The following is a 72,089-nucleotide window of genomic DNA, read 5'->3' on the forward strand; positions in this document are numbered from 1 at the left end:
GTAGTTCCCCTGCATAAGAGGGACACAGACAATGCTGGGACCACATCAGCATGGTCATGACTACTGTAGTGGTGATGACTGCTGTTTTGTTTTTCATGTCTAACATCTATGCAGGCAGTGGAAACAGACTGTTCCCTCTGTAGTATGGACTGGCTGCAGTGACCAGTGTGAATCCTGCCACTCTTAAACAGGACTGCCATTTTGCTGGCTTCAGCCCAGTTCCTGTAGCATTCTGACTCAGACAGCCATCCCAGCACATCTACCCCACAAAGAGGTATATGCGATGATGGGGAAGGCTTGCCCTGTCTTCTCATAGCTTCCCGGAGCAGCTTGAAAAGGCACAGGGACTGTACTAAATACCTCGTTACTATTTTCCTGCTTCTGTTCCATAAACTCTGAAGTGATCCTCAACTCTGTCCATGTTTGTACATCCTTAAGTGGATGATGCCCAGGTTTGAATCCTCACTGTACCATGGAAGCCTGATCTTAGACCATTCAGTCTCCACGAGGCTAACAATGTTTGCAGATGATACCAAATTATTCAGTTTTGTGAAAACCAAAACCAAAATAAAGAGCCCCAGGATGATCTCTCTAAATGAGGTGAGTGGGCAACCGCGTGGCAAATGTAGTTCATTGAACCACATTGATGGGGGGGGGGGGAATCCCAACTTTAAGTATATGCTGATGTGTTCTGAACTTGTTGAAACAAGAAGGGAAAGAGAATGTTCAATGACAATGTAGGCTCAGTGTGTGTGATGCCCCCAAGGCCTCCCATTCCCTCCAACTATCACACTAGCTCCCCATGAAGGAAAGGCATCCTCTGATTGACAGGTCTCCTCTGGGCAACAGGTCCCCTCAGGAGTCTGTTAGGGGAGGCAGTAATTGGGAGTGGATGGGGGATAAAAGGCCTCATTAGGGAAATGTATCCAACTGGCAGGGCCTGGAAGCTGGGGAAGAGTAGCTAGGATGGGAACCCAGCCAAGTTGTAGGAACTATGAAAGTGAGACTTGGAGGCATTGTCCTGCTAAGGTATATGGCATATAGCACCTTCTAAGACATTGACAATTCTGCCATCTACTGGCTTAATTCTGGAGGAAGGGTGCAGAATCCTTAAGCTTTCACTAAAAGGACCTCAGGAATGGTCCATGCCCAAAGCTGGACTGTAAGTAGGTGGAGAAGAGGATGGAAAAATGGACCTTCTGGCTGAATCAGGGTAAATAGATTAATACATTGTTAAACTGAATTATGCTATATTTTGTACCAAAATATATGATATTGATATGTTGCATGCTGTTAAATTCTGGAATTCTAATTGATTTATTCCACATAATACATTCTTTGTTAAACAAAACATTTTGAAAATGCTGGTCATTATCCAAAAGTTTACTATTGATTAATAATCAGAAACAGCAGCCTATACAGGGAAAAACATTGGCTTCACTTTGTTGAGGTAATTAAGAAGCAACTGGATCCATTAGAGCAGTGAAGTTCTTGGTGCATCTGTAGGACACTTGAGTACTGGCAGTTCTAAATCTACATTTTTACAAACTGCAATTGTTGATGGCAAAATACGTTTGGAATAGGAGATCAGAGCATGACTAGCCATGCCAATCTATGAGGATATTTCTATTGCTTTGTAATGCATTATGAAACTCCTGGACAAAGAAAATCAGAAGCACTGCCTCGGGAATTCTTATGAAGCTTTTGTGCTGAAGGAAGTACTTGGATAGATGACGTTTCTCCCCTAAATTCAATCACTTCTATTTTGCATGGTATACTGCACAGGCCAGCTAATATAACATGTATTTACATTGCAATTAATATTTCAGGGCAAGTATGCATGATTTTTTAATGAGAGGAGGAATACTATTAAAGGTATCCCCTATATGAATATCTGGCTATGCAACAAATCAAAATATATTTTAATATTTTAATCTGAAAGCAAAAGAAATATTTTGCCATTGGGTGGCAGCATAACTCTTCGGTTGTTTATCCCCAGAATGTCCTTTCATCTGAGAAGCATGAAACATGCTGCACCTCACTGATAAATCTACTCTCTGTGCTTTCTTTTATCATTCCTCACACACATGAAAACACTATACAAGTTATATGGGATTTGTTACACTACTGCTGTTTGTAGTGCTGGCAATCACGATGCATATGGCAGTCATCCCTTTTGATAAGACAATAACCTTGCAGCTACCCTTTCAGTGACTTGGGTGAAATATAATTAAATTTGCTCCGGTGACTGAGAAGGCCAATCCTGCATTAGTAAAACCTGTCTAAAGAACTGGTTTTTGAAGCTGACATTCTGTTCCTACCACTCATTCTACAGAAGCAAGTTTTATAGGTAGCTATTTGATATTTGATGTTGGCCAAGAATCTGTGCCACCTGCTGGTTCTGTGCATTTCCCATTTCGTAATGTCAATAACTCTTATGTCACATTTTTAAATGCAACAGATCTAATTCTCAATATGGCCAGATCTGTGAATATTGAAACCTGAAAATGGAAGCAATGGATAGAGAATCTTTCTACATACCTGAGAAAAGCACCAGTTGTATACAAAAAGGTATCCAAAACAAACACAAGGGTGTTCAAGGTGCCACTGGACCCAAACTTTAAACAAACAGTGTGTTAGACTAGAGGATTAAAACTCTCCCAAATGATAAAAGCAGTTTTAAGAAACTAATGCCCTCAGTGCTCAAACCTTGATTTCTCAAGGGTCCACCAGAAACCACAGGTAACTGACTACCAAACCACATGCATGACTCACCCAGGACTGGATGCTTGGTGTAAAACAGCAGCTACCTTGCAATATCCAGTATGATATCTGAGAGGACCAGGTTCAGATTTCTACTCTGCCATGAAGGTGACTGCATGATTTTGGAACAGTCACATATTTGCAGCCTAGCCTGCTTCATAGGATTGTTGTGAGAAACAGATGGATGAGAGAAGAATAAAATAAGCTGCTTTGGGTCACCACTGTGGAGAAGACCAAGGAATAAATGAAGGCAATAAACATCAATATGACTGAAGTTTGTGTGTGGGGGGGTGAGATTTTAAAAGTTGGGTGGTAGGAGGGAAGGAGATAAAGAATAAAGAATCAGAGAAAAGTAAGAATATGGGGGTTGCCAGGAAAAGGAAACTGTGGGGGGAAAGAGATACAGGAGATAGTTCCTGCAGATTTATGCTGGTTTCCCATTGTGTAGTTTGACCCAGTGGCCACCAATGTGGTTCTGGGTCATAGGTTTCACAGGTAGATTGAATGGTAGGTCGAAAGGAAAGGTGATAATATGGGGAGTGCCAGGAGGAAATAGCGTGGGGCACGGACATAAAGGAAAGTGAGGTACTCCACACAAATGACTACATCTGTCCTGGTGACAAGCTGCACAACTGATCTATGGTTAAAAAGGTTGCAGATAAATACAGCAAGAGCAACAGAGGCTCTTGGACTTTGTCTCTCAGTGATTATCATCTAAAGATGGAAGAGCCATCTCTATCTTCAGCAGTACCGTGCCACTGTGTTTCATGACTGCAGTTTTCTCAATAATAATGATGATGCATAACAACATTAACTTCAAATGCTTGAAGATAATATGCCCCAAAGAGGTTAACCATATGTGGAAAACAGGAAAAAAAAAAAAGCTGGATATTTTCAAGACAAAACATTCAAGATTCGGTGACTGCAAAACACATACAAATAAACTTCATTGATTCTGACAGTAAAATTTGAAATGCAGATATAGTCTTGCAGGAGATTACATTTAAGTTTATACTTAAAAAGTAAATGTGAGTAAGTTACAAAAAGAAATTCTTAAGATTTCATTGCATGCCACACACATCAAGCATTCAGGCTTGCTTCATCTCTTCATAGTTTTGGCACTTGAATTAAGGACATTGTAACCTTCTGTCCTTTTAGCATTTAGCTTTTAATTTATAAAAAAATGTTTTTAGGAGCTGAAACCTTGAAGTTTTCCAATGTCCCTTATTTTAAAAAGAACAGTACACTTCCTAACATGCCTGTCCTTTTAACTCAGCGACTATAACCTTACAATGTCATATTTGAAACTTTATGTTGAAGATCTAAGGCAGCAAGTGGGTTGATCTCAGAGTAAGCAGGATTCCTGGTTCATGGCATTTAGAGTTTTATACTCTAAAACCTGTACTTTGAATTGCCCCCAGCAACAAACAGAGAAGTCATTACAAACTTTCAGGTGAAATATGTCCATTACAATGGGTTCCTATTAATAACCTAGCAACTTTTTTCTGACCACTGAAAATTTCCAAATGATGTTCAAAGACAAGCAGTAAAATAGTCTAACTGAACATAATCATAATACACATAACGTGTGTCAGGGTCATATATATATGTATATATATTACCAAGAAAGCACAGTTGGTCTGTTTCATGTCCTAGAACCACTTGTAGTTCTGTTAATAGCGACAGGTGTAAAAGCACAGGAAAAATGTAAACTTGTTAAGGGGAAGTGCAACTATAATTCTGCAGGTGAAATATCACTCTCATAGACCAACAATGCAACATCTAGCACTTGTCTGGACAGAATTTAAGTTTATTAGTTCACATTGAGCCAATTATAATAGAAGTTTCATTACCTGACTCTCAGTTAACTGGGGAAAATAGATAAACCTGCAGCCCAGCCCACCAAAAATGCAACAGAGTCCTGGCAGGTCCTAGGTATGGCCAATGCCCAATGCTCAGTCAGAACAGCTTTATCAGTGCTATGGCGAGCCCAAGGTCACCCAGCTGGTTGCATGTGGGGGAGCGCAGAATCGAACCTGACATGCCAGATTAGAAGTCCGCACTCCTAACCACTACACCAAACTGGCTCTCTACACCAAACTGGCGGAAATGGCTTGCAAGAGGTTGGTAACATAACAAATGGATTGTTTGCCAATGTTTAAAAAGTAACTGAACGCTTTAGAACTCAAGGAAGACAACAGGTAATTATAATAAAATAACAAGCAATCTTTATATACAGGTAAAGGTAAAGGTATCCCCTGTGCAAGCACCGAGTCATGTCTGACCCTTGGGGAGACGCCCTCCAGCGTTTTCATGGCAGACTCAATATGGGGTGGTTTGCCAGTGCCTTCCCCAGTCATTACCATTTACACCCCAGCAAGCTGGGTACTCATTTTACCGACCTCGGAAGGATGGAAGGCCGAATCAACCTTGAGCTGGCTGCTGGGATTGAACTCCCAGCCTCATAGGCAGAACTTTCAAACTGCATGTCTGCTGCCTTACCACTCTGCGCCACAAAAGGCTCATCTTTATTTATAAGAAAAAAATAAAAAGAAATAGATAATATATATCAGGCACACTAACAGTCAATCAGAGAGGAATTAAAAGAGGGAAAAGAGTTGCAGTAGGTATATTTACCAGTCTTGGAGAATAGAGAGGCAGAAGTACCGCACAGCCAGCCAGCAGCGTGAAGGGTGACCCAAATGGGTCCTGGATCAGAAGCACACTTTGACTTTTATATATTTTTGAGATGGTCATGCTTGGCATATGATGGGGGCATGACTGGGGCATGATAGAGGCATGAGATAATTTTCCATGGATGAGAAGTTGGAAAATGGGCTGGCTGAATCTGGAGATGGGTTAAGAAAGGAAACCATCATGTTCCAATAGGTCTAGCTTTTGTGGTAGGGGAGCAGATTCCCCTGGCAGATTGGCTTAGGTTGAGTCAGAGGTGAGAAGACAAATGACATTGCCTAGAACCCTCTAGGCCAGTAGTTCTCAACCTGGGGATTGGGACCCCTTTGGAGGTCAAACAACCCTTTCACAGGGGTTGCAGCAGGGCAAGCAGTTTGGCGGGGGGGCACCATCTACACAACAGCCTTGTGGAGTAGATTGAGATACAGCATTTGTCTAGAGTAGTGGAAAAGAGAAAGATCGGCATCGTGGGACAAGTGGCAGAACTGAACTGTTGGAGACAGTTTTATTATTATTACTAGCAAGAAAGCCCATTGCAATCATGAATTAAATGGACTCTAGGACCCAGAGGACACAGGGAGGTGCAGATCTCTCTCTCTGTCTCTCTCTCCCTCTTGCTGCATGTCTCTTTCTGTGCCTCACAGCAGGAGGTATAGTAGGTAATTAGGGCTCATTCTTAGGAGAGAATCAGGGCTGGGGTGCAGTTTGGAGCAGCTATCTCTGTCTCTCTCTCTCTGTGGCAGCAGGTGCGATAGCAGGTAATTAGGGTCCCTTCTTAGGAGGGGAGCAGGGCTGGTCAGCAGCTTGGGGCAGTTCTCTCTGTGTCTCTCTCTGCCTCCCTTGCAGCAGGAGAGATAGGAGGGAATGAGGGATTGTGTTCGGTCTCACAGGGCTCTGTGTGTCTCTCTCTGTCTCTGGCATGGCTTAGGGAGGGAGAGCGGGAGCTGTAGAGGCTAGGCCAATCAGGGTGCAGCCAGTGTTGCTGGCTGAACCCTGATTGTCCCTATTCCAACTTGGACAGCCGGACACGTTCCACCTCCCAGGCTGTTTCACAAATATATAGAGGAACCATGGATAAGGATTATTTATTATTATTATATTTATTCCCTGCCACTCCCAAAGCCGGCTTGTGGTGGGTTACAATAGTCCATCATAAAACTCGGATAAAACCCCATTAAAACAGGATCCATCAATAATAATAAAAAAACACACAGATGGTGAAACCTTAGCTGACCCTCCTACCAATATCTAATCACGTGGGCTAGGAGGGGGCCATTTATATTCCATAGCACGGTGCTAGGAGACCATAATGCTAGCACTTGTAGGGATACCTAAAGGGCACTTAACAGGGCATCTACTGAATGGGGTGCGGTCACACATAACAACCCTGTTTCATACCCACAAGGAAGTTTGCTGAGTGACTTTAGCAAATCACACGCTCTAAGGCAAAGTTGTTGCAAAGTTCTTGTGAGGATAGATAGTATGGAGGAGCACAGTTTATAATAATTACGATTATTATGAATTTGGGGTACAATCTTATAACCTGATAAAGCATGGGCTCAAACATATCCATCAGTAGGGACTAGAGTAATGATGTTGTCCCAGCAGAATATCCATATGCCTGAGTATCCCCTAAATATGACAGACCCTATACATTGGCTTGGTTTAGGTTTTACCTTCAGACCTTTTGGGTCTCTCATGCTTGTGCAAACTGCACTGACAGAATGTAGAGTCAGAGATCTGTCCCAGTTACTGCATGTTCATAAGAGAGACTAATTTGCTGGCCAAAAAACTATCCGAGCTGGTTATGACGGTAGAGAAGCCAGACTAGAATGAATGTGCTGGAAACACTGTCGCAAAGCAATGAGATCCACACTAATCACTGTAGACATTTGGTCACACCACAAGCTCAGCAGATGGTTGGCAATGTTCTGGGAATGCAGCCCTTCTTGGCTCCCACCCTGCTGGATGGCTGTGTGCACAGAGATAAGGAGACACAAGGACAGTATTACGGGTGTACTTGTCTCTCTTCACTTTTGTTCTATGGTGACATCGCAGAGCAGGAGATTAACAGGGTCATGAATGTATTGTTTGGTCAGGTCCATGGGTGCCCTCTGCACACTAGATGGAAACACACATGGTGGGCTACTTCTGTTGGCAGCTATGATAGAATAACTCTCTACACCCTTCCCTACACTGAGGTAAATTTTCCCTTCAAAATGAAACTCCCAGTCCCACCCTGTCACTAGTAGATCTCTTTAGTGTTGACTGAGTCGGATTGTAACTGTGGTAAGCACTGAGAAGCGGCTTCAGTCCTTCAGTGGTCTATAAGAAAAAACCCAGTTTTGTTTAAATTCATTAAAATAGGAACTACAACAATACAGCAATAAAAATTACACATACAAAAAACTAATATTCTAAAAAATCTAAACAGCTTTATTAGATAATCTTTTTCAGACAGATATTGGGGGATTGGATGCCAAATAGAAGAAAAATTTGGAATGCTGGAGTTCGGGAATGTAGATCTGAATTAGGTACCATACATATGGGAATTGAAGGGAGCCTTCAGATCATGTTTGTTCAACAGGACACACGATGGTGGTCAGCAGCCCCAACCTGTATATCCCATAATGTGAAAAGAGAGTAGGTTAACCTATTTGTATTATTCTTTGACTAGCATCAGGCTCTGACCCGAACAAAACCTCTGATTAATTGCCTGTGTGTGTTCTGGAAACTGTGCCAGCAAACACCAGGCTTAGCCTTAAATGTGTCAGAGACTGTTGGGTAACAGTGTGAGCAGGATATCAACAGCATCCCTGTGACCTATCTTGTGGCCTCAATATGGCCCATTATGCACGGCCGCCGAAATGGCGATTTCAGGTCACATGGAAAATGCGGAGGGGGAAGACGCGAAGCACACCGGTTATGCACAGGACGGGGCACGACGGCGGCAAAACCCAGAGCAGCGGGTGTCAAGGCATCGATGCGGAGCCAAGGGGAAGCGAGGCGAGTGCGCCACTGCATTGGCGAGCGTCGGAGGCGGAGGCCAGGAAGGGCTGAAGCAGCCTGCGCAGGCGCAGCCCTGCTGGGTTTGGAGAGGGAGGGAGCATGTTTCCCCTTCCCCTTAGTTTACTCCCAGTTTGCCTGTCCCCTTCTTTGCTGCCCCATAGGTGTCCCCTCTGCTCCTCTGCCCCATAGGTGTCCCCCTTATATTGTTTCCCTTACTTTAAACTTTGTATTGTATATTTGTGCTTTGTTAATTCACACTGTTTTATAAAGTGTTTGTATTTTCTTAGAGACCTCACCTCCGTTCTCGTTTGTGGTTGGGGTGTGTGTTTGGGAATGGGTGGGAGATGGCTGGCTGGCCTCTCTGCCATCCTTAGCCACGGCGATCCCCTCGCTCCCCCCCCACTGTGAGCTCTCCGTCCGCCTTTCCGTCCGTGTTCCCTTGGGTTCCCCCCGGCCTGCTCCGCAGTTTGTTCCGGCAGCTGCTTGAGCGGTCGCACCGCCTCCGACCCTCCGGCCTCCCCGATTATGCATGCGGTCAATTCGGCGCTGCCTCCGGTTGCGCCCTGGTCGCCCGGGAAGCTGCGCTTTCTTCCGCGTTCCGCTAACACGTCTTTTTTGGTGGCGTGCACCGAATCTGCGGCCGGTTGCAGCTGACTCCGTGCGTTATCGGTGATTTTAGTCCCCGCCATTCCACCCCGAACGCGCGCTAAAACCCCCGTGCATAATATGTCTATTAGGTGCATACTCCCAACACCTGAGGCTATGGTTTAGAAGGAACCCGATGAATGCTAATAGCAAGACTCTCCTAAGCTGTTATTCTCTTTCTCCATCTTTTATAGTTGGCTGGCTCAGAAGACACTGGTGGTAACAACTGATTTTATGCCCCCTTTCCTTTGTCTCTTGCCAGAATGAGCAAACCTCGTAACCTGATACTTTTGGTGACTCTGATTCTCAGAGGAGGAGGCAGCTGGTTCACAATATAGGTGATCGTGACAATAATATTTCAAGGTTTTGTTGTCCTACTCAGCCACACTACATTCAGATTAATGGGTCCCAAAAAATCTGCCTTAAATGCTGTTTAACATCTACATGAATTAACTGGGGAAAGCCAATACGTAAATAACATATGATGGTGCCCATTTGAGATTCTCCTAGATGCACCACAAATGAAGAAAGATGTAGAGAAACTAGAGTGTGTCCAGAGGAGGGCTACAATGATGGTGAAGAGTTTGGAGATGAAAGTGTATGAGGAAAGGTTGAAGGAATTGTATTTATAGACTGGAGAGAATATGACTAAGATGTGATATGATAACCATCTTTAAAAACTTGAAGGATTGCCATATAGAAGATGAAGCAGAGTTGTTTTATGTTGCCCCAGAGGGTCAGACCAAAACCAGTTGGTTGACATTAATTCAAAAGAATTTTTGGCTAAACATCCGGAAGAAGTTCTTACAGTTAGAGTGGGCCCTCAGTGGAACAGGCTTCCTCAAAGGTGGGGAGTTCTCCTTCTTTGGAAGTTTTTAAGCAGAGGCTAGATAGTCATCTGACAGAAATGCTGATTTTATGAACTTAGGCAGATTGTGAGTATGGGGGCAGGAAGGGATGTGCCAGTATTTGTCTCTTGTGGCCCTTCCTTGCATATCCAAGGAATTGCTAATCATCACTGTGGGATGGTAGGTGAACTTCCTCCAGACCAGGCTAGATTCTAGAGATTTTTTGGAGCATGAAACTGGGGTCACTATGGGTAGGCAGGTAGTTGTGATGTCCTGCATTGTGCAGGGGGTTGAACTAAATGGCCCTGGAGGTCCCTCCCAACTCTATGATTCTATAATCCAACTCTGAATCTCCTTAACAGCAGCCAGAAGTTCTGAATAAACTCCTGTAATGTTATTCAGTGACCTGAGGACAGAGGGGTCATCGAGCCATGGATAGGGCTGTACTCTCCAAAGTACAGGGATCATACCTTCAAAGGCTTGCTGGAGTCTGGCTCCAGCTGGGAGTGTCAGGTTAGTTCTGAATTTTGTAGCATCTTTTATCAGCTTCATCTAGTCCCTTAAAAGTGTGATATGGCCACCATGATCCATTTTTCTGATCACATCCAGATTAGGTTACTATTGCTGGCTATATGGCTCTATATTTGAAAACTGTTTAGAGACTTTATCTAGTTCAAAATGTGGCAGCCATTTGGGTGAGGGTGTTAAAATAAGGTTGTTAGATAGTATCAGCACTATATTATTTCTTTAAATCTTGCCCCACCCTGATTTATGCAGCATAATTTAGTTCCATTCAGAGAATTTTTGAAAGTATAGCTATTAATAGCTATAGATGAAGGAAGTCACCAATGAGTTGTATCCCCCCTCCCCCAGGCAGCTATTCATTGTTTTTATATGAAACATTTTGAAGGCCCTAGATGGGTAAATTAGTGTTGTATAAAAACAACATGTAATAAATTGCAAAATTAGATCAGTGGTTATCTTAGTTTAGGGTAAGTACCTCAGTTTTTGGTGATGTGTGAAAGAATTCAAGACTTTGTGATCTGCTTACCTAATGATCTGTATACCATGCTTGTTGTTTCGAGTCATCTTGTTTAGCCCATAAGCAGTTTAGAGCAGGGATGTTCAGAGTGCCTTTAGATGAAATGTGGTTGTTCAGCATCTTTTAAAATTAGGAGAGTGTTCTGGGTGTGCTGTGTAATTGTACTGCAATGTAAAGAAGTTTTTTTAAAAAAATAATAATGATCATCTTAGGGTGGAGTGGAGTGCTTTCAATTAAGGTTCCTAGATAGTAAACTAAATTGTAGAATGGCAATGTTATCTCAAGGCTTCATTAGTTTGTGAATGTTGCTGAAAGTTTAAATTATCCATACCTCTTGGGATGTAATACTTTATGGCTGCAACCTATTTTCTCTGAAGATTTTCTATTGACCTACACCAATCCAGAGTAAGTTCTTTTGAGGTCATAAACAACATGTGGCCCAGTTCTAAACCTCACATAAAGCAGTCATGGTGGAACTTAAATTTTGAAAAGAATTGTAACTAGAGAAGTTGCTATTGGTTATATCTGTGATAGCCTGATACTGTAAATGATTGAAAAATGGTTTGGTGGAGGTGCGTGATACTGTTAATATTGGCAAATCTAAGCAAACCTCAGTCTTACCACTATTTGAGATCTCTGTTAGCTGCTTTGACTTTTCTGAAAGAGCATGGGAATATATGTGACATATCGTCTGATGTCCATGGAAATTTACAAGCAGAGTGTCAACTAGCCCCAATTTGCTTATATAGTAATTAAAAATGATAGCAGCAAAATAGGAAACACTATTTTCCTAGTTCAAAAATGTGCTTCATATCAAGTCAAACATGCCTCATATCAATACAAACATCATTTGTATTACACCATGAATTCACTGTAAACCACCCTGAGCTGCAGGGGAGCACAGTGTATAAACATAATAAAATAAAAATAAATTAAATAAGTCATGGTCCAAATCCTTTGACTATAGGTCTGGTTTGTAATGGATTTTGTCCTTCTTATTGCCAGTAACAATACCTTCCCACACACTCCTTACCTTTGTGAAAGGACAGGAACTGCCAGAGAGAGGCCACAGTAGACACAATCATATGTTGCCAAACTGCTAGAGATGATGCTCTTGGGCATGCTTTGGAGCATCATTTCCTCCCTAGGATCATAGTATCTGGCACTGAGTGTGAATTGGGAGGCAGAGAATATTGTGATGCCATCTTTCCTAGTTTTTATTTCTGACTAGGGAGGATGGGTGTTGGTAGTCTGCCTCAGCTGAATTTAGAATGCTTATAAGAGTCCAAATCCTATTATTCATAGCAGGAAATGATGCTCAAGAGCATAAATTCTAAAGAATGGACAGCCTGAGTTTTGTGTCAGCCAGGCTACCTGTATTGTCGGGTTACATTCCGTTTTAAAAAAGAAAAAGAAAAAAAAGGGGGGGGGATCTTCCACAACGTCTTCTTTTCCCCCCTTTGTATACGTGTACAACTCATCTGTCAGGGAAGTGTCCTCTTGTAAAATGCTAAAAAAAAACCTTTAAGAAAGGTTTAAATAACTGTTTTGCAATGAGCTGGGCAGAGATGAAGTTCATACTTTAATCATCAAAATAAGGCACTGCATATCTCTCCTTAAACCTAAAGATGGGCATGAATTGGCTAATGAGTTTGTGATGAATTTTGGCCAGTTTGTGGTTCACGAAATGAAGTTTGTGGTAGGTCACCAGTATGAACTTTCCATGAACTTTCAAGTTGTCCATGGAGGTTAGTGCCATTCATGAATGGATACATTTCCAGAAAAACTGTCTTCACTCATCTAAATGTTTACCTAACTTCAAAGCAAAATAACTTTCTGATCTTGACCGTTTACGCACTGGGAACTTCACTGCCCCAGCTCCCATGCAGTAGCACAAATCAGGGGCAGATGAGATGCACCAGGCCAAATGCTTCCCCATGTGGGTGCAGGAAGAGGTGGGGCAACCTGCCACAACTAAAACTCCAGCCTGCAGCCAGGCATGAAATCTCCAGTGCATAAACGGTCATAGAGGAGCATCCACGGGAGGTCTCCTTTCATGTCTTTAGCTTGCACAGGATGAAGTCTATACACTCCTGAATCTCCTGAACTTGTACCTGTTAAAATGACTGCCTCAGGAGGTTCAGGATTATATGGAACTTGTCTGGGATGTATGTCAGTCTCCTCTCTATCTGTGCTCCAAGTTTGGTGAGGATTGGATTTAAGGAGACCCACAAAGAAGGTGCCCCCAGGAAAGTGCTTTCTGGGGAAATGACAGGCAGTCATGAAACCACCAAACCTAGAGAACAGGTGAAGGAGAGTCAGTCAAAGACTCCTGACAAGTTTGGTATCCCTAGTGAGGGTATTCTACCAGGTCACAAACCAAACTAGTTTGTTTGGCTCCTAAAAGTTCATGCTGCTTAGTGGTTTGTGAACTGGGCAGGTAATGAACCACAAGGCGAACTACCACCTTTTCCTTCCTTGTTTTCTTGGTAACCAGGAGTAGGTAAATCTATTTTTTATTATTAGTTTGACTATTTGTCATTTTGTTCATGGTTGTTCAACAAACTTCTTTGCTATATTTCTTCCTAATAGTGCAGTTCCAGAGTTATCCCAGGACTAGGGATTTGAGGAAACATTTGCTATGGGCTGGAGGTCCCTTGTTTATGGAGAGGAGACCCCCAGATATGTTGGATTTGGGTGATCCTGGTTGAGATTGGGTCAAGATGAAACAATTGAATCTCTCTGGCTGGTTTAAAGTTAACTACTGTCAAACATTGGAAGGAAAAAGTGGGGAAAATTACTTGATTAGGCTATTGTGAGCCAATCCGCAGGGGCACAAAGAGCTTAGGTGAGGCAACATGATTAACACACTTTAGACTGAAGTGAGCCAGATCTGCATTGACACAGAAGTTTGGGTAAGCCAAGAAAGCTCCTGAAACATGATGGAATTTAAATTACTGACCTGATTGCTCCTCTTGATTGAGTAGGAAAAAAGGAAAGAAGGAACTAGGCGTTGATGAATGCAATAACAAGTTTCTTGGGCTGAACAGATACCTCTGGGATATGCTAGGATTTTTTTTTATCTTGAAAAGTATTTTGCTGTTAAGAATGAAGTGTAGTCTTATTGCTATTGAGAACCCTGAGCTGAGAGAGATTGCACTTACTCAGTCTGTAAAGCTAGCACACCCTTACTCTCTGTCCTTGGAATTTCCCATTGTCAAGGTTGCAGCCAGGTATTTTTATGAGACTCCCCAATTTTCAGATCCCCTTGGTAATTAGGCTATAAAAGGAGGTACCTATTAAGACAACTAAGAAAAAAAAAGAACTGTTTTTGTACCCCATTTGCTACTACCCGAAGGAGACTCAAAGCCGTTTAGTGATGAGGCTGAGTGAGGTCTGAGAGTCTGACTGGCCCAATGTCACCCATCTGGCTGCATGTAGAAGAGTGGGGAATCAAACTCATTTCTCCAGATTAGAGGCCACCAATCTAAACCACTGCACCAAGCTGGCTCTCAGTCTAAAATAAGGTGGCGATCCCACTAACTAAGGGGAGTCTTGGCTGGAGGGGGCAGTGTCCTCAGAGCTATTTCTCAACAAGAATGAAGACTCTCTTAGGCCATTAATCAGGACATTTCAATAATTAAAGTAATTTTAGTACAAATGATCATACCTTTTGAATATTGATTTAGCTTTAGAAAGAACTGAGTTCACATTAACATTTCTCATAAAGAGGTTCCTGGTCCAGAAATTTCCAGGGACACTAGACAGTTTTCTTCTTTTTACTTATCAGAAAACATTCCAATGTCCAGCTTTTGTATCTCCAAGCTCCTTTGGTGTAGGAATTGGTTTCATTTAAGCTTCTGGCTGTATAATCTAGAATTTGTCTGGAAAAACAAGCTTTCTCATGTGCAAGACTGTCACTGTCTTATGATGGGGAACATCCCATTCCTGGAATCTAATACATTCCCCCCCCCCCCCCTTATTTCACTACTCTTCTGGATTTCTGCTTGAATTACTGCTTGGGTTACTGCTTCAGACTTTGGCAACACATGCTTATAATTTCCTCCAAGCCACCCATGCATTCTGTCATCATGATATTATATGGATCTTAACTCCTCATCCACAGCCTTTAGAACTGTTGGCTGCCCAGAGGCTTGGGACCCTTGCCCAGAGTACTTGGACCAGTACCTGGAACAGATTGCTAGCTATGAATCCTTGCTCTACGGCCTCTTGTGATACATGTTATATTTTACCTGTGGACACTTAGAATATCTGCATCTTGTGATTTTTATAATGTTTATGCATGGAATTATTATACCATATGTTTGCTATTATTGTGACTGCTGGAATGTGCTAATTATTGTATTTTATAAAGTCTATACCCATTTTTAAATCAGGGCTAAATTTGGATCAAAGCTAATTAAATGACTTAACCTGGAATTTAGGGAGACTTTCTGACATCTATCATTCTGCATAGTACAAAAAGTAGCAATGTTCAGAAAGATGTTTTAATGAAGGAGATATGATTTACTTATTCACTTTTCTATTTATATGTCGCCTTTCCCTTATAGTGTTAATATCTGTAAGAAATTTTGCACAATTTACAGTGCTTGTTTATTGTATTATAATGTTTTTGTTACGTTGTTCTCTAATTTTGCTTTCATTGATTTGTTTTCACTGATTGCATGGGTTATATTGCCGGGCATGGTGGCATAGGGTGATTCAAGATGTGAGTCATCATTCTGGCATTATAACAAAGTTTCATTGAAGCAGGCTCCAGGGAGTGGAAGAGGGCGAGCTAAGGAAATGTGGTGCCTTAAATAGGTGCCCCATGCCTGCCCCTTACGCTGCCACCCATGTTCACTGCCAGCCCACCCATGCTTCTGAAGGGCTGTACGTGGCCGTATCTTTTCCAGGGGAGGGCTGATTTGTGGCCGCTATTTGTTTTTATTGCATTTTCACCTAACTGTCCAATTTGCCTTCAGTCTCATTGGGAAATGCAGTGTAGGAGTGAAGGAAATAAACTAATCTTTCTCTGATTTCACTATATTAAAGATATCAGTGCTCTTCCAAACTTGCTTTAGGAGCCGCATGACTTTGTTAAATAATCCCATGGTTGCTGCGGGTTTTGGGCACACAGTAGGACTCACAGCTGGTGCCTAGCACTCAGCAGGAGACTGGAGGTAGAGAGATGGGGGGAGTTTCATCACATGGAAGAGATGTCATGCCAGCTATTGAGGCAACAATGATTTTTGGCTAGTGTCCCCCCTCCCACACACACACACATTTCCATACTGAATGGCATCTGGGGTCTGCCATCAGAAAGTCTCGTATAGTGGGAAGGCTGAGTGGCCTTAGTACACAGATAGGTGTAAAACTCCCATGAGTGCGAGGTCATGGAAGGAAAGTGTACTTTCTTTTGCTTACTTATTCTACTGTGATTTCAGACCAAACTGGAAAGTGGACAACATTCACTTTGTCGGGCTACACTTTTCTCACTGTATTAGGTAATGCTTTGCCTAAGTAAGATCTGATATGTAGACGAAGAAGAGTTGGTTTTATATGCTGCTTTTCTCGACAAGAGTCTCAAAGCAGCTTACATTACCTTCCCTTTTCTTTTCTCACAAAAGAAACCCTGTGAGATAGGTGAGGCTGAGAGAGCCCTGATATATCTGCTCAGTCAGAACAGCTTTATCAGTGCTGTGGCGAGCCCAAAGTCACCCAGCTGGCTGCATGTGGGGAACAAGGAATCAAACCCATCTTGCCAGATTAAATATCAGAGATTTCTACATAAACTCCACAAATCTAGTTGTGAACATCTTGACTCATCCTATCTGCAATGGGTTCTGTCCAACCCTTTTCCTCACTAGATTGCCAGGATTACTCCTATTTTAAAATTCAAATCCCCTCCCCTTGGTGAGGAGAATTGTCCAGAAGTTAATTAATCTGGAAAAGCATAATATTTGGTTTGATGTTGCAGGGGTCCTTAGAGGTTGTCACCTTTCAGTTTTGGGATGATCTTCCAATCTCGGCTGCTCTTGACTACCATAGGTAAACAGGAGTAATGTCTCCTGTCCTCACTTCCAGCAATGGCATCCTATTGCTTTGCAATTAAAGACCCACTCACCCTTGACTCAGAGCAGTGTGTGTTGTTATTGGAGCTTTCTGATTCATAAGAAGCATCTGCAGTGAAGTCACTTTTGCTTTCCGTAACTGACTCTTAAAGATTAAGAGGGTATTTGTTAGGACCAAATAATACAAAATTGAACCTAGAACAAGAAATGATCCTACATCGATACAAGGTGTTTCTCTACTTTTAGATTTTCTTAATGAGCTTCCAAAGAATCACTGACTCTCAAGGAGCACGGTGATTTCCATTCCCAGTTCATCCTTTGAACTGCTTATTTATATTTAAATGATGGTTTCAAGTGCTCCAATAATCACCAGGATTATCTTTCGTTTAGTTTTGCATAATTGTTCCACTTCATGACAAAGCAGAGCTGAGTCCCTTATACTAGTTGCTGTTTTCTTACCATTACTGGTGTTCCTCTCTTAGGGCAAAATAGTTCTGAAACAGCTCTCCATCATAGGAATGATTTATTTTCTGTATGCCATTCTTATTTGTGACAATCTTTAAATCTCACCAAATATTTTAATCATATGTGCATTCTTTTTAGTTTGCTGGTTTTTCAGTATCTCTCACCACTTATCTGAATATTTTCTGCAGAATATGTAAATTATTTGTGCTGTAATTATGAAAGAAAGGCCGCTTTTGAGCTTATCTAATTTCAAAGTGCCCGAAGGCTACTGTTGTGGGAGGTGATATGCACTGCTTCAGTTTTCCATTATGACAACTTTGGGAGGCAAAGCATAGAGCATGTGTTACATTTCTGATGGTACCTGACCAACTTTTAATAAAATATCAGCCTACGTTTTCAGCACATTTTTTTCATGCTGAAAAAGCCCCCCTAGGCTTATACTCGAGTGAGGGTCCCACCTGTTATTGTTGATACCATATTTTTGTGGTAAAATTGGGTGCCTTGCCTAAAATTTAGGAAGGCTTATGCTCGAGTATATACGGGTAGTTCTCACTGTAATACTGTTACAGTCAACATGTAAATAGAGAGAAGAAGAAAGGAAATGTACTATTGGTTGTTTTTAAGCAGCAGTTGGAAAGATTGTAAGATTTATGTTGGTAAGTTGGAAACAGAGACCAGTTCTTCTGGTCTAGTTAACTGTGAGTCACTTGGTTAGTCTTAATGATAACTGTAGAATTGTTCTGAATGATATGTAGGGTTGCCAGGCACAACCTTGTAAGCTGGGTGTAGTCTGCAGGGGGCTTTTTACCCAGTCCAGGTTTGAATGAATCCCTCCTGTCTAAATAGTGAATTTGATTTGCATTTTGATTTGGGGTGCTTTAAATTTCCCCTCTACAACATGCATGATTGATTCGTGGTTACCCTACCGTTCCCCCACAATATCCTGGAGTGGAGATATGCCTCAATATTTCAAAAACCTCCATGAGTAAATGTGCAGCTCTCTGCTTTTTGCAAATTAACTGACTGCCTAGTGCCTCCAATGCTGTAGCTAAGCAGTCTTCCCTGACTGGCCAGAGAATCAGTTCAAAGCCTTCCTGGTTCCCAGTTGCAAGGCTTGTCTTAAAGTGACTTAGCTCCAGAAGCCCTAATTTCTCTCAGCAGAGATTTACCTCCTGGATTTATTCCACCTCCTCTGCTGTCTCCAGTCCTCTCCCCTCCCCTCATTCAAGAAAAGAAAAAGGTTCCTGCTGTGCTTGCCCCCCCCCATTCTGAGCTTCCATAATCAAGTGCAGAACATTTTCTGTTTCAATGGGGAGGGGGGAATAGAGGAAGACCCAAGTTCAAATCGATCTGAAGTCAGCAGGATCCACAACAGAATAAACAAAGTAAGTGCAGAATCAGCCCTGGAAGAGTTTAGAGGAGTTGGGGGCATGCAGGCATGTCACCAGTGATAGCATGATGTCTTAGAATATATACCCTGCCTACAGGGTCATCTAGTCCAACCCCCTTCACACTACAGGAACTCACAATTACCTGCTCAGCCACAGTGACCACAATTTCATGCCCAAGTGATCCCCACCACCACCAACATTCTCCAGATATTAGCCTGGCCTGGGGGGAATCCACCTACCATCCAACAGTGGTGACCAGCAATTCGCTGGGTATGCAAGGGAGGGCCACAAAAGACAAACACTGGCACATGCCTTTCTGTCTACCCACTCACAATCTGCCTTTCTGTCAGATAGTCATCTGACAGATAGTCATCTGACAGAAAGGCAGATTGTGAGTGGGTAGACAGAAAGGCATGTGCCAGTGTTTGTCTTTTGTGGCCCTTCCTTGCATATCTAGCCTCTGCTTAAAAACTTCCAAAGAAGGAGAATCCACCCACTCCTAAGGAAGCCTGTTCCACTGAGGAACTGCTCTGTCAGGAATTTCTTCCAAATGTTTAGCTGAAAATTCTCTTGAATTAATTTAAACTCATTGGTTCTGGTCCATCACTTCTTGGGGAAACCTGGAAATTATGTCATACATCTCTGGAATCAATGGAAACTATGTTTAGAACATAGATTTTCTGGCAATTCCTAGACAGGCATGACAGAATTTTCTTTCTCTGGAAATGACATCATGTTGTTTGCCCAACATGGCAACCCTAGTTGTGTGTCCTAATAATATCCAAGTAATAGTGCAGCATAATAACTTTTCCCCTCAAGTCATTTTCAGCAAACCCTAAGTCTGCAGTGTATATCAGGTAATTTTTCCCTTATATTCTCCTACAGTTGGAACCTCAGGATGCTTTGCATTTCCACTAGCAAACGTCAGCCTTTTAGCATTGATTTTGGTGATACTTTGGGCAGAACCTTTTAAGTACTTTGGAGATCAGCTCTAGATTCTCAAATGTACTTTCAAAGAAAAAATAGTGGAATGGTATGTTTGTGTCAGTTACAGTGATAAGAGAAAGTAAAGACTGAACTTTAAATAACTGAAGATGGTGACAGTTCTATACAGATTCACTATTCAGCAGGATACGATAAATGCATGGATCAATATGGCCAATACCATATCTTAAAGGAAACAGCATAGCTTCCTGCTCTAATGATGTACACCTTTGCTGTTCATGATTTGACTGAATAACCCAGATGAAACCCAATATCCTAACATTAAAATAGAATAAACAAGAATTGCAGCATAGTTAATCCAATGATATTTTTTTCACTCAATATTTGGGTTTTATGCTTTGTGTTCTTGTATTAATTAACATTGTATGTCACGTTGAGCTCTGTAAGAGAGAAAGATAGCTAATAAGACTTTTAAATAAATGGCTAATTGATGATTTTCTATATTACTATACTTGATGCTTGGAATATTTTGAAATGTTTTAAGAGCTTCATGAAGTGTACTTCTTACAGACTGTACTTCAAGCACCATAGAAAGAAATTCACAAAAGATTGTAACTCATTGTCTCTGAGCTAAAATACTCAGGAAAGATGCTCCTTGCTTATTAAAGTTGAACTGCACTAGCCTATCCCTCTGATGCCACTTACTGGAGATCATACACAAGAGCTACAAAATCTCTTTGCCTTCCTAAGAAAACAAGGCAAAGAACCTTCAGTCCTAAATTTCTATGAAAACTTAGAGCTCCCCATGAATGGTTTATTTCTGCCATCTTCTGCTATGAGGCATTATTATTTTTATTTATTTAATTTCTATACAGCTCCTCTCTGCAAACAGGCTCAGGGTGGTTTACAACAATAAAAATACCATTAAAACTAGTACCCTCCCCCTATCCTCTTAAATACCGTCCACAGGCTAATCGAGCTGGGGATGGTCTAAAATGGTAGGGAGAAGGAGAATTAGACATTGGTGCTTGAATTAACAGTAGACATGTCATAAACTAATAAATTATATTGTAAGGTTTCTTCACTTCAGCTTTACATTCTTGTTAAGTACATACTGGGTGTGCTTCTTGCAGGATTAATTAACTAGCTCATTCATCTCTCTTTATTGCTTAATTTGCATTCTGTATGGTTGCCAACTTCCAGGTGGGGAAATGAAGACCTGTCAGCTGATGAAACTCAGCAAAGATGAAAACAAGCTGATGGCTCAAAAAGAAATTATTGAAAATAACAGAGCCAGAATGAGCCCCGGTGTATTGCTCACTTTTGGAGAACAAAATTGATCTTCAATGCCTTGAATGTATACACTATTGTATTAGTATAATGAATGAGCCCTGGTATATTGCTCGCTTTTGGAGAACAAAATTCTTCTGTGGCTATAATCAAACACAGTCAAGTATAAATGATATGTATAGTATAAATCAAGGTTCAATAGAATCTGACATAAGTTTAAATTCACATGCCTTGAACATATACACTATTGTATTGGTATAATTAATTATGTGATCACTGATGTGGATATAATACAAACATATATAATAACATGCAACCTTAATTCTATAATGAAAAATATTCAGAGTCCATAACATTCAGCTGCATACCTACAAGCATCCTTTAGTCCATTGGGTCAGATGTTCATACATAGTGAATGGGGAATCCTGGACTATGCCTATGGAGATCCCAAGAGCATCTGAAACTGACCATGTTTAAATCTCTGTTGAGGCAGCTGGTCAAGACATGCCTCTTAAAGTGAACGGACCACATAGACACAAAATTTGCAGTGATTGAACTGATGAAAGCTAATAATAAACTACATATAAAAGTGCCATCAACGGTCATTATGTAGAAATATATACCACATAATGGCTGGAGTGGCAGCTGGTGAGTCTGTGCACCAGGCCCTGCCCACTGTGCTGCCTCTGCTGCTGCCACTGCTATCTGTCCATAGTCTCCTGAGGACAGGGGTGAATGTATGTATGTATGTATGTATGTATGTATGTATGTATGTATGTACGTATGTATGTATGTACGTACGTACGTACGTACGTACGTACGTACGTACGTACGTATGTATGTATGTATGTATCACTTTCCTCTCAATCAACAGGACCCAAAGCAATTCATATGCATTTTTTTAAAAAAATGCAAAAATACCACAAGTCATGGGGATTCTATGCCACAGGGATCTGTTTTACAAAGCCCATGAAACCTCTGCAGCGTGATAGTGCCTTCCTCATATCCTTAGGAAGACCATTGCGAGGCAAAGCTGAGAGCAGCAACAGTTCTTATTAACCTAAGTGGAGAAGCCACCTGTAATTCCCTGCTCTAAAGTTCATGGCACATTCAGATACAGAGACTTACAGTTCTAGAAGAGGTTTAAAGTTTAATAGCTGCACAATTAATTTAATATAGTGGCAGATTTGTCAGCCAGTTTAATGATCTTGAATGCAGAATGATATGTTCTCAAAATTTAAGCACTGTCTGGGTAGCTGCTGCATTCTGTATCAATTATGGCTTCTATGTTGTCTTCAGGAGTAGTCCAGGGAGTCCAACCAGAACAAATGGGTTTCAATTAATTCAAAAGAATTTGTGGCTAACATTTGGAAGAAATTCCTGACAGTTAGAGCGGTTCCTCAGTGTTACAGGCTTCCTTGGAAGGTGGTGGGTTCTCCTTCTTTAATCAGAGACTAGATAGTCATTTGACAGAAATGCTGATTTTATGAATTTAGATTAAGTGGGTGGGCTGGAAGGGATTATGCTAGTGTTTGTCTCTTGTGGCCCTCCCTTTCATACCCAGGGAATTGTTGATCGCCACTGTGGGATGGTAGGTGAATTTCCCCTGGGCCGGGCTGGATTCTGGAGATTATTGGTGTGTGGGGGATCACTTGGGGATTAAATTGGGGTCACTGTGGGTGGGCAGGTAGTTGTGAGTTCCTGCATTGTGCAGGGTGTTTGACTAGATGATCCTGGATGTCCCTTCCAACTTTATGATATTTTCTGTTGTAGCATGTCATCCTTTGGAAGGGTGCTGGGGTAATAAGCATTAACAACCTTACATGAAACACAGTTCATTATATTTAAAACAGTGAATGTTTCTGGGGGGGGGGCACATTGAATTTGAGAATGTATGATGCCTTTCTCCCTCCTTGAAACCTAAGTTATTCAGTACTAGCAGAGATGTTAGATTATATGAAATAATTCTTATCAGTGACAGGATATTACACAGTGACAAAACTGTAAATCATAATGATTTATGAAATAGTTGATGTCTTTAAATGTAGAAGGGTAGATTATTTAAGTCTGCATTTGTCAGTATGGTATAATGCTGTCAAAAATGGAGCAGTATGCCACTTTTCCACAACTTGTGTTCCTCTCAAGTGTACATCCATTTAACAGGCAAGCAGCAAACTTGACAGTTGAGTTCTGAGTTAGGAAAATGTTTGCATACATAATTGTATTCATGCTATTGAATAAGAATGCCCTGCTAGACATTTGGCCTATAACACCATTAGATTTGATTTTTATGCCAGCACCATGATCTTCTTAGCTTGTAAACCAGTTTTTTCTTAGTGGGTTATTGGCAAGAGTAGGTAACTTTTAAATATATCTTTTTAAGCTCATGCCTTTCCTGCTTTTAAATGATGATTTACAAATAACTCATAAGCAATAAATTGTAGCAGGAATGGATAATCATGTTTTAAAAAATGAATAACACTTTTTATTAATTTCTCATAGATTTTTGGCTAAAATTTAAGATAGTGGGTAGTCAGTGTAATGATTTTTCATATGAGACTGAAGAAAGAGCATATATACCTGCTTTTTTGTCTTCACTATCTGGAAGAGATTAATGGTTTGGAGCATTACCTGTGGAATGTCCTCTCCCTTAATTCTTGCCTGCTACCTTCGTTACTCTCTTTTAAGCACTGTGTCAAAACAATTAGTTTTTACAAAGGTTTTTAACAAAGTCCTTGAACTTTTAAAACTGGGTTTTAGTCTGTTATAACCTGATAATGTATGGCAAGGAATCAACTGTGCCACTGGTTGATGCAGCGGAGGGTGAGCTGGAGGCAGAAATGACTACCCTCCGGCCTGTGCAGGGTGCATGCTGTGCTTCCATGACACACACAGTGATTTCTTGTACCTTTCCAACACTTTCCAATAAATTGTAGGACCCAGGAAGGACCCAGGCACCATGCCCAGCTCACCGTGGAGCAGCTTCCCTCCCTCCTACCCTATGTGTTGTGTAAACAGCCTCCAGGCTTTGTAAGTGGTGGATGTTTCATGGTTAATATTTTGTTGCAGCCTCAGGTTTCACATGGCATGGAGCCTGTTGGCAGGGAGTCTGGTGGGTGATTGGATTCCCTGGGGTTCAGGGCCTCAATATAAAGTGGCATGTAAATGAGCACGGTTTACCTGGCTAGGAGGCCAAGAGCTCATTCCCAGGTGGCCTGGGGGACAGCCAAAGCAAGTGGGCTCCTGGTGGCTCCCCCCACATAGGTCGCTTCCTGTAAGGTGGACTTCAGTGGGCAAGGGGATCTGGTCTCCTGGCCAGGAATGCTGCAGATCCCCAGGGTACCGCTGGAAACCGCGAGTTTTGCTGCAGTCCGCTAACTGCTAGGTCAGGCTCCCTCTCCCATGCTGTGCCAACCTTCCTGTAGGAAGGTAATAAAGCTGCGGCCATGTTTATAGCAATAACTGCGTGCCACGTCTTATTCCAGCCCAAAATGCCCTCCTGCAAGTAAACTGTCTTCTTCGCTTAATGTGCTGGCTTCTTTAAAAATGACTTGTTTTAATGCACAGGCTTGTTATAACTGACAGATTGTTTTAATGGTTGTATGGTTTTTATTATTTTGTTTTCCTTATGAGTTACCTTGTGTAATCTGTTGGGGAATGTTTATAAAATTGCTACAGAATTGCTACATTTTTTCATTTATTTCTGTATACTGACTAGTATTAGACAAGCCGTTAAACACATTGTCATCTCTGGATGATGATCTACTGGCATTGTCCACGCAAACTGAAATATGATTGGCAGGCAGGCTATTGAATGATCTCTGTCTATCATCATTTGTTACACATTTGTGTTTGGTATAATTAACTATAGTCAAACAAATGCTGTTCTATACGTTAACAGATCAAATGTAAAAAAGTAATACAGCCATTAAACATTCATCTGCTTTGTCAATATTTTAAAGGGAGGAGTCAGTTTGATATATTTGAGCATCTCTTAGAGATGAAGATATATCTGAAGAAAAAAGCAGGAGTGATCACATAAGTCCAGTAGTATACTTCTTTTGACATGCCAAAGGAGCTGGTTCAGATTTAATTCCCTTTATTGCAAACCTAAGACAAAATATTACTGAGATGAATAGATATTGTTTGTGGGTGGATGTAGTACATGGAGAGCCAGTGCCAAACACTATGTTTGTTGTACAGTGAAATGGAAGGGATAGTGGCTGTTATCTCTACCTTGTGCATGAGAGACCTTAGGCTATTAGTCTAGATCACACACAGATTACCACATAACTTAACTCTGGCTAACGTTAGAAATTGTTGTTGAACATTTATGAATATGGTTATAAAACCTCTACTTTCCTGCATATATAATATACTTCCTGATAAAATGGCTGGGGTACTAATTTGTGGCAATCCCAGTTTTAAACATGGGAGCACTATTGATTCTTGATGAGCCATTTTCTGCCTTGTGTGTAAAAGTAAGTCAGAAGGTTGCTGGAAAAATTATTTTACTGTGCCCTCTCAGCTCTGCTTTATGTGTAGGTGAGACTAAGTGAAGCAAGTTTGGAGCCAGGGTTGCCCAGATGCTAGTGGCCATGGTACGATGCTTGTTAGCATTGACTTGCGCTAATTCTGAGATATTATCCATTTCATCTTCAAAACAGCCCTGTACCTTGGGTAAGAATGTAGAACTGGCCTAAGGTCATCCAGTGAGCTTCCAGGCAAGAACGATGATTGGAACCTGCATCTCCCAGAACCTACCATGAAACCATAGTGGTTTTCATGGGATGGATACTGTTAAACAATAGCAAGCAGCTGGGCTTAAGTAAGTCATACAAGTTGGTGAACCTGACTCTTCCCTCAAAGGCCAAATCAGCCTGAAAGGAGCTCTGCCTCCTCTCTCTGCTTTTTACTGACAGAAAACAAGGCCTGAAGACTGACAATACTGTGTGCTTGCCTACTGTTATGATGATCAGATATATTACAATACTATTTTTGCATTCTATGAAAATTTTTGTTGCTCCATATAGACCAAATTTTTAATCAAGAACCCCCCCCTCCCCCGGTCAATGGTGTCCCGCTTTACCAATGTTAAAATCTGGTCACTTTACACTAAAATATCATGTTAATGTTGGCTAGGTTGTAAATCTACTACACTCTAAAAGGCCATTGGATTTTTAAAGTATTGTTTAACGGTTTTGAGCCTTCAGAATGTAAAGGAATTAAAGTTTAAATTTAGAGAAGTAGCCCTGTAAATCTACAGTAACATAAACACAAGTAGTATGGCAGTTTAAAGGGAAGATGAATTTAATTTGAGAACCTCCACAGCCATAATCATGTCAAGTTATAAAATCATCACTAACTTTGAAACACATCCTAAACATTTTATTAAAAGGAATCACAGTTATGAATGCCATCTTCATTGTGTGAAGGACCAAAAACAATCATCAAACTGGATTTAGAAAAATTCATTTTGTACTGGCTTCCAAAGATAGCACAACATGAAATATTCAGGATTATACTAACTGGAGTCAAACATATTAAACAGGTGGGATACAATGATGGCCTATCTTAAGGTAACTACATATGAATCCACTTATTTTTATGTATGCAGTCTTACAAAATACCAAGGGTATCTTTACTTCAAAACCTTTAGCTTAACCCCTTCTTCCCCATTACTCACTCTAATCAGTGATGCTGTAGAAATGTTAACATCATGAGTTTGCCTTAAGTTAAGCACTCGGAAATGCAGACTATTGGGATTGTCACATGTTCAATGATCACTGAAATGACTTGAGAACTGATACTGTGTGACCACTGGACTCACCCCAAAATCATTTACCAGCTACCTGGAAGCAGTGATGAGATGGATTAAGCAGAGTCGCCTGAAACTCAACCCTTCGAAGACATAGGTCATGTGGATGAATAGGAAAAGGCCAAGCGAGGAAGTGTGTTTACCCACCCTGGATGGTGTTCAGCTTAAAGCTGCCCAAAAAGCCAGGAACTTGGGTGTGATTCTGAATGCCTCCCTTATGAGGGAGACACAGGTCAACTTTTTGGAGTTGTTTGGTCCACCACAGTTTCCACAGTGAGAACTGCATGAACATAACTAGTGCCAGGTGTAAATTTCGCATTCATTTCCCCTAACTTCTGTAATTTTCCTAATCTATTTCCCTTGGCCTTTATCTACCCCAGTTTGTATTTTTGTCCTGTACTAATGAAGTCCTTTACCACAGCTAATTCAAAATTTCCTCTGTCTCATTTGGGGGAGGGAGGAGTTGTGCTTTTCCATCCACATACTTGAGTGTTGAATTTCAAATGTCAGAATGGAATATTATAATAAAGCATAGTTTATCACTGTACAATTTAAATCTCCAGAATAAAGCATTTATTTTTGTATCTTAAAAGAAACTTTACCAAATATTACAATAATTTAAATATTGCTATAAAAAACTACTGAAATATGATTTTAATAAAATCATTTTCCAAGAGAACCATTTTCAAAGGGATTGACTTGCAGGAGGGCATTTTGGGCTGGAATAAGACACGACACACCAATGTTGGGATAAACAAGGCCACAGCTTTTATTACCTCCCCACGGGAGGGTTGGCGCAGCATGGGAGAGGGAGCCTGACCTAGCAGTCAGCAGACTGCACCACAACGCGCAGAGTCCAGAGACGCCCTGGGGACCCGCACCATTCCCAGCCGGGAGAGCAGATCCCCTTGCCTACTGAAGTCCGCCCTACGGGAAGCGACCTATATGGGGGAGCCAATGGGTGTCAACCTCATTTGGCTGTCCCCAGGCCGCCTGGCTAAACGAGCCCCTGGCCTCCCAGCCGGGTAAGCCGCGCTCGTTTACATGCCACCTCTTACGGAGGTCCCGAACCCCAGGGAGTCTGATCGCACACCGGACTCCCTGCCAACAGGCTCCATCCCATGCGAACCCGCAACTGTGACGAAATATTAACAGAGAACATCCACCTCAAATATTGACATAGGGTGGGAGGGTGGGAAGCTGCTCCGAGGCGTCCTGGAGAAGAGGCCGGGACTCACACACGTGGCGCCTTTATAGGCACCATGGTCCCGCCTCTCCGTTTTACGTGCTGCGTGCTCCAAGCACGCAGCATGCCAGGACTGCTGGGGAAGTCGTGTCCGCCTCCAGCCAGCCCTCCGCAGCGTCAACCAGCGGCTGCGGTGAGTCTTTGCCGCCCTTTGACTTGCAGGAGGGCATTTTGGGCTGGAATAAGACACGACACACCAATGTTGGGATAAACAAGGCCACAGCTTTTATTACCTCCCCACGGGAGGGTTGGCGCAGCATGGGAGAGGGAGCCTGACCTAGCAGTCAGCAGACTGCACCACAACGCGCAGAGTCCAGAGGTGCCCTGGGGACCCGCACCATTCCCAGCCGGGAGAGCAGATCCCCTTGCCTACTGAAGTCCGCCCTACGGGAAGCGACCTATATGGGGGAGCCAATGGGCGTCAACCTCATTTGGCTGTCCCCAGGCCGCCTGGCTAAACGAGCCCCTGGCCTCCCAGCCGGGTAAGCCGCGCTCGTTTACATGCCACCTCTTACGGAGGTCCCGAACCCCAGGGAGTCTGATCGCACACCGGACTCCCTGCCAACAGGCTCCATCCCATGCGAACCCGCCACAGAACGAGGCCAAACAGGCCCCGTTCCCGCCAACCCTCCAAAACCACAAACGATTCCAACAGGGAAGTCAAAAACCCTGTGCAACTGCAGATTACACCTGGGTGTAACTAATGGACCCTCTCCCTAGGTGAATCAAACCTTCTGCAGGATGCCACCCACAGGCCACCAAGCCAATCAATAATTGGTCCCCGCTGCCATCATTTCCAGGACTTGTGCCCCAAAACTCCCAGTCCCATTGATATTTCCTTAATGATCTGGAAGCTGGGCATCACCAGCAAGTCACTCTCACCCAGATAAGCTACTGCAACCTCAGGTGCACCTGCCCAATGTGCATCTTACATGGCCGTGCCATGTGCCTGGCCACGTCATGCTGCCTTATCCTGACCTAGGAACACGGATACGGTCCCTGAGACCCAGGTGACTGCCCCTTGACCCTCTTGCAGCATGAAACTGTCCGATCCAAAACTGGCACTCCCCCATATGTAACCTCCAACTGCTTGGACCTTGTACTGAGTCCTGAGGGGGGAGGCCCTGTATTGGAACAGTCAGGGCATCCAAAAGGAGCAACTGCAGCCGAATGCCTTTGGCACTGACACTGGAAGCTTCCCTCATAATGGTGTCCGGAGTGCGAGCTCCCTGATCTCCAGCCAGGCGACGTGGTTGTCTTCCCAACCTGAGCGGACATCACAGCCAGAACCTGCAGCACACCCTGCTCCTTCGGTACATGATTCCCTGCCACATCCCAGCATTAACAGTGGCATTGACATCCAACCTAAAACAATTCAAAAGGTAGACTCATAATGTGGAACCATATACATTGACACAGCTGCTGAGCTCCAGCCACTGAACCTCTGGTCCACTGAGGGGAATGTCCTTAAGCTCCTGAGAGGCAGCTACAAAGCAGCAAGCATATGACTCACTCATTCCCCTGAATTCCATCTTTTGACCATATTGGGGCCCTAGGCTGAATGCTCAGTCATCACCCCATCAATCAGTGTTCACATTATCCATTGTGTCCATGCCAGCAGAGCACAGCAAACCCTCCAAGCTGTCAGGACAAGAACTTTACCCTTTCCCAGTGCTGGTTTGACTGTCCACTCAAGGAAATCGCCTGGAGTGCTGAATCCTGGAGAGGTTAACTCCTGCTAATCAATCCAACTACCTGCACTCCCGCAGATTTGGAATGGGCTGGCCGTGAACTGACTGCCCTTCTGGGGCCACCCCCACACTGGAGGGCGTAGCGCAACCTGGCAATGTCATGAGGTACCTTCCTTACATGAAGTATCCAGAGACCCTGAAACTGTCAGCTCTGCTGCTGACCGCCATAATCACCTGGGATGTGGCACCCCCAGGAAGTAATCACTGTCATGCTCACGATGACATCTGCAGAGCCCTGGCCCTTGCATGGCACGACCTGCAGCATCTTCCACAAGCCCCAGGAATTGGGGAGGGGGAGTGCAATAATCTCCCAAGGAAATGAGGTCGGAAATCCTCCTACTGGATATTGGGACCATACCTCAGGCCAGGGATGTAAAGCCCACTGCAACCATTCCTGGGCCTATGATAGAATCATAGAATCATAGAGTTGGAAGGGGCCATGCAGGCCATCTAGTCCAACCCCCTGCTCAACGCAGGATCAGCCCAAAGCATCCTAAAGCATCCAAGAAAAGTGTGTGTCCAACCTTTGCTTGAAGACTGCCAGTGAGATGCTGCTGCCTGTAAGTTAATACCGGGCCGACTCATCTTTGGTCTCCAGCACCTCGACTTGTGGGTGCTGTACTCATTATCCCCTACCAGAGGACTCACCTGAAGATGCCACGCCCTGTGCTAATGCACTGTTCCTTATAGCCAGTCATCTGCGGTTGCCTCTTCCCGGCTATTAACCACATTCCTGCCCAGCCAGCGCTGGCGTGACCGAGATCATTCACCCTGCTAAGGTCAAGAAATATGCCCCTGCTGGTGCAGCCTGTCAGCTGCATCACAGACTGAGAGCAGCCTTGCAATCAGGGTGCCCTGAATTTCCAGATGGCGTAATCTGCTCCCACCAGGGATTTGCTGCCCAAGGGTGTGCTGCTGGCAGTATGGCCATCACCGCACTGTCCTGGATCATGAACCTGCCAAGGGTGTGGGCGGGGTGTTGGGCCTACACATGTTTGCCCATCCTCCGACTGCCCCACCCACCTTATTGCCCCTGTCCCCAATCTCTGGTGCACCGGTGTCAGCCTTGTCTATCAAAATCAAAGCTGTCAGCACTTCTACAGGGCCTCTGCACGGTTCTTTCCCATTACCCACGGCCGATCCCCAACTGAAATGCCGAGGGCTGAAACTTGCCACCTGCCACAGGAAAAGCAGAGACTCTGCCACTGAGCTGCGACCCCACTCTCATGCCAATTCCCCCATACCTCCTCGGGAGATGGCCAATATGTGGGAGCTTTCTTTGGGTTTTGGTTTGTTTGAGTCCTGCCGATAAGGCTCCTGAGCAGCAGAACTGACCTAGTCCGCCTGTGTTGTAAGAAACACTCCGTCTCTGGATAGGGTCTTCTGCATCCCCCTCTACTTGGTTCTTTTTCTGGAGAAGCCAGTGCCCCAGAGAACCACTACATGACAGGAGAGAATCTTTTCCCGAGCTGCCTCCATATCATGAGACTGTGGACTCTGTCAATCCATCCGATTGCACGGAATGCCCTACTGCCCATAGAAGGCACCCAGCCTCAGGCGAGCCTGCTGCAAGCTCAACGTCCCTGTCCTCCGGCCACCCCCTTCCTTCAAAAGGAAAGGCAGGGGGCCCAGGCCAATGCAGCCTATGACAGTAGCATGAGGCTGTAAAAGAGAGGGGCAAAGGGCTGTCATATCTCAGCCACCATTTTAAAGAATGGGGGTAAAATCATAGAACCAGTGAAGCGGAAGAGACCTCCCGATCATCTAGCCCAGCCCTCTGCGCATGCAGGAGTCTTACGACTGAGGGGGAGGGTCTGCTTCAAATGCATCTGCCAGGTGACCTTGGACTCACCACAGCATTCACAAAGCTGCTCTGACTGGGAAGCAACGCCAAGGAAGAGGAAAGGGGCAGAAAGCTGCACTGAAAATATCACTGGTAGAGCAGTATATAAGAACCAATTCTTCTTCTACTTCAGCTACCGTGCCCTGATCCAGTTAACACAGGACATTTCCGGACCAAACACGGGCTGGTCCACCCCAGCCCAGCCCTTGAGATCATTGAGCTTGGGCTTTCTGCAAAGACCCCTGAAGAGCAAGCGAACAGGCACCATGAAGAGCATTGTGCTCATAAAAAAAAACAAACAAACAAACAAACAAACCCGCAGCTTGCCCTGGGTGCTTCGTAGCCTCAAAACATGCTGCCCAATAGCTGCGACTCCTCCCCACCCCCAGGCGAAGGGCTCTACTGTGAGCTAGTGTGACCCACAAGCCAGGCAACCTTGCCATAATTGAAAGGGGGGGGGGGCTTCCGGTCACATTGAGAAAGAGTGGTAAAACCCGATTTACAGACGATAGATGCACAAAAGTCATTTGCCATTCCTGCCTGACTCAGAGATCCTTGGTGGCCTCCCAACCACATGCTGAGCAGGGCTGAAACCTTTGACACCTTGGACCCATGCAAAATTGCCGTGCCTGGCCCAATGAGAATGCAAACAGTACAATTTGACTTGTGCTGCTGTGAAGAGTCCTGGCATCCACCCCCCCCCCTCTGGATAAACCAGCTGTGAGGGAGACAAATGGAAAAGGAGGGGGAATCCCCCCGCCTCTTCATGAAGGGGCATACACCCCCAGACATCAGTCACTGCATATCCTAGAGGGGGGGGGGAATACACGAGCCCCGCTGTCCCATCCAGCCCAGGCAGTAGGAACCAATGTTGGGGGGGGGACCCAGTGTTCTCCCATGGAGGGATGCCCCCCCCCACCCTGAGGACACGAGGAGGCTGCAAAGGGAAGCAATGTGCCCAAACGAGCTCAGGGAAAAGATGCACACACAAACCAGTCCAGCTGCAGCTGGTGCCTGCCAAATCATTTTGAGGAGGTGAGCTCGCAGGAGGAGCGCCCAGAGGGCCTCAAGGTAAGCAATCCCTCCTCTGGTCAGGATTCACGCAGTAGAGGCGAGATGCTAAATCCCCTCCCCAGCTCCCAAGCAGCAGCGGCCGCCAGCCCCGTGGAGAGCCGACACTTGACTCCGCCCCCTCTGCTTGCCCGGTTCGCTGCTCTGGAGCCGCCAGGATTGGGAAGGGAGCCCGGGGCGCACCGAGTTCGCCCTCCGCTTCCTTCCCTGCAGATTGGGGGAGGGGGGATTCAGGCGCGAGGCAAGCTGTTGCGCTCCTTTTTTTTTTTTTTTTTCTTTGTTAACAGCACGTGCCCTCCACGGCTCTGCTCCAAGAGACCTGCCCGACCTCCACTCACAGCCAGGTATGCATGGGGGGAGGTGGGCCTTGCCGTTCTCAGTCACCCCGGAGCACAAGCTGCTCCGAGGCGTCCTGGAGAAGAGGCCGGGACTCACACACGTGGCGCCTTTATAGGCACCATGGTCCCGCCTCTCCGTTTTACGTGCTGCGTGCTCCAAGCACGCAGCATGCCAGGACTGCTGGGGAAGTCGTGTCTGCCTCCAGCCAGCCCTCCGCAGCGTCAACCAGCGGCTGCGGTGAGTCTTTGCCGCCCTTTTTTTAGGGAGAAATGGTGTTCTAAAACTGGAGATTAACCAACCAAGTCTTCTGTATTTAAATTAATTAGGATTGCACGGATATTAACTGGCCATCCTGTACTCTAAAAGAGATGCCAACATAGCAGTGGTAGACTTGGGCTTGCCAAGTGAACTCTAGCAACTAAATAACCATAATGGTTAACATTGCAGTCCACAGTACAATGGCATCAGTTGGAAACAAACTATAGAATCCAAGACAATGGCTGTGCTCCCACAGATTTATCAAGAATGCCATTAAAATACTGAATGCAGTTTTGCTCACTGCTAGGGATAAATGAATCTTCCCTTTTTGTTTGTTTCCTATATTGTTACTCTTCTTGCTTATTTTCATATTGGTCTTTTGAATTTATTTGTTTCTTCTATGGCCCTGTAATGTCATGTATATGTTTATGCCCGTGTTTGTATAATCAAGGTTAGTGCAATATTCATAATTGTGTCAAGTTAATTGGTTAAATTCAACATGAGGGGGAAAAATGTGTGAAGAGAAAGACTTACTGATATAATTTGCAAAACAAGATTTTTTGCAGTTATTTATTTACAATATTTTATTCTGCTTTACTGCCCTTATAAGGGCTGTCAAGGTAGCTAGCTATTTAAAACACGCACAATAAAATCGCACACTAGAACCACCGGTGTTCCAAACTTGGAATTATTCCTATTCATTTTATATTGCGTGAAGCAATCAAATTCTTAAGTCTGCTACTGACCACTGAAAGTATCAGAAGCAGGTTATGGGGAGAGCTGGAGTAAAATACCGAGTAAACTGTAGGATTTAAATCTCTGGGGAAAGTGGGTTACACAATGTTTTGATAGCATTATGATTTTCTTGTCAGAAGTAATTAGGAGACTATAGGAATAGGTCAGCAGTCAGGTTTACTTGTCAGACCCTAATCATTAGAAAATAGCCTAAGGGATGTAGACATCACTTACTATAACTCAGATGGGAAGACAAATATAAGCAGACGACTTGCAGCTTCCTAGTTTCAAACATGCTTTGCTGAAGTATTGTTAGCTACAGCTTAATTCTCATGATACCGTTGCCACCAGGACATCATTCAAAACTTTTTTTTTTTTGGGGGGGGGGAATTTCATTATTTATAAATTGTCTTTCACTCCTAAGTTTTCAAAATTGCTGCCACTGGAAAACTAGAATCCAAACTATAATTTTTCATACCTTTTCAACTGTTCCCCTCAATCACATAGTAGCTGCCAAGAACTGCTTCTTTGTTTTTTTTTTTAATTTTTAAAGAGATTTCCTAGAAGCTCAAAATGACAATGGGGGCAGAAGGACTGGTTGCTGCCAATTCTGGTCCTGATGAGTACTCTCTCAGACAGCCCTAGAAAGGACTCTTCCTCCTTCCCACTGTGTTTTCTTTACAGAAACTAATCCTAGAATGCTGTGGTTGCCTAGCAACTACCACAGAGGGTAGTTTCTTAAAGCTACAGGTGGTCCTTTTGTCAGTTGGGGGGCTCTTCTTTGGCTGGACTTCTAAAGGCAGAGGTACAGGATTGTGGTTCCTCCTCCTTCACTTCCCCAATCCCTTCCATTTGCTGCTCTCCCTATCCATTCACAAACCACAATGAATAGCAGCAAAGTTAATGCAATGTATGTGCCAGGTGCCCTTCATGAACCATGAGCAGGCAAACATTCATGATTAACTTTAGTTTGTAAATTGTTTTGTATCCATTTCTCTTCATAATAGAAACCTAGATTTTGGATACTAAATATCCATTTAGAAGAAGAAGAGTTGGTTCTTATATACTGCTTTTCTCTACACGAAGGAGTCTCAAAGCAGCTTACACAACAGACACCCTGTGAGGCAGGTGAGGCTGAGAGAGCCCTGATATTACTGCTCAGTCAAAACGGCTTTATCAGTGCTGTGGTGAGCCCAAGGTCACCCATCTGACTGCATCTAACCCAGTTTGCCAGATTAAAAGTCTGCTAACCACTACACCAAACTGGCACTACACCAAGCAGATTCTGTCAATCCTTCATCTTTATGCTATATGGGTCTGTCAATTATGCTTCTCTATATTATAGTTTTTGCATCTATATGTGTTAGGAATCCAGCCTGGACAAATGCTGAGAAATCTGGGAGCAGTGCCTAGAGACAGGTAAATTTGAGGACATATGCTGTCACTTCCAGGTGACACTCTAGAAATTTCCCCCAATTTCTAAGGTAAGGACTATAAAAACAAGGGGAAATTCCTAGCACATCTCCTACTTTTCTGTTGCTTATGTGAGGAAATTGGGTTAAAGGTCAGGGTCAGAGACTACTCATTCTGGGCATTTGGAAAGCCTACATATTTAATATAGGAAAAGGGATTGCACTTTCCTCTTTTCTCCTCTTGCTGGTAAAGTATAATTAGACATCCAACTTACGCGGGCAAATAATCCAGAGAATCTGTCAAACTTATCTTTCAAGATTATATAATGGGAAAGTAAAAGTATAATGCAGTTTCTTTGTACCTAAGACTTCAAATGTTCCTGCCTTTGGAGAAAAAAGGTTTGGTATAACAACGAAAAGGCTTACTCCTTATTCTGGCCCAACCAGGTAGTGAATATTCAGACATATGGTTAAACATAGAGATTCTTTTAACAGGATCAGGGAGTTCTTTACTGTAGCTCAGATTGAAAACAGGATTGTTGTTTTCAGACAAGAAAGACAAGAATTTGTGGATATCAGAGGATATTCTGGCATTAATCTTCCTCCCCAGGTTGAAAGTTGTCGGGTTACTGAGACCAATGGCCAAACGCAACATCTGTATCTTGATTCTCTTTCTTCCTCCATCAAATATCCTTATGTGCTCAGGTCATATCAGTATAATGAAGTCTGGCAGTTCAACTGAAAACCCCACAGGAAATAGACCCCCTCCCAAACTCAAACTTACATCTGAGTTTGATAGATGTACCATTAATGTATGTAAAAGAACCAGAATATTCTAAATCTTCCTGTCATAGCCGTGATCCCCACCAATTAGCAAAATAATCCTGTAATGGTAGACAGGCCATGTGTGTGGGGGGGGGGGGGGCTGAGGAGGAATAATGCTTGTCATCATTCTGTTTCAGAATGTGAATGATATTGGAATGCATCCTACCACTACATTGAACAAAGTTTAAAGCCTTTCACCAACCTAACATTTTCTCCTCCTTCTCTTCCAGTTGAGGAGGAGTTATTTAATTTGGACAAAGGCTTCTTAGTCTGGAGGACTTTCTTCATGGCTAAGTTGGATGCAGAGCCATGGGTAACATTAAGGTGGCAATTTTAAGTAAAGGTAGGGAATTAGGTGATTTAAAAAGTTTTAGCAGACTCACAAATTACTGTTCAAAGTTAAGCTCCTTAACAGTTTCTGAACAAGAGCACGTTTAAACTGTCAAGGAGGATTAAACATTCTCCCACTGTAGACTGAAATCTGCAGATTTACTTATTAATTCTTCTAATCAGGCTGATTAACAAAACCCCAGAAAAAATCACAATTGATATGGCTCAACCACATAATTGTAACAGAATAGGAAATTGGAGAGTGAGGATAATAATTGTATCCACACAGAATATGTTAGGTATACCTGAGACCCATTAAAAACAAGGGTGCTTAATTCTGTGACTTGATAGAAATTGTAGCTATATTTGATACTCAGCAATATATATGATTAATCACTTGAAAGAGCCAAAGATTTCAATTGTACTTGCTCCCCAATTTATGACCATTAGGAATATTTGAACTTTATTTTCAAATCAATAACTTTATCAGGGTCTTCACCTTCAAATAATCTACTTTAATACCACTTTTCTAACACACTTTTCTATTTTTACTACTAGAAAGAAATCCAGATGAATATGCTGATTTTTAGCCAATATGTTTGTGATAATGTATATAATGAATTTCAATACAATTTCTTTTTAAATTCTTTTATATATATACCAGAAGGAACAACCATAACAGCTTCTAGATACATTCCATTTTCATTGACTTCATCAGTGGTTGAATCCTCCCATCCTACATTCAAATTTTACATATTATTATCCATATTAGTGTAATTAAACAATGCAGCAAAGAATTACTAAAAAGGTAAAGGTAAAGGTATCCCCTGTGCAAGCACCGAGTCATGTCTGACCCTTGGGGTGACGCCCTCTAGCGTTTTCATGGCAGACTCAATACGGGGTGGTTTGCCAGTGCCTTCCCCAGTCATGACCGTTTACCCCCCCAGCAAGCTGGGTACTCATTTTACCGACCTCGGAAGGATGGAAGGCTGAGTCAACCTTGAGCCGGCTGCTGGGATTGAACTCCCAGCCTTATGGGCAAAGCTTTCAGACAGCTGCCTTACCACTCTGCGCCACAAGAGGCTCAAATACACATATCTCCAAAAACAGTTTGTTCTATCAAAGGTGGCAAAATCCTACCACCTTTCCTATAAAATTAACAGCACAAGTATATATCTAATCTTCTGTATATCAATATTTGAATCAATATTGTCAAATCACAATGAATATTAAAACCTTACCTTATATTACTGTTTTAGTATTTTAATATCAATAGGCCATAGTCTCTTTAGGGTACTGCAGGGAATGCTAGTCAACGATAACTCCCAAAGGTTTAGGGCTGCTATCTGACTATAAATCAGAAAATATTACCAGACCACTTACACACAGCAACATTCTTAAAGATACATTACTATTATAAAGAAGTCCTCTGAAGTCAAGACTTACAGAAAGCAAGACATTTCTAAAGAGGTATTCAGTCCTCTAGGGCTAAGTGTATCTAGAAAGAATATGAAGAAACATTCATGTTGTCTGAGAAGTCTATTCATGTCCATTTTATGGTGTCCCTGATGATGAAGTTGTTCAAGTCCAAAAAATTGCAGGCTTTCTGGTGTGTGTCCCATTTCTACAAAATGGCTCACCTTCGGTGCATCCATGAGGTGATTTCTTAATCTGCTCAGGTGCTCCTGGATTCGTATTCTCAGGGGACGAGAGCTCATACCAATATACAATCTGGAGCAAGGGTATCTTATATATACTACATTTTTGCTCAAACAGTTTATATATTGATTGATTTTAACAGAAACCCCATTTTCTGATCTTATAAACTCCTTGATTTGTAGTAAGTACTTGCAGCATATACATGAGCCACACCTGTAGTTTCCAACCAGTAAAGTGGTTTCACTTATCTCCTTACTTTGTTTCTTTTTTGTTACCAAATCTCCAATGTTATGACTTCTCCTCCATGCCAATCTATAGCCATTTTCACAGCCTGGAATGTCACTAATCAAATGCCAATGTTTCTGCAATATTTTGTTAATATCTGAAGCAAAATAAGAAAAATCAAACACACAGGTAAATTTCCTGTTTTCTTCCCGTTGGCAATATTGAAGCAGCTCCTCCCTTCCCTGCAAATTACCTCTGATCCTAGCCTTAGAAATCACCCCTACAGGATATCCACATCGTCTTAGTGCTATTTCTAATGAATCAGATGCTTCCTTATACAATACATCTTTAGTGTTTATTCTCTTGTATCTTAAAAAACTGCCCATAGGGCAGATTCCTTTTTAAATGCGAGCGTTGAAATCTTTTATAATGAACCAGTGTATTCCTATTTGAAATCCAGTGATGTATATACTGAAAGCCATTCCACACAAGTTTAATGTAACAGAAGGCTTACATATGGTAAACACTACTAATTTGCAGTTCCGCATGATGTCGCACACAATCTGCAACACTCCTGCAACAGTTCCGCAAAAAGCGATTTGTTGTAGCACTTGTAGGGAAATTGGGAAAAGTGGATTCACCCTTCAAAAAGCGCTACACTCTTGCGAACAATCTGCAACACTAGCAAAAAAGACCTGTGCATTCATTGTTGCGGTTCCAACAAAGTCCCTCCCCCTGGCTTTCTCCTCTGAACTTCCGGCGAAGTGATCACCATTTTTTTTTCCTCGGAGCGAGCGGGGAAAGCAACGAACCAGCGAGGCTCCATTCACCCAGCGAGGCATCTCCGGCTACAGTCACTCCAAAGAAGTGCTTTAAAGCTCCCCTAAGTCCCAAGTACAACACAGCCCCATTTGCAAGTTCCCTTTATTTTCGGCCGAAAATTGCGCCCGTGCGGGGGGGGATTTTTTTTTCACTCAGGGGAGCATGGTAATGATAAATTGCCTGCTCACACGCCGGCTAGATGGGTCTCTCTGTTGCAACGAATCAACACATATTTGTTGCAATATGTGTGTGTTTTTTTCTTTTTAAACCTGTGCTTAAAGGGAAAGGGGCTTTTCCGGAGCATGATAACAACCACCAACTGGCTGTTCATTTGATTGACGGCTAGGGGCGGGACCAAGCACAGAAAAAATCACTTCCTTTCTAGCAATTCCTGTGAGACCAGAAACCTGTGTGGGAACGAATGAAATGCTACTGGATTCCACTACAAATGCAGGTATGCATAACGCCGAGATTCCAGTATTTAAAATAGCATTTCCGCTTTGTGGAACCAATTGGCAACATTGGTCCTTGTGTGGAAACACCCTGATTTTTTACCCAAATCTGGGTCACAACAAAAAATTTAAATTACAGACAACAATAACAGCACATTTTACAACATGAAGGTGTTCATGGTTTACTGAGCCAGCTTGGTGTAGTGGTTAGGAGTGCGGACTTCTAATCTGGCAAGCCGGGTTTGATTCTGCACTCCCCCACATGCAGCCAGCTGGGTGACCTTGGGCTCACCACAGCACTGATAAAGCTGTTCTGACAAGCAGTAATATCAGGGCTCTCTGAGCCTCACGCACCTCACACGGTGTCTGTTGTGGGGAGAGGAAAGGGAAGGTGACTGTAAGCCGCTTTGAGACTCCTTCTGGTAGAGAAAAGCAACATATAAGAACCAACTCTTGTTCTTGTTCTTGTTCTTGTTCTTGTTCTTGTTCTTGTTCTTGTTCTTGTTCTTGTTCTTGTTGTTGTTGTTGTTGTTGTTGTTGTTGTTGTTGTTGTTGTTGTTGTTGTTGTTGTTGTTGTTGTTGTTGTTGTTGTTGTTGTTGTTGTTGTTGTTGTTGTTGTTGTTGTTGTTGTTCTTCTTCTTCTTCTTCTTCTTCTTCTTCTTCTTCTTCTTCTTCTTCTTCTTCTTCTTCTTCTTCTTCTTCTTCTTCTTCTTCTTCTTCTTCTTCTTCTTCTTCTTCTTCTTCTTCTTCTTCTTCTTCTTCTTCTTCTTCTTCTTCTTCTTCTTCTTCTTCTTCTTCTTCTTCTTCTTCTTCTTCTTCTTCTTCTTCTTCTTCTTCTTCTTCTTCTTCTTCTTCTTCTTCTTCTTCTTCTTCTTCTTCTTCTTCTTCTTCTTCTTCTTCTTCTTCTTCTTCTTCTTCTTCTTCTTCTTCTTCTTCTTCTTCTTCTTCTTCTTCTTCTTCTTCTTCTTCTTCTTCTTCTTCTTCTTCTTCTTCTTCTTCTTCTTCTTCTTCTTCTTCTTCTTCTTCTTCTTCTTCTTCTTCTTCTTCTTCTTCTTCTTCTTCTTCTTCTTCTTCTTCTTCTTCTTCTTCTTCTTCTTCTTCTTCTTCTTCTTCTTCTTCTTCTTCTTCTTCTTCTTCTTCTTCTTCTTCTTCTTCTTCATGTGAGTAATATTGAACCTTACTGGCAAGTTGCTGATCTGACCTTACTATGATGTCCATTGAATCTCACAACTGTGCTAGTGTCTACTGAATTTTGAAATTCTGAAAAGATGAGTATCCTGGGGGTGTGATGTAGCAAGGGGATTGAACAGACTATTCCAATGCAAACACAGAGAAATATATACCATGCAGCAAGTATTTCAAATATTTTGGGTTGGATATGCCTCTTACCCCCACGAAAGTTGCTTAGTCACCAGTCTATTCTGTTGACAACATCTAAAACAACAGTACGTAGTTCCTTCATCAGATGTTGAAAGGTTTGTCCCTTATGACTATCAACATTGCAACAGAACATCTAATCAGAGAGACAGAGGACAAGTTTTCAAACCAGTTATGTTTTTAAATCTATCTTGAGCAGAAGTGTCAAGGATGAGGGTGACAAGGACATAAATGCACTTCAGATAGTTTTGATACCTACAATAGCTAAGGTTTTTAATGATTATTAACACTGCTCATCAGATCTGTTCCTTCCTGCTAATGTGTCATAAAGATCTCCTGCTGTTCTCAGCAGTGCCATACTAATTCAGAGCACTAGCAAAATCAGCAGGAAACAAGTCTTTGAAATTTTTTCCGTTTATGAAAAGCATTGTTCGTTCCGCAAAGAATACTAGCTCCTGCTGTAATTGTTCCTGTGCTAAAAAAGCTGAGTTTATTTTCACCCCATCAGCTTTAGGGAAAAAAATCAATAGAAATAAATACACATACAATTAAGTATTGGATTAAACAGCCAACTGAGAGACCAAATTTCTTTCACTTTTGAACTCTTCTGATTCTGTCTCCAGGGGAGGACTATTGTGTTCACATTCCTTAGCTAACACTCGATAACGCAAAAGGGCTTTGAAGTTGCCATTGGAGAAAATAGAACAGATGGAGGATTGAATAAACACACACTGCTGTCTTTTGAACATTAAGAAAAGGCATTTTTTCCTTGGCAACAATGCTTAATATTTAATATCATTTACAATGTGGAGGTGTTTGGTTTAGCAAGAAGACAAAAGAATCAGAGTCCAGTAGTACCTTTAAGTCCAACAAAGATTTATTCAGGGTGTGAGCTTTTGAGTGCAAGCACTCTTCGTCAGACACCAACACGGCTACTCATTTGAATCTATTGTTATGAGAAGACAAAGAATGTCAAGTACTGTTCATGGCCAAGTGAACAGAATTCCTTGTTTCTGGTGTGCATGCAGTTTAAACAATGTAATATAGATAATGTTAACTGTGATTCAAAGCCTGATAGACTCATGCGGGACTGTGAGTTGAAATTTCCACAAAAACAGTTCTGATCTTATTCACAAGGCCATGAGCAAGCTGAAGAAATGCTGTATGGCAGATGGAATCAGTCGGCAGATGTCCAGAAAGTTTGAGGTCACATTTCTTTTATTCACATGTTTAATTATACTGTGTTGGTCTGAGACATTTGTTATTTTGTTTGCGTTATGAATTTTACTATTCCCATTTACCGCTCCCAGAATTGGGCAAATTGAAGGCATTTCCACTGTCAGGAGTTTCTGAAAAGCCCTCCAGCTTCATTACATTTGTATGCCAGTGCCTAATCATAACAGTGACCTCATCAGCATTAGAGAACATAACATCCTAACATCCCAACCAACATGAATGCACACCAATCAGATATGATTGTCTGAGTTCAGTACACAGGCTGAGTGCTAAAATGGATTTGATTTAACAAAGAACTGTTCAGTATCAGAAAGGTGGGATCAGCTACTATAGGTTGTGATAGGTATAGATCTATACAATATGTAAGAGGGCAAAAGATGTAGGGAACTTTAACTTCAGCTGGTTATTTCAGCATGAAAATCATAACTCTGTGGTATAAAATCATAGTTTATAATGCATTTATCTTAAATTTTGTAGCCACAAAAAGCTAAGAGAATGCAAGCAGAAAATGTCACTATCAAGAATATTTGCTGAGCTACTAGGGATGCAGAAAGGTAATCTTGGAAAAATAGTCATTCTCCTACACTCTTCCCAAATACTGATACAGCCCAATCGATACATCAAATAGCAACATAAAGAATGCAATATTTAGTAAGTGCATAGGATTCAATGATAGTAAATTCATGAATAATTAACAGTGTTGATATGCAAATTTTTCCTAGTTGATTTGATAAGGCCTTGGCATAAAGGTCAAAGATGGTGGTATGGTAACTTTATAAATCACAAACCATTTTGGTAGGGAAACATTCAGTATTGTAGGGCCTTTGGGTGGGGTTGTTTCTGCCCCCTGCCTAATGGTAGTAGGGATGTGCACCAATACTAAATGTATTTTTCTTGATTTCAGGAAGTGCACAATTACTGATATTCTGGATTAATCAGGCCTCTAGTACTGGCTCAGATCATCCTTTTAATGGATCAGGGTTTAATAGAAAGTGGACATCCCCTTGAATGTCCCATATAGTTGTGATACTCATACATACAACATAGTACAGGGATTATGTGAATTTTCTTCCACATATTGTAATGATCCTTAAATTGGTGGAAGGTGGATTTCATCTGGCAACCATTTCATCTGGCAACCAATTCAATGTACAGACAATTACTGGAACTCATGCCAAACCGCAGTGCGTCATACCTTAGGAAAATATCTCTCCCCAGGCAACCATAGTACTGGTAGAAAACTAGATCTGAGGCTTGTAATCTCTCCTGTAGCCAGATTAGCTGAAACAGGTTGCATGAGCCTTCTTAGAAGAAGAAGAAGAAGAAGAAGAAGAAGAGTTGGTTCTTATATGCCGCTTTTCCCTACCCGAAGGAGACTCAAAGCGGCTTACAGTCGCCTTCCCATTCCTCTCCCCACAACAGACACCCTGTGGGGTGGGTGAGGCTGAGAGAGCCCTGATATCACTGCCCGGTCAGAACAGTTTTCTCAGTGCCGTGGCGAGCCCAAAGTCACCCAGCTGGCTGCATGTGGGGGAGCGCAGAATCGAACCCAGCATGCCAGATTAGATGTCCGCACTCCTAACCACTACACCAAACTGGCTCTCTTAAACAAAGCTATTCCTAGAATCATAGAAACAAAACTGGAAGGGACCTCCAAGGTCATCCATTCCAATCCCCTGCAGAATGCATGAAATTCACAATTACTGGCCCACTATAGTGACCCCAATTCCATGCCCTTATGATGACCTTCCAAAAAAACCCTCCAGAATCCTTGGCCTGCCTGACCTGGAGCAAATCCACCTCCTGACCCCAAAGAGGCAATCAGCATTTCCCTGGGCATGCAAGAAAGGGCCTTCTGCCCAGCCACATTCTGCCTAAATTAATAAATTCAGCATCTCTGTAAGATGGCTATCTAGCCTCTGCTTACAAACGTCCAAGGAAGGAGAACCAGGATTATGGTTAAGGCTCCTTCAGACAAACAATCAAACAGAACATCAATGGGCCTCCCCTGCTGCAACATAGCGAACTCTCCACTGTTGCTCGCCTTCCTTCATATGAGAAGGATAATGATAATAACCTTCTAGAACCAAGTCGACCAAATGGTCTAGCTAGAATAATTTATTGTACCATACATTTATGGTTGGTTTTAATTGCATTTTATTTTTTAATTGCATTTTAATTGCATTTTATTTTTTAATTGCATTTTATGAATGCTCTAAACTGCCGCAAGATGACAGGCTTGATAGGGTAGTCGATAGATGCAAACAATAAATAAATAAATGAACCCACCACCTCCTGAAGAAACCTGTTCTACTGTGAAACTGTTCTGTCAGGAAATTCTTCCATGTGTTAAGCTGAAAATTCTTTTGCATTAATTTCATCCCATTGGCTCTTGCCCTACTCTCTGGGGCAACATAAAATAACTAGTCCATATGACAGCCCTTCAGGTAGTTGAAGGTGGCTATTACATCACCTCTTAGTCCTCTTTCCAGGCTAAACCAACCAAGCTCTCTCAACCTTTCTTCATACATCTGGGTCTCCAAACCTGCCCTCCTCTGGACGTGCTCCAGTTTGTCTGCATCCTTCTTCAATTGTGGTATGCAAAACTGAACACAATATTCTAAGTGAGGTTTAACCATTGAAGAGTAAAGCAGTACCAACACCTCTCGTGATCTGGACACTATACTTCCTTTGATACAGCCCAAATTCCCATCTGCCTTTTTAGCCAACGAGTCACACTGCTGACTTATGTTCAGTGTATTGTCTGTTAAGACCCCTAGATCCTTTTCACACATGCTTTCACACATCCTGATTTTGTCTTCTTCTGTGTTTGCTATCCCTCCCAGTTTAGTATCATCTGCAAATTTAATAAGCATCCCTCTATTTCTTCATTCAAATCATTTATGAATATGTTGAACAACACAGGAGCCAGGACAGATCTCTGAGGCTTTCCACCTGTCACTCCTTTTCAAGAAGGCAATGAACCATTAACTAGCACCCTTTGGGTGCAATCAGTCAACCAATTATTGATTCACTTAACACTAATAGGATCCATACCACATTTTACCAGCTTACCAAAAAGAATATCATTTGGAATCTTATCAAAAGCTTTACTGAAATTGAGATTATCCATAACATTCCCCTGATCCAGCAAGGTAGTAACTTGAGATAATGTTAGTCTGGCATGACTTGTTCTTGAGAAACTCATGGAAGAATAACACACAATGTTAAAGAGGGGCCACAGGTATATGTAGTTGTTGAATAAACTACAGTCACTTTCAAAAGCATAATTTGTGTAGTATCTCCCCAGGTTTAGGAAGACTGAACCTTAAAAGCAAGCCCTCGTCTTACAGAAGATAACAAAATTACATATTATCCAGTCCATGATATAGAAAAATCTATGTGAAGTTAGTCACGAACTGACTGCTTTAATTTCTAACCTTAATAAAGAGTAACAGAGAAATGAAACTGTGTGTTTCATAATAAATGATTTTTACTGAAAGAAAAATGTTCAATATAAGTATTCATCAATCACATTTTGTCACAGAGGAGCCTCATAATATTTTTTTCAATAATATGAAATGTTGATTTTGTCAGCACTTTTTGTAGCAATGCAGTTTCTATAGAGAGTCAGCATTTTGGAGAAGTATACATTCTGTAATACATTCTTTAATGCCTGAAAATACAATCAACTGTGTTTGAGCTAGTGTTGGGTTTTCCTGATTTCCCTAGCTATAGCTTTCAAGCGTTTCAGAATGGCATCAACATTAAAAAATGGTGCATTTTTGACTTTGGTTTGGTTTATATTCACTCATGAGAGTGAGTCCAAACTGGCTTTATATTTGGATTCATTGTTCATTATTTGACCTGCACAAGAAACAGCATTCTTACCAGATTTTGCACTTCTAGCTACAGGTCACGTAAAATAGTTTCATTTCATTTTTTAAAGAATAACAGCTGAAGACTGTGGCAGAAATGGAAAACTTTTCAAAAACATCTCAGGTATGTTTATAAATCTCAATAAATTATCTAGTAGGTTTTCTGGACCAGTGTGCCGGTTATATTATTGGGGTATTGGGAGCCCCCAGTTTGAACCCTCATTCAAGCACAAAACCCACAGGGTGCCTTTGGAACAGTCACCTGCTGTCAGCCTAATTTACATCAAAGCATAGTATCAGAATAAAAGGGAGGACTCAAGAATTGTGTAGGCTTTGATAAGCTCCTTGGATAAAGGATAAAATAAAATTGTAATAGATAGCAAACAATTGAGAAACATTTATGAAAAGTTGTATTCCTCTCATAAACTAAACCCCAGTAATATTTTAGAATATTGCTTTATCCTGGTCGGTTTGTTTTTTAGGTGTGTGTGTGTGGGGGGGGGTAGTGTTATTATCTCACTAAAATTTTATGTATAAATATAATGCAGGAACAATGGCTTCTCTATCAGATAGTGGCCTGTGAGAAAAATTATAACATGAATAATGCATAACTACTGCAAACTTGTTTTCAGTTTGTTTACGGAATTATATGCAAGTTTTAAACAACTCAGTTTGTACAACTCCTCCGCTTTCCCATCATATGGGCATGGAGTTCATATAGACTGTTATTATCTGTGTATCATATGCTTGTGCCTACATTACACCGGCATGAAATTATTGGTTTCCTTGGCACATCACCCTCCTCCAGGAATATCTCCCTGACTGTGCCTGCTCAGATATAGAGATATTTCTAGAGATGGTCTTCCAAACTGTATTGCATTTTAAAACAAGCATGCATGAATATTTTGCAGTGCTGATTTAAAAGAAGTCAGTTGCAAACATAAGAACTTTCATTGAGATAGACTAGAACTTGTTCTCAAATAGGCTCGACCCAGCTGATTAACATTGGGGCTAGGGGGCAAAGTGGTGCTGATGGGAGGTCAAAGTGCCCTTATTGCTTTCTATGTCCTTTCACATTGCAGAAAGTGAGAAGAGACTCCAAGTTCCCTGGGTTATCATAGGTACAAGGCGGAGAGAACTCAAAATTTCTTGCCCTGAGACACTTGGCCTAGAACATACAGCCACTTTCATGCTGCAGTCAGACAGAAGCCACTGCTTATAGACAAAGGGCAAAGTATTTTCCCCACCTCGTCAATATTATGCAGGAGCAAACGGCATACCTGTTTGAATGATCAGAAACAGTGAAAACTGATCTGGTTTGCTTATCGGAGACTTCATTGCAAGAGAGAGGTGAGGCGTGTCTGTGCTAATTAACTCCACCTGGCTCTGCTGCCCTCCACCAAACCTGTACTGAGAAGGGTAAAGGGAGAGGGTGTCATCTCCTGCTCTACTTTTATGTACTTGGAATGCAAATGAGTGCTGGTATCGATTGGTCATGATGTTGGATTCTGAGGATCCAACTTTTATTTATTTAATTAATTTATTATATTTATATACCACCCTCCCTGAGGCTCATGGTGTTTGACTAGTTCTACACTCTGTCTGAATTGGAAGAGCATACTGCTGGAGACACCTAGACTGGTCATTTGGAGAACTTTAACATTCATGCTGAAGGTTCCTTACCAGTATTTGTCCAGGACTTCATAGCCTCATTGACTATAGTGGGCTTCTCTCAAATCATGATGATATAACACATGAAAAAAAAATCACATCTTGGACTTAATCTTTTAACATAGAGCCTTTCAGGGAAGGTGTGGCTTTATCAGGTCCAGTTTATTCATGTAGAGTGTACTATGAGTCCTGTGCTTCCAGGAGGCCCCCTCTGCCCCCAGTCTGGCTGCTCCTGCTGAAATTGTACTCTACCAAGGCCCCACAGATCCTTAAATTGGCTCTGGGTGTTGCACACCCTGACCATTTTTAAACCACTCCTGGGCTTCAAGACTGTAGGTCCAGTTTGCATCATGGTCTGTGTATTCAAGGCAAGCAGATTCTGAGGCTTAAATAGCGCAGGCAGGTCTCTCTTGGCTCCACCCCCCTTCTCTTCTCATGAAGTGTTCAGATGTACTAAGTTCAGAACTGTCTACTTTAACTGGAAGCAGCTATCCAGTTTTCAGGCAAAGATCATTCATATCACCTCCTATCTGATCCTTGGTCACTAGAGATCCTTAAACTTGAACCTGGGGACCCTTTGCGTACACAACTGATGTTCTACCACTAAGCTATGACACACATAGTACCATGCCAGTCCTTCTACTGGAGTGGTTGGTTGTCATACCCCTCCCCTAGTCACCTGGCTGATAATTAGGGTTGTTAAGATATATTATTATCATTTCCGCCATTTGGTTCTGTATACTTTTTTTTGTAATTTTCTGGGTGGTTTAATGGGAGTTTTAATAAGGGATTGTTTTTATTGTATAGAATCTGCTATGTAACCTGCCATGAATCAGCATGTCGAGACTGGCTGGTAACAAATTGAACAATAATAATAGGAATAATAATATGATAATATGGCATCTGTCATTAAAGCTTCAGAATGCTGAATGCTTGATGACCAGTCAATTCAGCTTGCATCCTGCTTGCAGATGGAGGTAATTGAATAATAAACTTTTGCTTCATTCATAGGTATAAAGCATGAATGACTATGTACTGGTGTGCACACCAGCATTCTCACTCTTGAGGTGCTTTACATGCTATTGTTAAAATGTACATTGCTATAAAAATAAAATTAAACATTTATGTTTATTTAAATATTTATGTTTTCAGTATCATTTTGCATATGTAAATTACATAGATCCTCATGGAATTTATTATTTCTTTCTCCTCCCCTGCATCTGTAAATCATTTTTAAACCTTTCAATTACAAAAAGAGATTTCTCTTAGGTCATGTCACACAATGTCCAGACCACATACAGATCTACACATTATCATTCTTGTTCTGTGTAATGGGAGTAATTTTTCACGGAAAGACTTGTTATTTTCTAGGCAATAGTTAAAATCATGGTAAAGAGCTGCTCTGAGTGCTTTATATGCTATTATATTCTCATCTTTTTAAAAGAAAAGTGAGCAATCTTCAAATAATTCTGTGCTCAATAAGTAAATCCCAATAAGTTATTCTCAATAAGTAAATTCTGTGCTCAATAAGTAAAGGTGTGCTACTTTTTATAGTGTCTGAGGCTTGGTTTTCAGGCTGTGCAAGTACAAAGACAGCTGCAATGCAGAGGTTATGGAGTAAACACAAAGCCACTAGGAACTGTGTTCAAGCAACATCATCAAGGCCAGCTACCAAAAGGTCTTGACTCATGTATCAGTGCACAGTTTGATCGAAGTAAGTTCCATTGGCCTTTTTGGTTGCACTGGTATTATTATTATAAACAAGAAGTGGGAATCTTCAAGAACTTATGCAGGATCATTTCCACTATTTCCGGAGTCCCTTTCCTGAAAGCCTTCATAGCCTCTCCACTTTCCCTATTTCCTTCTTCCATTTGAAGGTTACCACCTCCAGGTGGGGCCTGGAGATCTTCCAGAATCACAACAGATCTATCAACTACAGAGATCAGTTATCTCTTCAGGTTGAGAAATTCATGGGGATTTGAGGGTGGAGCCCTGGGAGGGGTTAAAAATTTTCTCCTACCTGGGATTTCAAGTCCCCCTAAGGTTAGAGGAAAATCCTTCTTTGCTCCATGTTCATTCAATTAGTGGATATAGGTATCCACAAATAGGGGACATACTCAGGAATTATATTTATAGATAATAGCTTACTATTATTATGAGAAAACTAATTATTTTTTCTGTTGTATAATATAAATCCTTAAACCATTTATTAAATGAAGCTGTACGGGCTTTATCTAGGATAATGTGCAGTAATTAATATTTGGGAACTGGGGCACATTCCTTAGTTTTTATGATATCATGTGACTCTTTTTATAGTGTTTTCATTTCATTAATACAGTTCTCCCTCTTTTAAATGTATTGTCACACTTTTAGAATCTGCCTCCATTCTTTCTCAAGTGCTGTCGTGTCAGGATTATCCAACATATGACCTAATGTGATATTACTCTAAAAGTCCTTGGCATTTAAAGAAATGGCTTCAGGGTTTGCATTTTAAAAGGTTAGGATATGGCTTCAGGGCAATGAATTTAGGTGACTCAAGAGCAGAACTCTAAAGCTACTTTCAAGGTCAAATGGCATTAAAAATATGGATTTCAAATAGATTTGAGAGACAGACTTTATCAGTGGTTTTTGGCTGAGCCTGAGATGCCCCTACAGGCATTAATACAGCACATAAACTCCAAGTGTCTGATATACTAAATTGACCTGAAAGACTCAATAGTCTGTGCTGTATTATCGTTATTTTCATTGGATTCATTTTAAGATAATTCATCAGTTTATTTGTTGGGAAATTAGGTGTAAAAATACAGACATTCTGGGAAGTTTTAATCTAGACTGATCCTTCAATCGTGTCTATCAGGATTTTTCAGAAAGATAAAAAGCTTGAACAATTAATTTGAACTAATGATTTCTTGGAATATGTGATTTGTGATATCTAACATCACCTACTGCACCAGGATGGCAGTGATGACATTTTTAAAAGCTGTTTTTTGTTTTGGGATGCTTAGCAAATTAACTAGTACTGAATATTTTCACTAAATTTGATCTTTCCATTCACTGTATCATGATGAGCCAAAATGGAGCTTATGTTCTATTTTCAACCCTCCCCGTTTGCTGTCTTCTAAGTGATTGTTTAATATGTATTTAGTAACTTATTTCTGTTTGTGACCAGTTTCAACACATTCCTTAATAGTAGAGCAGAAATGAGTCCATAGGCTGTGCCCCTTACATGCAGCAGCTGATCTAAAGTTTCACCCCCAAGTACACATGCATTCAGCTATTCTTGGGCCCGAATGATGCCTGAAATGTACTGTTTCACTTCAGCTCAGAAACACCCCCAAATGATTCAGAATGCTTCCAAATTTTTAAGTCTGCCAACAATTTATCTCTCAAAATGTCAAGAGTGATATGGCTTTAGTGAGCATACTGAATGGTAAGGACTGGAGGAATGTCAAACAGATCTTTGCAGAAGCAGGCTACAGCCTCCTGCAGTTGCTCAAAAGTAGTAGTGCTGGCAAGGGAGCAAGGACAGAACTGAGTGAACACAACAAGGCTGGGCTATTGAATAGCTAATGCACCTTCTTTGCCTTTTAAAGCAGACTGGGAGTCATGTCTTCTGCCCATCACAAGAAGCAAGTATAGACTTAGCCTCTAAATATGGAAACCAGGGCAGAGTCTGCACTTACTTTCTTTATTCCATTGTCAATCCTGTTGAATTCAGATCGCTTTGAACTCGGGTCTTCCTCTTCCCCCCCTCCCCATTGAAACAGGAAAGTCTTCTGCAATTGGTTAGGGAGGCTCAGAAGGTGGGGGGGAGCCTCTTTCTTTCTTTTCTTGAAGGGGGGGGGGGAAGAGGAGCCAAGCAGGGAGCCTCTTTCTTTTCTTGGAGGGGAGGAGGAGAGGAGCGAAAAAGGCAGAGGAGGGAGGAAAAATCCAGGACCGACAGAAGTTGAGAGAAGTTAGGGGCTTCTCCTTTAAGGCAAGCATGTCATATGACCAGGTGTAGCCTATCAGAGGTTTGCTACCACGGAGCTTTCTTTATTCAGGATTTTCAGCAGTCTCAGATATGGCACAATAAAGGTAGGGTCACTACAGATCAATCCTTCTTGCTGCAAAAGGAAAATTAAAATTGCCCAAAATCCAAACTGAAATCGAATTCTGTGTAGAGGGCAGGGACTGAATCCATCTGGGGTTGGAATAAAAGCTCCGTTCAGTTTACACCCAGGTCTACCTTTCATTATCCTCAATGAGAGCAGACTTGACCTTTTGTGGCCTGGCCTACCACACGCTGAAAGCAGTAGAAGTTTAAAGAATGTTTAAAGGGCTGAAGACCCCTGTCTCTTTGCCTCCCTGTCCTGCTGCCTCTGTGACTTGAAAGAGAGAATAGGACCTATTGTTCCTCTTCCCTGGTTTTGGTTATGAGCATTTATAGTTTTTTACTGGATTATTTTGTATATTATTTTAAATGCTGTTTCAGTTTTAAAATATGTTTTGATGCTTACCACCTTAGTAATGCTATCTGGGTGAAAAGGCAGCATAGACGTTTTAAATAAAATGAAAACTACCTAGGAAAATTCCTGCAGAGAATGTCTTGACTTTATTGGAATCCAAAGAAATGCATAACACAATGATCTGACCATAGAAAGATACTATAATTTTAAACACTAGTGAAATTCCAAGGTAAAGTTAAAAAAAATGTTTGTTCAATTGCAACGCAGAAGTACATGATGAGTAATTTGGGTGTGAACAATGAGAATCGATCTTTTGACATATACAAGGCAAAAGTTTTAAGCTATGACATTATTCTGAAGTTTTTCAGAACTGAAGTGGATGTAGAATATTCATCCCACTCACATGCAAGCCATCATTATTTTCAAAAGAAAAATATTACTGGTTTGTGTTCCTCCCACATAATGTTAGATTATTGACATTAATAACATTTTCCTTGTTGATGTTATAATGAAAGTGAAAAAGGATGTGAATAATAGATGTGATATCTTTCTTGATGATTCTGTGAATTAATGATTTAAAATGTTTTAATACATTAAATACATTTAATACATTCTGCGTGTACTCTTTCACTGCAAAGGTTAAGTGTGATATACATGCATATTTACACACTAACCTACATAATCTGACAGTCATTCTAATCATATAAAATAAACAGTGTAACAACTGAATGATGAACAAGACCTAACGCCAAGGAAGAGGTGGGCCAGGATTTATTCATGGCAGTTTTTGTGGGTGTGAGGGCAGGATAATGGAGTTCTGGCTGGAGTTTACACACTGCTTAGGAGAACTGTGATTGGCTGAAAATTTAATGGATATTTTGAAGTATGGCTGTTAAGACACATTGACAGAGTGTTTGGAAAATTTGTTATTCACTCTCATTTAGCTCAATTAGTGTAGTTTTACTTAGGCCATTTATTTTCTGAGTTCTTTGAGAATTTCATCCCAGTTGGTTAAGGGGAGACAGTTACAGGTGAAAGTGTCCTTCACTAACAGCAACACATAATACTATAAAAATCCAAACCTGTGCAATCTGTAAACCGCCCGTGGCGCCGCGGGCGCCACGGACTAAATAAAACAGTAAGGGGTCCTGGGGCGGGATGAGTCCGGGATGAGGAAGGGTCCAGATTGGACCCTTCCTCATGACAGACAATCGGAGGGACCAATTGGCAGGCGCGAAGCGCCTGCCGATTGGTCCCTCCGATTCCCAGCCCCAGGAACTGCGAGCCGCGCGCAGCGCGGCTCGCAGTTGCTCCCGGCCTGACGCGGTGAGAGGCGCGAAGCGCCTCTCGCCGCGTCAGGCCACCGCCTGATGGAGCCCATGGCGGCCTGATGCGGCGAGAGGCGCAAAGCGCCTCTCACCGCGTCAGGCCGCCGCCTGAGGGAGCCCCCGGCAGTCGCGCGGAGCGCGGCTGCCGGGGGCTCCCTGTCCGGCGGCTTAATGCGGCGAGAGGCGCAAAGCGCCTCTCGCCGCATCAGGCCGCCGCCTGGGGGAACCAACGGACTCCTTGAAGAAAAAAAAAGACCCGCCGCTCGGGCCGCGGCCTGGGGGAATCCCGGACTAAAAAAAAAAAAACCCAAGAGAAGCGCCGCTCGCCCCGCCGCGGGGGGAATCCCGGACTCCAAAAAAACACAAAAAAAGAGACGCGCCGCTCGGGACGCGGCCTGGGGGACTCCCAGACTCAAAAAAAAAAAAAAACCGAGAGAAGCGCCGCTCGCCCAGCCGCGGGGGGAATCTCGGACTCCAAAAAACACAAAAAAAGAGACGCGCCGCTCGGGACGCGGCCTGGGGGACTCCCAGACTCAAAAAAAAAAAAACCGAGAGAAGCGCCGCTCGCCCCGCCGCGGGGGGAATCCCGGACTCCAAAAAACACAAAAAAAGAGACGCGCCGCTCGGGACGCGGCCTGGGGGACTCCCAGACTCAAAAAAAAAAAAAAAACCGAGAGAAGCGCCGCTCGCCCCGCCGCGGGGGAAACCCCGAACTCCAAAAAAAACAAAAAAAGAGACGCGCCGCTCGGAACGCGGCCTGGGGGACTCCCAGACTAAAAAAAAAACAAAAACAGAGAGACCTCCTCCTAGCAAAAAAAACAAAACCCCCCGCCGAGGTGAGACTAAAACACCCATCAAGCCGCGCTGGAACTCACCGAAACCTCCCCCTGCGAAGACACCGACCTCCGCTGACGCACGAGACTCAGCCGCCGCCGCTTCCTGGATGACTGGCCCACGTGGGAGTCGCACGGGGGCAGCCATTACAGGTTGACGTCACTCCCCTGCGCCAAAACAACAGTCTTGCTACAGTGGCTGCCTGCAATGGGCTAGCCCGTGCTGCGCGCTTCTTAGTCCACCTGGGTGGATGAAGCAATGCGGGAGGGAAGTCCGTCCAGGGCTGGGAAGGGGAAAAGAACCGCTGCTCGGGAGAGGCCCCGCCACCCAACGGAGCCCCACGAACCAGCAAGTGCGATGGCCGAAGACAAACAGCAGAGACCAGCCAGGACCAGCGCGAGGGCGGTGAGTGAACCTAGGGTTCTGACTCGCCTTGGGAGGGAGGACCGCGGCGCCGCTTTTTTGGGGGGGGAGTTCTGAGAGAGGGGGTGGGTGGGGGGTGGGAGCGTGGCCCTTCCCTTTCCCCTTCCCCCTTCTCCCCTTTCAAAGCCCGCCCAAAGACTGCAGGTAGTCCCCCCCCCCAAAACCACTCTGACTGCTAGCGCCCATTGCATTTCGAACTGCAATGGGCTTGATTACTAGTAATTATAATAAGTCAATATAAAAACAGACATCCCCCTTTTTACAGGTCGGACAAATGTATCCAGTTGGTTCCTAAGAGGTTAGAGAATTCATGTTTTCATTTACAAGGACCAAACCCAGGGCCATTCCGCACAATGACCAATGTTGCTAAATGTTTGCAGTATGCAGAAAGGCTATATTTAATAGTGGAATCTCGTCATTCCACATACCTTCGATTCTAGTGGAATATTGAAGTCCCAGTAGCGGTCTATTAATTCCCCACAGGTTTCTGGTCTTGCTGGAATTGCAACAAAGGAAGCAATATTTTTCTGCGCTTCTTCCCTCCCCTGGCTGTCAATCAAACAGAACAGCCAATGAACTGTTGAGTTTGTGCTCCCGAAAAACCCCTTTCACTTTAAAAATTGTTTTTTAAAAACCCAAACACACCAGTTGCAACTTGAATATTGTTCAATCATTGTCTCAAAAAGACCTTTTTTGCTGGCGTAGGAGCTGGAACTTAATTGTTTCCATGCTCTTCAAGTAAAAAAAAAATTCCCCTCCCTATGGGCGCAATTTGTGGCTGAAATTACGGGCAGTGTCGAACAGGAGGCTGTATTGTGCTCGGAAACTTTAAAGACTATTGCAGAAAGGTGCTTTGTATTACTGTTAAGCACTTCTGAGGAGGGACTTCAGCCGGAGGAGCCCGCTTATTCATTGCTTTCGCTGGTTTAAGGGGAAAAAATGGCAATCGCGTCTCCGGAAGCTCGGGGGTGAGAGCGAGGGAAGGACATTCTTTCTATCGCTATTTTGAGAATGCACATGTCTTTTGCTGTTGTGTTGTGCTCAGAAGTGTAGCATTTTTTCCGGGGGGAATTCGCTTTTCTGGATTTCCCCCTAAACGCTATAAAATTCCAATTGTTGCTGGAGTTCGGCAGGAGTTTTGTGGTTTTTTTACGACGTCATGTGGAACATTGAATTAATAGCATTTATGAAAGGTAAGACTTTGGCTATATTGAAGTCATGTGGAATGGCCCCCAATATTTTCCCAACATCAAGTACATTGAATATCAACCAGAAGAGGATCTAATATAAATTGGAAAATGCCTGAGATGTAGGCAACATGTAGTATTTTCTCCTTAGCCTTTCAAAGCCAGACAACATATATAACTAAACTACGGAAGATGATGTGTTTTTTCATTTACCAATTCCCTGCCATTTTAAATGCTATATAAAATGTGTTGTTTGAAACATTTTGCAGGCATGAAAATACTAATATTGTTACCAAAGTCTCTAAACAATTAATGTAACACTTTTCAGGTGTGTCCATTAGAGGATATAGTTTGTCTACAGAAAGGACTATAGTTTTATGAGTAAATTATATGCATTGCCAAAATCAGGTCCCAGGTTCAAACCTCATCATTTCACATACAAGATGTTCAAGTTATAGGGCTCAAAGTCTTGGATATACTGCAGTTAACACACTGAACATGAACATGTTATTAATTTAGCACCCATTCACAAATAGCAGTAACACCAAAGTTTCTAATGGAATCATTACACTGGAAGGGACCCCTAGGGTTATATAGTCCATTCATCTGCACCATGCAGGAATAGCCACGTCCCAAGCCCAGATGCAAGGGGAGGAGGGTGGTCACTCTGCCGTGGTGACCAGTACTGGGAAACCAGGGGAACCAGGCAAGAAATTGCATGGAAATTTGAATAAATGAAATTGATAATGTTTCTGCTTCCAGGGTAGCCAATTCACCAACAATAGGTAACCAGGGTGATGGTGAAAAGTAGACTACTGGCTGAAAAATTATCCATATGGCCAAAAATACTGCCACCAATCATTAAGAGTACAAACATATTATAAACAAGGCAAAAAACCCACAGTATTCCGTTGGCAGAGAGGACAACCTGGTCCACCAATCACCAGCTCAAGGATAAAAAGAAGAAAAGCCAGGTACATCTTGCAGATTTGTGCAATTTATTATTGCACAAATATTTATAGATCAAACACAATTCTTATAGAAATTCTCTAGCATTTAAAAGTTGTTTTGGAGCTTCCACATTTGCAACAGCAAAACAGAGGAAACATAACAATATAATTCTTGCACCTCCTGATAGCACTACCACAGATTCAAATGTTCGGCGTGGATTAGCTTTTCCTGCTGCAGATGTGTTTTCTAAAATATGCCATACTGAGGGACAATTGGCAATGAAGGATGCAATCAGGAAGGCTTGCCATCAAAGGATGGCACAGACTTAAGAGATGGATGCTCTGATAAACGTCTCATGAAGGCAACATTCTCTTTCACCAGGGTCTAGGATAATCTGAGAAAGTGGAGATTAGGAGAATGTGAGTAGGAGAAGGATAGTATGGAGGATAGTGGTTATAGGTACCAAGTCCAATAAAGGTTCCTATGATTATGGCTCCTGTGATTTACCTGAGCTTAAATTACTATAGGTAATGGCATACCCTGTGCAAGAACTGGGTCATGTCTGACCATTAGGGTGACACCCTCTAGCATTTTCATGGCAGACTCAATACGGGGTGGTTTGCCAGTGCCTTCCCCAGTCATTACCGTTTACCCCCCAGCAAGCTGGGTACTCATTTTACCTACCTCAGAAGGATGGAAGGCTGGGTCTACCTTGAGCCAGCTGCTGGGATTGAACACCCAGCCTCAGGGGCAGAGCATTCAGACTGCATGTCTGCTGCCTTACCACTCTGTACCACAAGAGGCTCTTTAAATGACTATATACTAATCAATATGAACCAGTGCCAAATTAATTGATTACAAAAGTCCCTATCTCAATCATACTTGAAGACTCACTACTATTTACATCAGTAAGATCTTTACCTTGTTTTCTCCCTATGCCGTGGATCTTGGGAAATTTATGTAGCAGCAGAACATAAGAACAAGTTCTGCCTTTTTTCCTTTGAATGTTCACTATTAGAAGCGTTACTTTTTCTTTACCTTAATTTCCCATGCGTAGCTATTGATTCTGTCGACAGTCAGATTTTAAACTCTCTAAAAAATTGCTCATGATACTTTACAAGGTTGAAAATTGTGTTGCGATTCTTACATGTTAAGCATCAATTAGGTGCATTGTACTCACTCCCTGTAAAGTAATTACATTTGTGTAAGCAAAACAGTACAGCCAAAGGCTATGCATATTGTATTATATAAGCTATACAACAGCTTTGCTTGGAAACATCAAGAAATGCAGTGATTTCTTTAGTTATTACCAATATAATTGTTCAAAACAATCATTTCTACTAAAGTAAATAGTGCATTGTGCTATGTTGTCACACTATTAAGATACAATGAACATGTCCCCATATTTACAAATTGCTATACAAGCCCTGTTCTGTGCACTCATGTTTTTCTGCAAAAATGAATATGACCAGACCAATATTTGTAACTGATTTGATGCAAAATATCATTATTATATTGTGCAGTTTTTGCCCATTAGCAGATCTGGGCAGCTTGTTCAGGTCAGATCATGCCTCTCCCATGAGTCAGAATGCCACTTCAAAACTGCAGTTCTCTCTGAGCAGGCAAAAATAATGGGTACAAGTTTCTCAACTTGGCCTTTCCCTCACTCAGAGCTAACTGCACTTTTAAATTGGGGAGGATCCCTAGGAGTCAGGAATCCTTCACCAGTCTTCAAAGCAGTCTTTTGGGCTTGCTAATTATCTGGGACAGTTTTTAGAAGTGTTTATATTGATTGGTTGCTGAGATTGTATGAGTACATACTCTAGCTGGAGGAAATAGATTTCTTTATGAGGAAGTCAGGGAAAGGAAGTTATACTTACTATTAGAGCAGTATCTTTCCTCATTGACTTAAGCTATGTAATGATTGGTGAAACAGTCCCTTCCATATTTGCACTACTAATCACCAGCTTCCTTAAAAATAAATTTAGGTTTTGTTACATGCAAAATTGCACTCCTGTTTCAGGACCATAGTACACACATGGGTATAGTGAGCAAGTTAAACAATGGTGTAATGGTCTTTTTTTCTCCCATGTATGTCATACAACATGGCCCCTCGGGCTATTGGGCACATATATATGAGCCCTGCATTGCCCTGCAGATATGCCTGATTGTCTTTGATCTTAATGATGTTAATGAAGATGGATTCATGCATAATGATGGGCATGAATTGATGATGAATTTTGGCAGGTTTGTGGTTTGCAAAATGAAATATCTGGCAGGTCAAGCAGCACAAACTTTCCATGAACTTTCGAGTGGTTTATGGAGGTTTGTGCCAGTTTGTGAACAAAAACATTTCCAGACAGACTGCCTCTGCTCAAATGAAATGTTTACCAAACTTCAAACCCAAGGGAGGTAACTTGGAGGGCATGTAGAGGAGCACCTGGAGAAAGTCCCCTATGGTCATTTTGATAAGGCACAATTTCAGGAGGATATTTAAAAAAAAACATGTCCTGTGAAAGCTACAGACACCAACACACAGATCTCTGACTGATTGTCTTCTACCTGACCTCCAAGTTTGGTGATGAAATAATTTATGGAGTCCTAGTTATGACCCCCCCCCCAAAGAATGTGCCCCCAATAAAGTGCTTTCTAGGGAAATGTTGTGTGGTCTGTAACTCAGACCCCAGATATCAAATTCTCACTGAACCTGTAGGGCAATTAAAAGAAAGGAAGCAAGAGATCCCCTGTGAATTTGATGTCTTGAGTAAATTTGGGGGATGGGGTGGGGGGTGGTATTCCTACTGAGTCACAAACTCAACCAATTCATTTAGCCCCTAAAAGTTCATGATGATGCATGGTTCACAAATCAGGCATGCCATGAATCATGAACTGAAAAGCATTTTCCTGGTCTGTGCCCATCTGTGTTAATGGATTGAAGAGTCAAATTCATCTATTGTGAAGCAAAAGCTACTATTGTGCCATAAATCTTTTAGGATTGATTTAGCATTGTATCATTTGCCATACTTGCAGTGAAAGATTACATAGAATCATAGAGTTGGAAGGATCATCTAGTCCAACCCACTGCAGAACACAGGACATTCACAACTACCTGGCCACCGACAGTGGCCCTAATTCCATGTCCAGATGATCCTCCCCCCCCCCCAAAAAAAAACCCCAGGATCCCTGGTCAGTATGGTCTGGAGCAAATTCACCTTCCAACCCCAAAATAGTGATCAACATTTCCCTGGGCATGCAAGAAAGGGCCACAAGAGCCAAGTTCAGACAATCCCTTCTGCCCACCCAATTACAATCTGCCTAAGATCACAGAATCAGCATTTCTGTCTGATGGCTATCTAGCCTCTGCTTAAAGACTTCCAAAGAAGGACAATCCACCACCTCTCGAGGAAGCCTGCTCCACTAACAAACTGCTCTAACTGTCAGGAATTTCTTCCAGATGTTAAGCCAAAAAATATTTTGAATTGAATTCATCCCATTGGTTCATCCCAACCCTCTGGACTCTTTAGCTATTCATTATATCCATTTCTGGCTATGTCCATCTACCTGGATCATGTTCACTGAAAATCACTTTGAGAGTCTCCACTAAAATAAATGGAACTTGGACCGAATGTTCATGGACATTCCATATGATGTTTCCTATGATGTCCTCAGAATCTATTTTCAGAAGATCATTACTTCAGATCTGTTTTAACAAAAACCTCAGAAAGTAGTTTGGCTATATTGCAGACTTTCTCAACCATCGTTTTCCAAATGGTTGGGAATTAATTCATTTTTAATATATTTATATATATATATACATATATATAAATTATATATATTTAAAATGCGTTAAACATTTATCATAGGATATAACCATATATGATCACGTCAACCTTCCCCCTCTTCCCAAAATGGCCAATGATAAGCCTGGAGGGGATGGGAAGGGGAGGGGACTTAAGTGGTGTGTACACAGCTATGCTTCCCAACCATACTCTGCATGATCATGCAACTTCTGAAGTTTCTTGAACCCTGAAGAATATTTCAGGGGGTTTTGAATGGCAAAAAGGTTGAGAAAGGCTGCTCTGTTGTGTGAATGAATGGTACCAGTATGCAAGGAAATATTTTTTAACACCTTTGTTATGTTTTGTCTATTACATCAACTTGCCTTTGACATGATTCAAATTTAAAACATTAAAGAAAATGTTCACTAGAATAGAACAACTAACCCATGCATCAGTTTCTACTTTTTAAAAAATTGTCCATGTTACAATGACAAAATCATAAAGCTATTCTGATGATAGCTCATCCATTGCATATATATTTTATCACATATTTTATTTCAGCATACGCTTGCATAAAATAATATTGTCCTGCTGTTAATCTGTCACTAAAATTTTCTGCCCTCATTTAAGAGGCTCTAACAGTTTTCACATCAAATAATTGTACTACCACAAACAAATGGTTTTCATTTAAAGCAAGGACACAGCTATTCAAAATACATTCCAAAGAAATAGAGAATGTGTTTTATCCCCCCACCCAATATACATAGGTTCCCAAATGAAAAGAAAGTGATACAACAGAGTTGTTATTAAATAAAATGTTGGTTTTAAGCTTTTCCATGGAGGGAAAATCATTCTGTGGAACTGAACTGCAAAAGTCTCAATGACTCTTACATTTCATTATAGCCTTATGCGGTGCTTTGTAAATTAACTCCTAAATGCTCATCTCATTCTCCTGATTGCTCCCACCTGGAGTCATAAACCTCTGCATGATAGGATAATAACAATTTCTACAGCACTGTGGAGACCTGCTGATATTGTTATGAGGGAACTTCAGCAGGGCAAATGTACAGAGGAAGTCTCTCATGTATTCCATAGGCTATAATGATGCTGCTACTGATGCCTCTAATTATATTTAGCACATTTTATGAGCCAGAGCAATAAATAATTAAAAAATAAATAGAAAATTAATCAAACTAAAATACATTTTAAATATAAATGAAAGGAGAAATCCAACTCTTCTTGAATTTTGTTCTGCACATTTTATGCTAAATAGTTCAACCCATTAACATGGGCATTGTTATAAGAATGCCTACATGCTGCAGTCAAGGTAGTGGTTGTATATCTACCACAACTCTATACAGAGAACACATTCAAGTGGGTGAAGACACTGGGTTGGCACTGAGTACACAGTTCCTTTCCTAATTCAGATGATGGAATGTATGAGGAGACTTCTTAATGAGATTATTAAGAAGCTGTCCATAAGATATAGGTGGAGATTTAAGGGTGAAGGCTGGGAAGGGTGGAATTTAGTGAAGGAGAGACCACAATAGGGATGTGATACCATAGATCCTACCATCCAAAGCTGTCATTTTCTACTGGAGAACCAAACTCAGTCATTTGGAAATAAATTGTAATTTCAAGAGGACTTCAGGTGGGCCTGAAGTCCTAGGGCCAGAATCATCCCTGAGAAATACAAATTATTTTAGATCAAAATCTGATATTTTGTATTTGTTATTTGTTAGATCTGTTATTCATTACAGATTTTTATACTGCCCTCCCACATGGCTCAGGACTTTTTGACACCTGGGCAGGACTATCCACGTTTTCTTGAAATTTTGATTTGGAAAAAGCTGTTGACTGTGTGATCTGGAGGCAGTGAAATATTCTATTAGGCCCACTCTGACATATGTGCCCTGGGAAATGCCCAAAACATTCCCTACCATTGATGTGGTAGATAGCCTGCCTGGTGCTTTGGTTTTGCTACATATAGTGAACCCATCTGTTACATAGGATACCTGTTAAATTGAGGTCCTGCCCAGTGAGTATGTGACCTCACAGCATGGTGGACCTTGGGAGGGGGGTGGCAGGGTTTTCCCAGCCTTACCTCTCTGTCTATCACCTGCAGGTGACTCAATCAGTGGGAGGGTTGGTGCCAGTCTAACGGGTGCTGGAATCAATAATGGGATTACAGGTATGGTCTCAGATTTAGAGAACAAAGACATCAGTGCTACTGATGTCTTATCACCTGTCCACTTGAACCCTTCAGGGCCCCCAAAGTGTTTCTAGGAGGAGACAGAAATAACCAATGGGAAAGTCATCCCTACTGCAACAGCTATAAGAGCTGACAGGGATGGAGGAAGGTGGCCATGAGCACAGGGTATTGCTTTGGCCTGTGTGTAACATGGACAAACACCCCCCCAACTGATACAATTTTTTCCATCCACCTGCCCTCTGGTTATGGAGGATAGATCAGTTGTTCTCTGGACCCAGGGCATCAGGGACACCCTGGGGCTTATAGTTGTGGGATGAAGTATCACAGCAGATGAACTCCACATTCTCAGATGTGGAAGTGGGGAATGGCCTGATCTAGTTTCAGGGGGGCTGCAAGAATCAGAGCTTCTTCCTGGCTCCCCCTCCCTTTTGTCCAGGTGGATAGCCATGGAGAGAGAGTAAGTACCTACATGAGTGGAAGAAATCTAGAGTCAGCAGTGCTTAGAATTACTCATGGCAGCTTAGAGAATGGTTAACCTCGAGTAACTAGCAACTATCACTGGAATATGTATGGACAGCAGGTGCATATTGAGGATCTTCCTGTGGATCTATCAATGGCGGTATGGAGGCTCACACTGACCCCTGATCCTGCAGCAGCCTATCCTGGTTCTTCAGTGACAGCTGGGATCACCCATGGCATTCTCTAAGCCTGATGTTGGCACCATGGACTTAATGATGGGAGGCATCCCACCTATGACATCTGACCCATGTTTCTTTTGCTCTACCTATGCCACTTTTCTAGAGGTTTCCCTTGTTCTTTCACATGGAACTCACTTCTAGGTGGATCTGAGTATGTAGGGTGTGGGGTGATATGCCCTTCCCCCCCCCCTTTCTCCTCTGTTCTGTTTGACATAAATCCATGCTTTTAAGGGAGTGAGGTATGCTGTATGTGTGGTCCTGGTGGTATCTTCATTTCTCGAAACAGTAGAGTGAAAAAAAAATCATATTCTATCACACCACCACAGTCATGCGATGTGGTTTAACCAGAACCACTGCAACTCATATATATGTACATATGGTAACCATATGCTACAAACGTCCTAAGATTTCAAGTGTAAATGTATAACCATCTCTACAAAATATGTATCCCATCCTCTTAATTTTAAAATCTCCCTAGGCTTACAAAATTACAGAAACACTAAAAATATACACAGAATCAAATGCTAGTAGCCCTATAACACTTTAAAAAATGACAGCATTCTAACCATGCAATACAATATAATCATGTTAAGACAAACATAAAGACTGACTACTGAACACTTTTTCATGGCAAGCTACAGTAAAGACTTACCTGGTGTTACATTTGCAATACAGGACCCTGGAGTGGGAGAAGGGGAAAAAAATGTTTGATTCAGACTGACTGCATGATCTGGGGTGGATGGGAAGGGCCCCAGCAGCAACTGTGGATCAACTGCCACATCAACAGGTCAGTGGTTAGGTATAGGACAGAGCTCTGGGCATACCTGGGCTGAATCTGCATGGAGCTTTTATTCCAATCACAGGTCGATTCAGTCCCTGCTGTCTACACTGAATGTGATTTCCATTTTGATTTTGGGTGATTTACATTTTCCCTCTGCAAAAAGCATGACTGATCCGGAGTGACCCTACCTTTCCCCCGTAATATCCTGGAGTGGATATATTTTCAATATTTGAAAAAAATTGGTATGAGTAAAGGTGCAGCTCTCTGCTTTCCCCAAAATAACTTGCTGCCAAGCCTCCAATGCTGTAGAAAAGTCCTGATTTGCCAGGGTATCAGTTCCTGTTTCCCAGGTTGCAAGGCTTCCCTTAAAGGGAAAGCCCTAACTTATCTCCTCAGAGGCTCTAGAAGCCCTAACTTCTCTTGGCAGAGATCTGCCTCTTGGATTTATTCCCCCTCCTCTGATGTCTCCAATTCTCTCCCCACTCCTTCATTCAAGAAAAGAAAGAGGTCCCTGCTGTGCTTGGCTCCCCCCCTTCTGAACTTCCCTAACCATGTGCAGAACACTTTTCTGTTTCAATGGGAGGGGAGGGGATAAAGATTTCAAATCAATCTGAATTCAGCAAGATCCACAAAGGAATAAAAAACGTAAATGCAGAATTAGTCCTGGAGATTGTTTGGCCAAACCCATCACTTTATAACTGGCTGTTGCTTATCCTTTGCCCTCAGTTCTTTGCAGCTTTTTACATTCTCACACTCCCTGGGTTTGGGGTGTTGAGTTACATTTTGGTTGTGTGGTATTTTTGCTTGTGTTATTAGTCATAAATATCTGGTGTTTTGGGCATTTTAATGGATCCCTTTTGGGGGGCTGGCTGTGCCTGGGTGCCAGTCCCCCTCATTGGGAAACTCCCTTAAGGGGTCTTGGGGGTGGAGCTATTAGGCAGGATGACCAGCTCAGGGATTGTTGGTGGCTCTCACCACTTGGTGGCAAGATAAACTAGGTTCACTTATTTCTTCTTTTACAGGATGTGAATTAACAATAGACAAAATACCCGAATCCTTCAAATTCCATGATTAGCAGAGGGTCTTGATTCTTGAAACATTTGTGTCAAGACCATGGCGAATTCACTTTTGCAGCTGAAAATTAAACTGATTGGCAGATTGCAGTCACGGAGCTTTGCAAAACAACAAAGCCAACTTTTAGATTGCTATTAGGAAACAAAACAGAAAAGAAAACTGCTTTCAAAGCAACACACACACACACCACCTCATTAATTTGCATCTCAAATACCGATCATTTTGATGACTAATACTAGTATGTGTACTGCTAAATGAGTTTAAAAACTCTACCTGGCCTATTTTTCTGTATGACAAGCACATACCTTTGTAGTGTTTTCTCAGTTATTAAACATTCAGGATGCACAAAATGGAGAAGGGCACATAATAGACAATGCCATTCGATCATTTCAGGCCTGATAGTGTTTAATGAAAGGCTATTCTCAAATAAAGCAATCCATTTTAATTCCAGAGTGATGCTGCTAAGGACCAAGCAGTCCCTAATGTTCACTTGTGTGTAATTTGCCCTTGTCTCTTTTTTATTTGTTTTGCAAAACAAAGCTTTGCTCATTGCCATTCAAAGCAGGAGACTATTGCAAATAAAAGGATTTCGAAATCCTTCCTCCCTTGTGCCATTTTAACTGCATTTTGTGTCCTACCTTATGTGGTGAAAAGCAAATGGGAGGCTAATATTTTTAGGAGGGGAGAGAAAGAGAACGAAGCTTCCAGGCCGACCTTGTGCTTTAGGCTGCAGCTGCTGGGTCTGAATTTTTGTAATCCCTCCATCCAAGATACAGATTAGGTCAGCTGTACTGGGAAAAAGATGGACCACAAAGCTTAGAAATATTTTAAATCAATCCAGGATAGGCTGTTTGTTGAACTCTGTTTGCGGTCATTCTAAGGCAAGGATTGTAATTCAAGAAGTGCTTCTGCTTATCTATTGTAGCCAATGAAATGCTAGGTTATAGTCCAATCACAAGCCTTCATTAACAGCCAATTTTTGTGGGAAGACCAGAGTATATAAAAGTATGTTGGGTTGTATGGCAGTTGTTCAGTGTTCAGCTGCTGTTAATAAAGTGTTGAATGACTGACAATACTGCGTCTGCATCTACTGAATCCACAAACACAACACAGTCCAGGGCTCAGCATCACATGAAACTTTGCTGTCATTTTGATTTGAACCATTTATCTTTCCAGACAAAATATTATTCTGTGCTCCAATGTCTTGCAATGTTTACTCTGTACTAAATTTGCCAACTTACTGGAACACAGTGGTCCAGCATGCTCTTGTTACTTTATTTTTGCATAGCATGCTATAGTGAGTCTCCTGAAGCACTTAATGGTGTGAAGGCAAACATGATCCAAATTTTACCTCCTGTACTTCAAATTGCTTTTATAAAAGTCCATTCTAAAGTGCCTAGTTGAAAGCATGGCATTCAAAAATGCAAATGTCATGTACAATTTCATAAGCTACGGTTGCTCTCCTGGGAGTAAGCCCCATTGAAGTAAAACAGCTTAGGCTTGCTCCATTGATCAGTGAAGCACGTTCAGGTCAACACCGGTTTTTGCTTTGTAACCCTCTGTTAGCAGGGAAATGGTAACATCTTAAACAAGAGCCCAATCTCACAAAAAAAATGGGAAAGCAATCAAAACCCATACTGCATTTTCCAGACTACAAGTTACAAAACAAAAACCTTGATAGAAATTTTTGAATGTGAATAAGGGTGAAAGTCTTTGAGGGAATGTGGAGGAGCTTGACTAATGAGTGGCAGCAGTCCTAGTGAGTTAACAAGAATCTGGGTTAGGAGTTATTTGCACCTCTATGGAAACGTGGGAAGCAAGGATACATAATCTGTTGGTGATGGCTCCAAAACCACTAGTTCTGTGTGATCACTTCAAGAACTGGTAAGAAGAATGTTGGACAGAAGGACTGGGAGTTTTAGTTGAAATAAAATGAAAGGAGAAGGGGTTCCAAGTCCAAGTTAAGTAGTGTTTGTAAGAAATAATTGAATTTTTGTTGTTACTCTGCTGATCTATGACCTTAATAAAGATCTGACTGGCTGTTTGTCTGTTTGTTCATTCATTTGTTTAGAGCAGTGTTTCCCTATCTGCATGCCCCAGCCCAAAAGTGACTCACAAACTCTATGATAGTGGATCCCAGCAGTTTTGGAAGCTTATTGATCTGTGCATGCTCTTTTTAGAAAGAGTATCACCATACCAAGTAAAGTTCAACTTGTGAGTCAACATAAGATGCAGGGAATCACCTTTTTCTCAAATGGGACCCCAAACAAGGATACACACACACAGTTAAATAGCATAGTAATTAGATAAAACCAGCAAAGAATACAGTTAGAAACAACAGAATCAAAAAGATCCCAGTTACAAAATCTATATCAGCAGAATCTGTGCTAGTCATAAAATGCTTTCCCAGAGTATCATCCTGGCTAGAGGTTCCAGGCTCTGACAAACCCAACATGCTGACTGAAGTGTGCTATAATGAAACCCACATTTTATTTGAATAGAGATTTGGATGAGGCTGGATGTTTTAGAGGCATTAAAGCAAATTAAGTAGTGGCTTCCCCCCCCCCTCCCGCCATAAGGATAGCAACACTCTTTGTTATGTACCCTGAATCAGACTTCTTCAGAATTATATTTGGGGGCTTTACGCACCGGGATCTTTGTAGCAAATTGGTCACGGAATGAAAAATTGCCATTTAAAATAGTGGAATTCGTCGTTATGCATACCTGCCTTTGTAGTGGAATCCAGTTGCGTTTTGTAGCGTTTCCCACAGGCTTCCGTTCTCGGCAGAAATCGCTAGAAAGGAAGCGCTATTGCCGAGCTCGTCCCGCCCCTGGCCGTCAAGCAGCCAATGGGCAGCCGTTAGCATGCTCCCAAACAGCCCCTTTCCCTTTAAGAAAGGTTTTTTTTAAAAAAAAAAAAACAGACCCATTGCAACGAATCTGTGTTAATTCGTTGCAACGGAGAGACCCATCCAGCTGCCTGGTGTGTTTGAGCTGTCGTTTGATCGTTGCCATGCTCCCTCGGAGTGAAAAAAAAATCCCCCCCCCTCTCACGGGCCCGATTTTCGGCTGAATGAATGTGTAAAAAATAAAGGGACAATACATCAGCAAACGGGCTTCTCTGTTCTTTGTGCTTAGTGACTGAAGGGGAGGGACTGAAGCTGGGGAAGCCTCTAAAAGAGGCTCGCTGGTGCGTTTATCCCCGCTCGCTCAGAGAAAAAAAAATGGCGATCGCTTCGCCGGAAGATCAGAGAAGAGAGCCAGGGGGAGGGACTTTGTAGAAACCGCAACAATGTTAACGCACAGGTCTTTTTCGCTAGTGTTGCAGATTGGTTGCAGGAGTGTATCGCTTTCCGGAGGGTGAATCCACTTTTGGGGATTTCCCTGAAAGCGCTACAAGGAAGCGCTTTTTGCAGATTGGTTTCAGGTGTGTGGCAGATTGTCGATGACGTTGTGCAAAACAGCAAATCAGTAGCGTTTTCAATTGGCAACCATTGTGCTATTTTGAAGGCGTGCAAAAAGCCCCTTGGTATTGTGTCAAGTTCTTAAAGAGATGAGAATACCAGAGCATCTTATCTGTCTCTTGAGAAACCTATATACAGATCAAGAAGCAACAGTGAGAACCGGAAATGGAATCACTGATGGTTCAAAATTGAGAAAGGAGTTCGGCAAGGCTGTATACTGTCTCCTTGGTGTAAACTGCACGGAGCTTTTATTCCAACCCCAGATCGATTCAGTCCCTGCCCTCTACATAGAATGCGATTTCCATTTGGATTTGGGGCGATTTAAATTTTCCTTCTGCAGCACGAAGGATTGATCTGGAGTGACCCTACCTTTATTGTGCGATATCTTGGAGTGCTTTTAATGCTCAATATATTTTAAAATCCAGATTGGGAAACCAAGCTCCATGGTAGAAAACCTCTGATAGGCCACACCTGGACATGTGACAAACTTGCCTTAAAGGAGAAGCCCCTAATTTCTCTCAACTTCTGTCGGTCCTGGATTTTTCCTCCCTCCTCTGCCTTTTTCGATCTTCTCCCCTACCCCTCCAAGAAAAGAAAGAGGCTCCTTGCCTGGCTCCTCTCCCCCCACCCTTCAAGAAAAGAAAGAAAGGCTTAGCTCCCCCCCCTTCTGAACTACCCTAACCACATGCAGAAGACTTTACTGTTTCAATGGGGAGGAGGGAGGAGAGGAAGACCCGAGTTCAAAGAGATCTGAATTCAAGATCACTGCAGATGGGAATTGCAGCAAAGAAATTAAAAGACGCTTGCTCCTGGGGAGGAAAGTATGGCAAATGTAGACAGCATCCTAAAAAGCAACAAAAGTGCATGTAGTCAAGGCTATGGTCTTCCCAGTTGCAATGTATGGCTGTGAAAGTTGGACCATAAGGAAGGCCAAGTGTCAAAGAATTGAGGCTTTTGAACTCTGGTGCTGGAGAAGACTCTTGCGAGTCCCTTGGATTGCAAGGCGAACAAACTGGTCAGTCCTAGAGGAGATTAGCCCTGATTTCTCTTTAGCAGGACAGATCCTAAAGATGAACTCAAATAATTTGGCCACCTCATGAGAAGGAAGGACTCCCTTCCCCCCAGAGTTTGAAAAAAGACTAGAAAAACAAGCAGGAAACTCTTTGTGAGAAGGATGAAATCACTGCCGTGGCTTGGTAGACAAGACAGGGCGAGGTGTACAAAAACAATTTAGTGTCATTAAAATGTTACTCATTGTTGATAGCAGACGTTTGAAGTAAGAGAACTCTGAAGTCTCTTCAAAGCAGTTCAGAAAATGAGAGAGGAATGAGAAAGAAAAGGCAATCCTTGTTAGAGAAGGCTTTGACAGCAGACTGCTTCTTGGCCTTGGGCACGTATAGCTTTAACGATCTGGAGAATCTCTCTCCACAGATTAGTAACAGGCCTTTTTAGAGCTCAGGAGCTTTCCAAAGCTTTTAGAAGAAGAATTTAGCAAGGTTTGCGTACCTTGCTTGCTTCTGTCAGCCCCCTATACGGACCAAGAGCTCCCCCTTAGGAGAACTGCTTAGACAGCCATCATCCCCGTCTCTCTCTCTTTCACCTATTTTGGAACTGTGGAAAAGACCATACTGTCTACTGCCATTTTTATATTCCAACTTCACTGAAAAATACAGAGATCTTTTCTTTCTGGCTCATGCTCCCAGTGGCTCACGCTCCCAATCCATGCGTTCTGATCACAGAAGGTTCTTTTTTTAAAAAATGGGTGGGATGCAGTGTGATTAAAGCAATGATTAGTGGGTAAATGAGACCTATCTTATACTTGCCAAGGTAAGCAGGGTATAAGGAAGTTGACCTGGCAAACCACCCCGTATTGAGTCTGCCATGAAAACGCTAGAGGGCATCACCCAAAGGGTCAGACACGACTTGGGGGATACCTTTACCTTTACCTTTTTACCAATCAATTCATCAGTATTACATCTTCAATCCCAGTAGCCGGCTCAAGGTTGACTCAGCCTTCCATCCTTCCGAGGTCGGTAAAATGAGTACCCAGCTTGCTGGGGGGTAAATGGTAATGACTGGGGAAGGCACTGGCAAACCACCCCTTGAGTCTGCCATGAAAATGCTAGAGGGTGTTACCCCAAGGGTCAGGCATGACCCGGTGCTTGCACAGGGGATACTTTTACCTTTACCAAATGATTCATCATTATTGCATCTTGCAAAGGTATCTTTTGCTAAGTAGATTCACTTTGTCTCTTGGCGTCATTTTCCAATATCCCATTTTTTCTCTCACAAAGACTTTGAGGGTTGTGAGTTATCCACAACAATGTTCAATCTTTTGGGTTCTCCCTGTCATCATTTTCTGATGCCTGTGGCTAACAATAGAAGTTCACAGAGTTCTCTGGTTCTGCACTTGTCAGTATCTGAAACATCATGGTGTTTGGCAAATCTGAGTTTTTAAAACTGTTGGGATTTTCTATACCAAACAGTTGGGGAGGGGACAGACCTCATGGCCTTGAGTTTTACATCAAGCTCTCAATTAATTGTGTTTGTTACCCATGTCATTTTGTTTTAACATTTCTATTGAACAGCTTGGGATTCGGTCCTAGGGAACAGAAGGTCACATAGCATAGGCAGTTATTCATGCAACTGTAGCTACAAGATCCCCACCCCCTCAGTCTGCCCTGTAGAGAGAAAGTCCAGAGCTTGATGGAAGGAAACTTCAATTTCTTTGCAAGACCAAGCCAAAGAAAGGACTCCAATGCAGCAGCAGGAGCAGCAAGCACCATGGAAGAGTAT

At 42.2% G+C, this 72,089-nt stretch overlaps 1 long non-coding RNA gene across 1 annotated transcript; it reads right to left on the reverse strand.

The window, feature by feature from the left end:
- Nucleotides 1-7,930: 7,930 nt before the first annotated feature.
- On the reverse strand, nucleotides 7,931-34,785 carry LOC143819119 (uncharacterized). The gene is made up of 4 exons (XR_013224804.1): nucleotides 34,706-34,785; nucleotides 17,129-17,220; nucleotides 11,011-11,165; nucleotides 7,931-8,073 (listed from the first exon to the last, which is right to left on the reverse strand). It is a non-coding gene; the product is annotated as an uncharacterized LOC143819119 (long non-coding RNA).
- Between the last annotated feature and the right edge of the window lie 37,304 nt (nucleotides 34,786-72,089).

This window comes from Paroedura picta, chromosome 10 (genome assembly GCF_049243985.1).
Source record: "Paroedura picta isolate Pp20150507F chromosome 10, Ppicta_v3.0, whole genome shotgun sequence".
Lineage (NCBI taxonomy): Eukaryota > Metazoa > Chordata > Lepidosauria > Squamata > Gekkonidae > Paroedura > Paroedura picta.